Below are 72,089 nucleotides of genomic sequence, written 5' to 3' on the forward strand. Positions count from 1 at the left end.
GCCACGCGCCTCTAACCGCACAGCCAACTCGTCTAATCCATCAATTTTACCCTGTGGGATCTACTTTTGGTATATTGTAGTTATCACACTCCATAATACGCCCTAGGAAGGATATCTTTTCTTCCTTGTACACTCCGACACTTCCTCATGCACCTGTGTACGACAACATTGGAGTAGTCAGTCCGCGAGATCTGTAATATCCTTCGAAAAAACACACATTTCGAAGGCATTCATTCTCCCAATCGTATCACATTAAATCAGAGTCCATGCTTCAGCTCCGTACTTAAACACTGAATATACATATAATCTGACGAAGTTAAAGCTTCTCTCACACAGTAGATCCCTCATTGTCAGAAAGCTGGTGCGAGCAATTGCGATTCGTAAGCGTATCTCCAAATTCAAGTCCAAGTGCTCAGGGATCCAGCTGCCAAAATACTTGAACTTCCCAAGTCACTTCACATAAATAATACTAATATTAATAAAAACAGGGGATCAGGAGATTGCCATTAAACAGCTCCAGATACTTAAAGACAGTGCAGAAAAGGTGGGACGACAGATATAAATTCCTATGTACAAAGGCAGATTGCAGGAGCCTGAGAACAAAATATGGTGCGATCGACAGGGTCCTTTCCTTTAAATACCTGGGAGAACTTATCGAGCGGAGAGCCCTTGAAAGGGTCTCAAAAGAAACTCGTCTCCAAAAAATGAAAAATGCATTAGGGTTAGTCCATGCCACCTAATACAAAAATCCATGTTAATACATACAAAAATTCGGCATTATAACAGTCATAAAACCAAGAGTCCTTTACGCAAGTGAAAAACTGACACTCAACAGAAAACAAGAACTTGGGGGAATCAAAAAGTAAGAGAGGAAGATCATTCGAAAAATCGTAGGAGCAAGATACATCAACTACGATTACAGGTTACAATCAATCTAAACAAGAGAAGTTGTCATATATCGAAATTGACATTAGGAAAAGACGAATTCGATTCTTCGGTCATCTCACTAGAGTACCAGAAAATCGATTGACAAAAAGGACTGGACACATTGGCTTAACGAACTTCGAAAGGACATCATAAACGCAAACATAAGTTCAAGAGACATTCTGAAAAGAGACATTTTTAGACACAAAGTAAATAATTGGGAAGCTAAGTACATGAGAGCAACCACAAATAAACCGTACAGACTAAAGTGGTCGGCAGCCCTGAAGATGGTTTTCCGTGGCTTCCCTTTTTCACACCAGGCAAATGCTGGGGCTGTACCTTAATTAATGCCACGTCCGCTTCCTTACCATTCCTAGGCTTTTCCTTTCCCATCGTCGCCATAAAATCTATCTGCGTCGGTGCGACGTAAAACAAGGTGTAAAGTAAAACGATTGTGTGTCGCACTAACTACTGTTACGGCTTTGGGAGTGTAAAATAGAAAGACGAATTTCAAAAACAAGCAGTCTATATGACATCACATTAAAATACCTCCGTAGCGTAAAAGTAAGCGCTATTAGTTACCATCCTCGGTGGCCCGAGTTCGATTCCCGGTAGTGCCAAAAATAACCGCATCACCTTCGGACGAGGGACTAATTTACTTTATTTATTTATTTATTTATTTATTTATTTATTTATTTATTTATTTATTTATTTATTTATTTAAATTTCAGATACATAATCCAAATTACGGAGCATGGACACATGATGAGTCCGCCTCTGTGGTGTAGTGGTTATTATGATTAGCTGCCACCCCCGGAGGCCCGGGTTCGATTCCCGGCTCTGCCACGAAATTTGAAAAGTGGTACGAGGGCTGGAACCGGGTGCGCTCATTCTCGGGACGTCAACTGAGTAGAGGTTGGCTCGATTCCCACCTCAGCCATACTGGAAGTGTTTTTCCGTTGTTTTCTCCTTCTCTTCTAGGCAAATGCTAGGATGGTATCTAACGTAAGGCACGGCCACTTCCTTCCCTCTTCCTTGTCTGTCCTTTCCAATCCTCCCATCTTCCCGCAAGGCCCCTGTTCAGCATAGCAGGTGAGGTCGCCTGGGCGAAGTTCTGGTCATCCTCCCCAGTTGTATCCCCCGACCAAGAGTCTGAAGCTCCAGCACAGTGCCCTTGAGGCAGTAGAGGTGGGATCCCTCGCTAAGTCCGATTGAAAAACCGACCCTGGACGGTAAACAGATAAACAAGCAGAAGGACACATGATGAAAATAAATTGAATATATATTAATTTATCATGACTACCCTTCATGACTGTATACCTGGATGAGAATGGGATAAACAACCTTCAGTACTACAGGTAGTCATTCGAGTTCCATATCAACGCTGTAATCCATGAAAAGTTTTTCAAATAGCCTGCCGCCAATAGTTTTGTAATGGATAGTAGTTCGGCTACAGTCGGCATCTTAAAACAGGCCAGTGACTGGAAAAGGCGGAGAAAAGAGTAGCGAAACGTAAAACATTCGAGTAAAGTTCGTGAAGTGGAAGAGTGCGCTCTGAGGACTAGACAATAATAATTGAAACTCAGCAGGCGAAGGCTCGCTTCCAACTGCTATCTCAAACGTGAATAACAGCGACAATTACAGGGACAAGTTATATCTTTGTTCATCATATCTCAGTGTCTTTCGCAAAGGAAATAATGCTTATAACTTGGAAATTATACGTACCGTATACAGACTCCATTCTCTTTCGAATATTTGAAATAAGGAATTTCAATATCATGATTGAAGCTGGGGAAAGAAGTGTGATACTAAAATTAGGAAATTCAAATATGGAATCTTTCCGTACAGCAACTGTGACAAAAAAAATGTTATGCGCGAAACGTGGATTAGTTTGACAATTGTATAAACATTCTTGCTTCGATTGTTCTTAGAAAATTTGACAAGTGATGCTTTATTTAATCATAGGCCGTTGAAACTCACCTCTATTCATTTCCCGCTTTTGTATTTCTCACACAAACTATCGATGCTTTCGCCGGCAAGACCTAGTGTTTAAGGTGCACAATGTCTTCTAGTGTGGGCTAGAATACATTTTCTACCTTCATTGTCCCATCTCAGTCTTATCCTTGGCTTCGACAATGTGGAAGTGACTGAGGTATGAACGATTCCAGTAATGCCATTCCTTATACAGAAAGTCCCTGATACGAATGGTGTGAAAATGTCGCTGATAAGGTCGGTTGATGCGGTCATTTCAGTGGGCTTGGCAGACCGATATGTAATGGCAACTTCCGGGTCGTCGAGGAAAGCAATGGGAAACTAGCTCACTCCTCATTTCCCTTGTACGTTTCTTGAGTGGCTGCTGGGCAACCTATGGCTGCTAATGGTAAAGCTGTGATCACTCGAGATACAAACTAACAAACAAACAAACAAATTCACTTTAAAATGCCAGTGAAGTCAACATCAAAGATAATGACAGTATCGTATACACAAACAATTTAATGTAACAGTTCAAAGACTGACGGTATAAGAAATGGCAGTCATAGAATTAGCTCTTGAATTGTAAATAATACAAGAGAAAATGTTGTAATGCTGACAACGTCTGCTTACTACTTGTATCACGTGCGCAATAAACTAATTCATCATGTCCGTAATACGAATCTTATTCTGTGCGCCTTTCGTGCATTCCTCTAAAAAATAATGACTCAACACCTCATATTATATCTGATGTGGGGGGGGGGGTGGCTACATCCCCCTAAATCCAAGAGATGGAAGAAGAAAGCATTATGGGGTCACTCATTTTACACGTGTCACACACGCTAAGTCACTGCTGTCAATACTCCCATATCAAATACATGTAATCGTGATTAAAATATTTGCATAGTAGAAATATGCATTATTTCCAAAGATACTACTAATAAACTATCGTACCATTATTTTCTACTAAAATATATATGCCTTACATGATGCCCACATAAGATAATGGGCCTGTATATCCTTTCTAGAAAAATGTGATTTTATTTCTTAAAAATAAATGAAACATTGTTTCCAAATTCTTTTTTTTTTCACCTGAAAATGATAATATGTGAACAAATAGGTTTTGCCGAGAGAACGGCTGCGTTGTTTTGTGTCACAAAGCTTTCAATTTGCATTGCACTTGACTCGAACTCAACTGTCAGCGGCAGTGAAGATGGTTTACGGCGGCTTGCCACTTTCACACTCGACAAATGCTGGGGCTGTATCTTAAGTAAGGCCACGATCGCTTCCTATTCCATCGTATCAATAAGACCTATCTGTGTCGGTGCAGCGTAAAGGATATTGTGAAAAACACGTGAGTCTTATCCGTGTGAAAATCTACAGCTGGTAGGTATAAATATCAGCTCCAACACTCCAACCTCGTATCTATTTTCCTATGTGAAATTGTAAACGAAAATAAGTCTACAGTAAGTACAGAATACCGATTTTTCAGCTGAGTGTTGCTCGCCGGTAAGGCTTAACAGCCACCACACTCACCTTGTGAATGTTCAGCTTCGCCAAAGCAAGCCAATCATAACTGGCACATTGCTTTTTACTCCAATCCAGTCGATTCCAGTTCTGAGTAACATCCTGCCTCCTCCGATCAGAAGAAAGAAAAATCTTCTTCATATATGGTCAAGAATGCGCAAGAACATAGCACGCCCAATAAGTGAAGACGTGAATCAACTAGAAACATCTAGACTGAAGTCCCGCAAACAGGTATCTAAAACTGGCTTCGAATTGATAAACAATCTGTATTACAGCAGTACAATATACATTTAATTCTTCTATGGCTTTACAGATTTCTCCTTGTAGATTGTAATAGAAGAAATATATAACAAGAACATAAAAAGGTATATAAACGTCATGCCTGAGTTGAATCAGCGTGTCTGGTCATCCACCTTTAGTCTTGGAAACCAAGACCTTGAACAAAGCTCATTTTATCCCATCCATGAATCAATCAATCACCCAACGGATCCCCATCCCCCTTCCTTTCCTCTCTCCCTACTTAGCAACCAGTGGTGAACAACATTAATTATCGTACGCTTCCCACACGGATCTCCATGCTCAACCGTATCAGATGCGGCTTGGGAAGAACCGTTTCTGTTCTTCATAAGTGGGGATGAACGGACAGCCCTTACTGTGACTGTGCTATCATTCGACAAACAATGAAACGCATAGTGTTGGATCGTCCCCTCTGTATCTTTCCTGGAGCTCTGGAGAACCTGATTTCAGCTACTCTTGAAGCGGTGGATTGGATCAAGAGTTTAGATGTATGAATCTAATCTTTCAGTTGTGTGAGACCATCTTCGTTGATGTACTTGTTGATATGTATTATTTTCTTTTTATGTTTATTGCATTATACATAAATAAATGACTAATACAGTATACTGTAGGAGTGAGTTAATAATTAATATAAACATACATTCCTAGAATACGTTACGGTGAGGTTCATTCTCTTTTACACGTAAGCACAGGAAGACGAACACAACGAAAATTGTTCGGATGGACTGCTTAACGTTATGTGGCAGGAAGGCGTGACCATTCTTAAGGAAAATAATGCATAGGAAGAACATTATGAGATACGAGGTTTGCTTTCTTCAACGACAATAGGCTTATTGTAATTTACATTGACATTTACATGGAGAACTAACCGATCATTTACACGTAGTGTACAACCTACATTGACTTCGCCCAATCTCCTTACTATAAAATTCGAGAGAATGTCACAGATGTTTTATATCCTGGACATTTCCGCAGTGAATCATAATTGATTCTTCTATGTGCAGCTTGTCCTTGGTTTTACGAACAACTGGTCTCAGTTTATTCAGCCATGTCTACGTTGTTAAGTCAATGTTTCTTCCAGTCGGTAAGTTTTTAGAAGGTCTTATCTATGCTTTCAGGTTGTTTGCTCTTGTTACCCACACTGTTACTCTAATGACATGTATTGTGCAGATGATGAGCGAAGGAAGCTAATTCGATGCCTCGATGCTTCGTAATTGTGCAGAGAATGCTGTTCATTACCCTTATCTCTCTTCATTTCAACATTCATTTGAAGCGATTCCCGGCATATATCGGGAGATGCATTACCTGCCACACAGTAAAGATTATCCAAAGGCGTTGGTCGCAGACATCCAGTGATGTGTCTACTAGTTTTATTCAGAGTCACATCTACTTGTGTGGCACGAATTGAACTGAATCACACAAGGCAAATTATTCACCGGTACAAGAAAAAAAAAAGGCCTCGGCGGAAGTCACTCACTTACAGACACTCTACATTAACGTGAAGTAAAACTGAAGTTGGAGCTATTCCAGGCTCGATGGTTATAAACCATAGCCTATAGGTCAATCTACAGACACAGGAAATTTAAATTGTGTTTATACAGATGCATTAATTAATTCATTAATGCTACGTAAGGCCAAACAAACCTCCATAACAAGCACAAACTCTAGCCTCGTTAAGCGAACAGGGTATCAGCAAGTAAATTAAAATCGGAACTCTCCCGAATGAGTTTTCTGAGCGCCTTGTTTATATTTTAATGAATAGTTCCACTAACAATATATTTAACCAAATCTGTGACGAACAGTAGCTTTCCTAGCAGTATTAACTCTTTTAACGCAACATATATTAAAGTTATTTGAATGTCCACTGCGTCTTCATTGGAAGACGGATCTAAGTATACATCTTTGGTAGCGTAGTCAAGAGTGTGGCAAAATATTGACACCAAAACACAACTCATTCCTTAAGTTAAGCAAAATTGGTCGTAGACAATCGTTAGAAGGACACGTCTTACTATCAGTTAAGTATGACTCAAATTTATATATTTTAAATAGTGGTGTAACGTACGTATGTTGGTTTGGTTTGGTTTGGTTTGGTTTGGTTTGGTTTGGTTTGGTTTGGTTTGGTTTGGTTTGGTTTGGTTTGGTTTGGTTTGGTTTGGTTTGGTTTGGTTTGGTTTGGTTTGGTTTGGTTTGGTTTGGTTTGGTTTGGTTTGGTTTGGTTTGGTTTGGTTTGGTTTGGTTTGGTTTGGTTTGGTTTGGTTTGGTTTGGTTTGGTTTGGTTTGGTTTGGTTTGGTTTGGTTTGGTTTGGTTTGGTTTGGTTTGGTTTGGTTTGGTTTGGTTTGGTTTGGTTTGGTTTGGTTTGGTTTGGTTTGGTTTGGTTTGGTTTGGTTTGGTTTGGTTTGGTTTGGTTTGGTTTGGTTTGGTTTGGTTTGGTTTGGTTTGGTTTGGTTTGGTTTGGTTTGGTTTGGTTTGGTTTGGTTTGGTTTGGTTTGGTTTGGTTTGGTTTGGTTTGGTTTGGTTTGGTTTGGTTTGGTTTGGTTTGGTTTGGTTTGGTTTGGTTTGGTTTGGTTTGGTTTGGTTTGGTTTGGTTTGGTTTGGTTTGGTTTGGTTTGGTTTGGTTTGGTTTGGTTTGGTTTGGTTGCTTGATTCCAGGAGAACTACAGTGAGGAAAAATTCCGAATACTGAAAATGTTCAACAGTTCGTAGGATGAAGGCACCGGTAAAAGGAATCGAGAATTCACAATAAGAGTGAAAATATACAATACCGTCAAACGAGAAGAAGAGTTGAATGAGGAAGTTCAAAGAAGAACACTAAATGCGATTAATGTGGTAAATGGAACCAGTGCCAGACGCAGCTAGGGACCTTTCAGAGTTCATATGTGATTGAACGAAATAACAATGAGTCCAACTGATTACGGCACACAGCTGGTTAGATGCTCCTCTCTACTGGTGGCATACAACCCCAGACGTATTTAATATGTAAGACTGTGCAGTGCACGAATTACGTGTCTCTACATTTATTTACATGGTAATGAACTTCATTCAGGGAATTTTTTCAGTGACTTTCAAGAAATTAGAAGTGAAAATAATATCATAATCACATCATGTCAGGAATTCCTCATCCTGTTCATTGACTAAATTGTGAGCGCCCTGACATTCAGTTTAGTGCCCTCCGGGATCGACTCCCGGCTAGACTGAGGATTTTAACTGTGTATGTTTAATACCCCGTATGAATGTATATTACAAATCATTGAAACTGGATATAAAGTTAAAAATGTTGAAGAGAATAAAATATTCTCGAACAACAAGGAGGTATGTTAGGACACTGATACAGTTTCTTCGTCTTCTGGCTACTTACTTGCTAACATCAAATGATAACACGAGCGACAAAATATAAGCTCACACCTCTATTTCAGATTCAGCACAGAAAATAATTAATACACAACATTCAGCGGACAACATCAAACTGGTATTTTTAAAATTGTATGTATAAAGACGTTTTTGATGAATGTCTTATAAATTACTTTTTGAACAATGTATCATGTTATCCAAAAATTAATTAATATTGGATTGCTCATAATCAGTTTTTATCATCAATAATACGAACCTTTTCTAGCGTTATCTTAGCGAAACGTTGAGTAGACAACTACTACGACTCGAGATCGTCCAGAATTAACTAAGATTACGAAGAAAATTTTAAAAGGAAGGATTAAGCGCGGTCATAATGTACGATAATTACCAACTTCTCTCTTCTTTTTGTCCCTCTATCCTCTTCTCCACATTCTCCTCTCAGAAAGTTATGAATGATGAGGCCGTTCTTTGTAAATAGAACTCATTTAAAAAAGATTCCTTCAAAACTTTTTAATTAGATCATTTATAAAAATCGCAAAACCCATATGCTACTAGTTTTAATTGAAAGAACTTGGAAAGGAGCTGGATATGACATTTTTCCTTTAATTGAAGCTATTTCCGATACGTTGTGACTATTTGTTTCTATAGTTAGTAAATTGTGAAGATTAGTCTTCAACTGTGTATAAAAGAGTATAAATTATAAATCAATTGGAACAACTGGTGTGCATTTAGGAAGGTCACCTAGGTGGTGGCAGATTGTCTATCTGTCGATTACCTAGTCCTTAAATAATTTCAAAGAATTTGGAAGTTTACCGAACTTCTCTCCGGGTAAATTATTCCAATCGTTACCTCCTCTTTCTGCAAACGAATACTTGCCCCAATTTACCCTCTTGATCTCCTCTCAACAATTCAGTTCCGTATCTCTTCATTCGTGACTGCACCTAATCACCCCACTTTCATAATTTTTTATGAGATACCACATTTCAAAAATGTCTATTCTCTTTCCTTTTCAACTAGTTATCGTCCTTATTTCACTCCCATACAAAGCGACACTCCAGACAAAAGTCATCAAAAACGTCTTTCTAATTCGTATATCAACACTCGAAGTGAGTACATTTCTTATCATAACAAAGGCCTTCCTTGTTTGTGCTAGTCTGCCGTTCACATCGTACCCACTTTTGCCATCATGAGCTATTCTACTACCCAAGTAACAGTATTCGATTATTTCCATCAAGACTTCATTTCCTAATCTAATATTTCATGCATCAACTGACTATGTTCGACTGCACTCCATTACATTTTTTACAGGCTATATTTTCATAATGTAGGCAATAGTGAGTTAATGTACGCCAGTTGACTTATTTTTTTAAATTTATTCTCTGGAGTTAATTTTATTCACTTGGGAGTATCGGCACAGAATCACCAACTACGACACGAAGATTAATTCCAGCTTTAGCTTGGTCAAGCCACACGACGTGATAACACTACACAATGCCCTCTGCGGTAAAAGCAGGAAGACCTGTTTAACTTCCCTCGCTGAGAGACTGAACTCAACAAAAGGCAGCAGCAACTGTCTTTTTTCCGGATTTAACAACATCATTAACTGCTATACCTTTGTAACAACATACACCTGTCCAGTAACGTGAGACTTTATTTAAGTACAAAGCCAGGCTAACACTGTTCGTTGGTTTCTTATTACGAGGATTGATGCCACGTCAGACTGCGTGAAGTTCATTAAGGACTCATGTTTCATTCTAGATGCTTATTATGAATTATTTGGGATGCGTTTCATCTCCTATTAACTCACATCTTTTAGTTGTACCACAATCAGTTATGGAACACAATATCAACAACCACAATAAAGGAGAACTGATTATATATTTCACAATTTTAAATACATAGTGGATATTAAACTGTTACGAGAGGTTTATTACGCTTTGGTTCATCTGTTCTGAGCTACTAAATATCGTTATGGAGAAATGCTTACAAAAACGTAAAAAATAAAATGTAAGTTGTTCTAATTCATATATTACTGATAATATACCAGGCATAAGGATTGTACCCAAGCAGTGCATAATACGCTGAAGCAAATATGTCTAATGTAAAGCTACTGTTGGAACTAGAAATATATTTTTAAACAAAAATATAACTGAGAAACTTAACCATGAATTTCCAATGTACCATCGCTGTAAATTGTATCGTAGCATAATAAAATGTAATTTATTTTACTTCATTTCAGAGTGATGTAATGCCCTTACCGATTCTTCACATAATCCTTCTTTAAGCCAGAAAATCAGTTTGAAGGTTTTTAACTCGTTTGTCATGAATATTAAGACTGTTCCTGAAGAAGTAACTAAATAGAAATCCACAGAGCCAGCTCCTGCAAGAAAACAGCATCACTGTGGTACAAGCAAGTTAAACAAGTTCTTCAAACCTTCAACATCTCTGAATCCCAAATCCATGACAGACAAACTTTTCGGAAAATTTTAAAGGAAGACCCACAGATTAAACGTAAGAAAGGGCAGAGACCAAAGATATCAGAAGCAGCTAAACAACTAAAACTCGAGAAAATGAAGGAGATATGGGCTAGGAAGGAGGCTCTTAAGAACGTGAAACCCATCCCTTGTTAGCTGAATACAATTTTGGTTAACATTCGTAGTAATAATAATAATAATAATAGTGATCATCATCATCCTATATTCGGGAGATAGTGGGTGCTAACTCCACTGTCGGCAGCCGTGAAGATACTTTTCCCGTGGTTTTCCATTTTCACACGAAGAAAATGCTGGGTATGTACCTTAATAAAGGCCACAGTAGGTCACTTTCCACTCCTAATATTCCCCTTCCTACGTAGTAGACATGAAAGCATTGAACAAAATTTGAGTTACGATGTGGCCGTGAAAACTAGATATTCAATTATTTCTAAATAAATGACTTTTAAGTGCAATTGCCGATATTTCTAAGTAGTGTCGATTCAACATTCCAGACCATGATAGTCAAAGAACTACAGTAAAATAAGGCCGACCTATCTTTTAATTCCAACTTTGAAAATTCACAGTTCTAGCCCTTCAGGCAGGAAACTCCATGTTGAAAACATCCTAGGGATATGAGCTACGAATTTTAGCTAAATATAATATTATAAAGTATGAGAATAAATTCTTTATTTATTCCTCAAAATTAGAATCTTTATTAATCATTGTTATCCGGTCAATTAGATTGGTAATTTGCCTTTTTCTACCACTATGAGCGCTAATGTGAGTCATTGCATTGTTTCACGTAAGCACGACTGTGAGCGCTAATGTGAGTCAATGCAGAGTTCCATTTAAGCTCTTATAACTACATTCGGTGTGGGTATTTTTCAAAAAATCAGAGACGCCTGAGGGTATTGAACCAAGGAACAGATTACAGAAAGAATTGTGTAAATAAGTTAATTTGGCTAGGACTTTAATCAAAAAGAAAATGAGTAAATGAACAGCGATTTTAGGCTGTTTTCCGAAACTGTATTTAAGCCGGAAATGATTTTCAAAATTTGTTTTTTAGTTTGATAGATCTACCTAAGACTCACAATTTGTAAATTCTCCTGACCACTTAACCCTCGAATTTTCGGCACAATTGAGGAAAAGGCTTAATGTTAAGTTTTTCGCTGTATGTTTTCAACATTCAAAAATTTGCATTTTAAATATGTGCTAGACTAGTTAAACTGAAGCAGGAAACCGAAGATCATCTCGTCCGTATTTTACAGTAGAGAGAGTGACTGAGAGAACCCTAAAATTGATCAGTAGTCTACTTGGTTACCTTGTTCAACCCACCGCAATCGATACCGGGACAGTGCAATTACCCCCGCCTACTCCGTGCTAAATGTCAAGCTCAGTCCTAGTCAAAGTCTTCCATTATATGTCACGAGGTTCACACTGAAGGCAATTTCTGCAATTGATTAGTGTACTGCCAATCTACATCCCAGTGTACAAGAAGCCATTTCAATAAGTAATGAAACAGCATCGTGGCCCTCGGTTCAGAGAGGTCTGGGCTCGATTACCGGCCAAGCCTGAGAGTTTGGGCACGTCAGTTTAATTCCTCTTAATTAGGGGATGAACGTTTGTGTTTGTCTCATTACACTCTACTCTCCAAATATACACAATAGATCACGCTACCAAACTCACAGAGAAACACGAAAGTGTGAATACATCTCTTCAAATAGTAATGGCGTCAGAAAGAGCATCCGACCGTAAAACAGAGCGAGGTTCTCATATGTGACAATGCTCACCTTTGTGATCACAACAAAATAATAATAATAATAATAATAATAATAATAATAATAATAATAATAATAATAATAATAATAATAATAATAATAATAAATATTGAGGAAGCTATTTGGAACAGTCAAGGAAAGGGACGAATACAAAAGGTAACCCAACCAAGTGCTCTACAAATACTGAGAAAAGATCACTGACGTAGCCAGGAAGAGACGCCTAGAATTTTATGGACACGTCTACAGGATGCACCAGGCCAGATATACCAAAAAAAGAAGAAGACCAATTCACCACAATTAATGGACGTAAAAAAACGGCAGGAATTGGGAGGAACAGAAAGAGACTTAAAAAAATCGTACATCTGTCAGGAGGACGCTTATACAAATGAGGTTCCAGGGTAAACCACCAAAAAGGAAGGCAGGAACAACACAGCCAGAGGATGCGGTATTACTGGGCAAACATCAAAACCCATCCCAAACGCAATTTTTAGATATCGTGGTCCTTATTCGGCCTTTACTAAATAACAACAACAACAACAACAATAATAATAATAATAATAATAATAATAATAATAATAATAATAATAATAATAATAATAATAATAATAATAATAATAATAATAGTGCTATTTGCTCTACACCACCCACTAACTACTTTTACGGTCCTCCGATGCGGCGAAGTTCCAGAATTTTTCCGGCAGAAGTTCCTCTATTTGCCAGTAAATCTACCGACAGGAGGCTGGCGTATTTGAGCCCCTTCAAATACCAGCGGACTGAGCCAGGGTAGAACCTGCCAGGCTGGTGTCAGAAGGCCAGCGTCTCAACCGTCTGAGCCACTCAGCCTGGCTACATGGGGTTATGTTGTAATTAAACATAAAAACTAAGCAGTGAACAGTCCAGTAGGCTACTAGAGTCGTAAACATGGTTCTCCGCTTCTGGATTAATGAAGGCTATACGAAATTGATATAATTGTCTGTTTGAAATGCATTAACCTAAGCGTAAGTCAGCATCGCGATGGCGGTACATTACTTGAGACGCCATTTTTTGTGTAGATAGGTATGTAGCCACAGTGCTGCAGTCAAGCGGAGAAACAATACAACAAAGTTAAGTTTGGTAATCACTGATCCATGATCTCTCTGACTATCCATATTTACATTACTATTGGGTGGAGTTCATCCAATCAGAGAATATTTTTAATGAAACAGTGCGGAATGTAATTATGCTGCGGTAAAGTGTCAATTTCCGTACTCTTTTGAGTACGGGAAGAAGACAATTACGTCATGGTATGAAATAAATAAATAAATAAATAAATAAATAAATAAATAAAAAAATAAATAAACTCAAATCTGTTCTTACCTTGTTGATAGACGAGCTGCCTGATCCAGGTTCAAGCCACTGGACTACGACCTGTAGTCCTTACTTGAAACATTAACCTGGAAAAGAAAGAACACCACAGTTACGGAGTGAAAAAAGCATTGTGCTTACCGCACGTAATTTAGGAGGATCCGAGGTATAGCAGGTTTGTACTGAAATCACAAAGATGTTCTGAACATCCAGATTCGTGCACATAACATGCAACACGTACCTAACTGTGTTCTAACTGTGCACCGTCACGTCGCTCATAGCAGTCCAGCGGGTTGTCGAACATGCTGATGAACACAGGTTTGTCCCAAAGGACACAACAAATGAATGTAGTGGCCTTGCCTTAATTAAGGTACAGACCCAGCATTTGCCTGGTTTGAAAATGGGAAAAGTAGAAACCATCTTCAGGGCTGCCGACGGTGGGCAGAATGTTTGTAATTCAAGTCCTGTGTATACTGTACCTCTCAACTGAGAGCTCAGGACTATCCCTCGATTCCGTAAATATGTTTGTAAAAAAATATGTGTCAATTTTATACCACCCTCATGAGGATCTTTGTGCAGCTTCCTTAGTCAGTAATCTTTTGATCGTCGTATACTTGCTGAACCTCAGTGGCCATTTTCCTGAGTCTTAAGAATTTCCTGGGGATTTTTCTTTCCTTTATATCAATCTATGGATCTTATATTTTGATCAGTGCTTCCGCAGCGGGAAGAAATTTTCGTCAAAATACTGTGCAGCAATGTCACAGTTTTGCCTTCAAGGAGATGGATTTTTATTTTGAAGTACCATGACTGAAGTTAAAAGCCAGTTCCATCTTTTCTGATCTTCACCAGAGCACTATTTTTTCGTAACCATTGGTGGTAACAATCGAGATCAAGTATTTAAATTTGGGCGTTCCCTAGATAATTCCAGACGCTGTTTTAATCTTGGAATGAAGGTCAGTGTTATCAGTAGAGATGGGTATCATAGACTCCAATAGGTTAGAATGTAAACGTATTTAACAAAGCGCAAGTGTATTCTATCCGCACAACAGTTCTGTAGTGAGAAATGCATAAAATTAAACGATCTAAAATAACAGTGTCCCTAAAATGTAGGCAACCCACCAGCATTACTGTAATAATAATAATAATAATAATAATAATAATAATAATAATAATAATAATGTTATTTACTTCACGACTACTTTTTACGGTCTTCGGAGACGCCGATGTGCCAGAATTTAGTCCCGCAGGAGTTCTTTTACGTGCCAGTAAATCTACCGACACGAGGCTATCGTATTTCAGCACCTTCAAATACTACCGGACTGAGCCAGGATCGAACCTGCCAAGTTGGGGTTAGAAGGCCAGCGCCTTAACCGTCTAAGCCACTCAGCTCGGCTGGCATTACTGTAGAGCGCCTAGATGGTACTTGCGCCTTGTTTAAATAAGTTAGCATTCTACCCTTTTCATGCCTATAATTCCCATCTCTAGTTATCAGTGTCCATATACCTGAAATTTTAAAGGAGGATATTATTATTATTAGCAGTAATTGTAGTATGTATGTATGGTTCGTTAAATAGCTAACGTTCTGGCCTTTGGCCGGGAGGGTCCCCTGGTTCTATTCCCGCCCAGTTCGGGGATTTTAACCTTATTTGTTTAATTCGTCTGGCTCAGGGGCTGGTTGTGCCGTCTTCATGATTAAAAATCATCTTAGGTAGGGCCCCATTCTCATAGATATGCAGGTCGCCTATAGACCACCTGCTGGGAAAAGACTTGTACCAGGCCACTCCTGAGGCCATAAGTAATTATTATTATTATTATTATTATTATTATTATTATTATTATTATTATTATTATTATTATTATTATTTGCTAGGGGCTTTACGTCTCACCGACACAGATAGGTCTTATGGCGACGATGGGGTAGGAAAGGCCTAGGAGTTGGAAGGAAGCGGCCGTGGCCTTAATTAAGATTATTATTATTATTATTATTATTATTATTATTATTATTATTATTATTATTATTATTATTATTATTTTGTTTCACCCTATTCGGGGTACGTTGAATCAATCATTTTTCTGTGTTGTCCTTTTCTTAGTGCCCAGTTTTTCTTCATTCTTTCTGATCTTCGTTTCCTCTCGTCTTTCGAGATAATAGGTTTGGATTTTAACGTAGATTTGTCTTGGAACCTTACATTTTCGTGTTTAGTTATTACCTTAGCTGTTCGATAGAATAGGGAATTTTCAGTAAATTTTAATTCTACTAGGTGTTTTTCAGTTTCTTAAAACCAATTGGGTTTTGCTTTGCGGTTACGGAAAAAGTCAAAGATTTGTTCGGTTAATCTATTAGAGTTCATTTTGAGAAGATGACCGTAAAAATTTATCCTCATTTTTGGCGTAGTATCTAAGGGTTCTTCAGTTTTCTGGTTTAGTGTTTGATTCTTGATATACATTATCTTACTGTCCTGAAATTTTGGTCCGATGATCTTTCTTAAAGTTTTCCTTTTTTAGCTCGATTTTCTCTACCAAGCCTTTGAAATTCATGTTTTAGGGTTTCTGCTACGTATAGTACTTCTGGTTTAATCACTGTTTAATTTCGGACCCCCATAGAAAGGATTCTTGTTGTGGGTATTTTTCGTTAGTTGGAAAGCCAGTTCAAGTTGATTCATTCCATTGCTTTGCTTTGATAGCATTTCAACTAATCCATTCTCTGAGAAATTTGAATTATTTTTATATCTCCATATTTAATTCTTGGACTTCGAGTTATTTATTTATGTATTTATTATTAATATTAGTACTATTTTTAAGGAATCCTGTACAATTGTTTAACTAATTTGCGCAAGTTATCAGCGGAAATATTAATTTTTCGAAGAAGTTAAAATGCCCGCCGTATAACCCAGTCATTTCCCCCCCTCCTGTGGTACTACAGCTTAATTCTGCTTGTGTTGTTCATTACGGAACGTTTTCTTTCAAAGAGAAATTCAGCTCAACTAAGCGCCAGGATCATAAGCGTGAGCCAGAAGTTTATTAAAGAGTGCCAGTAAAACTTGGTGTGTCAGAGAGGAAGGCTAAATTTAATGAACGTAGTGTATGCAGAAGCTAAGCTTCTTTTAACAAGTCTGCTAGCTGCACTTATATAAGTGTTAATACTGTGAACTATTGCTTATGGCATACCACACTGAGAGCGTTAGACTTAGTGGAACTTCACCTCGACTTCCAGCTTCAATTCCACACTTGTTAACTTTACCGCATGAGCTGGGAATATGAAACACAGTATTATTTACTTCAGGGTGGAATTTAGCAGAGGAGGCAATATATTCTGGATAAAACGGATTTAAATGTTAAGGTGGTGTTTATCTCTATAGTTTTCAGTTCTTTAAATCCAGACAATTAATATACTAATCAACAGGCATTCCTCCGGTTAGGTTATCTATTGCATATTCTTTGGTAACATTTGCCTTCAAAATTAAACATAGAACGACAAGGGGAAAATGAAACTGAAATGCATCTGTAATTCGTCTATTCATGATCATGCAACACGGCAATCTAGTTGCTTTAAGTCGCTCCGACATAGATAGGTCTTATGGCGACGATGGATAGGAAAGGGCTCGGAGTTGGAAGGAATCGGCCATGGCCTGAATTAAGGTATAGCATTATACTGGTGTGAAAATGGGAAGCCACGGAAGAATATCTTCAGAGCTGCCGGCAGTCGGGCTCGAACCTACTCTCCCCCGGATGCAAGCTCACAGCTACGCGCCTCTAACCTCACGGCCAACTCTCACAGTAGTCTGCAAACTATTGGGCAAGTTGGCCGTGAGTTTAGGAGCGCTCAGCTGTGAGCTCGCATCCGGGAGATTGTAGGTTCGAGCCCCACTGTCGGCAGCCCTGAAGATGGTTTTCCGTGGTTTCCCATTTTTACACCAGGCAAATGCAGGGGCTGTACCTTAAATAAGACCACGGCCACTTCTTTCCAACTCCTAGGCCTCTCCTATCCCATCGTCGCCATAAGGTGTATCTGTGTCGGTGCGACGTAAAGCCACTGGCAAAAGAAATATTGTATTTTACTTTTAAATTATCACAATTTTTTGTTATCTCTGTAATAAAGAATTCAGTTTTTCTTTAATATTCTAAATGTTCCATCTCTTTAATGCATTAGTTTATGGGATATTTGAAATAGCAAAATAAATAATTAAAAGATGTTATAACCATCCTCTGTTACAGAAGGTAAATGGAAGACGTCAGACACTTCAAAGAATGAAAATAGTGGCAAAATAAAGGGAAGGTCGGCGAAATACATGACAATGAAAAACTCTGTAGACTTCACAAAATTCATACTGTCGGGGTCGGAAAAGAACAAGTGTTGACCAAGGGAGGTCGGATGGGAATGATGGAGAGGAGCTGACACAAGTAAATGGAAGCAATGCCGGACATTGCTAGTGGAATAATAATAATGATAATAATAATAATAATAATAATAATAATAATAATAACAATAATAATAATAATAATTAGCCTCCGTGGTTCAGAGGGCAGTGCGCCGTCCTCTCACCGCTGATTCCGTGATTCAAATCCCGGTCACTCCATGTCAGATTTGCGCTGGACAAAGCGGAGACAGGCCAGGTTTTTTTCGGGTACTCCGGTTTTCCCTGGCATCATTCATTCCACCAAAACTCTCCAATATCGTTTCATCTGTCAGTTATTAATTATTGCCATCAAGGAGTGCGACAGGCTTCGGCAGCCAGCACAATTCTTATCCTCGCCGCTAGATGGGGTCTTCATTCACTGCATTCGTGACCCTGTCGAATGACTGAAAATAGGCTGTGGATTCTAATTTGTCAATAATAATAATAATAATAATAATAATAATAATAATAATAATAATAATAATAATAATAATAACAAGTATAATAATGTTATTGGTTTTACGTCCCAGTAACTACTTTTATGGCTTTCGAAGACGCCAAAGTGCCGGTATTTTGCCTCGCGAAAATTCATTTACGTGCTGGTAAATCTAAGAACGCGAGGCTGACGTATTCAGCACCTTCAAATACCACCGGACAGAGCAGGATCGAACCTGCCAATTTGTAGTCAGATAGCCAGCGCTCTACCATCTGTGCTACTCAGCCCGACATAGGGGACCCGTGGTCACCAACCCACGCGTCAAAGATGAAAGCCTATTAGTCGTCTTTTACGACATATTGTGACCGTATCGGCACAATTAATATTTATTTCAGATGATATGCTTCGTAAGGAAGCAGGCAGCAAGCTTTCTTTGTGTGGATGTTGGGAGAAGCATCAGATTGTGCAATAGGACGCCCGCCAGAGCGGCGCCTTACACACCCACTGGGTGGCGTAAAGAACCCCCGAACTAGGCACACGTCATAGAAGAAGCAGCAGAAGAACACTATTTTAGCGACTCCATATTGAAAACAAATGCCAGCGTACAGCGATGCCAAAGCGATCGGGCCCATTTTAATGTATTTTCTGCTTAAATAAGGCTTGGTTAACAAAATGCATCCGTCAGAGCGGTAGAAAGAATATTGGCAAAAATTTACAATCAAGAGTTATTGCAGAAGAGATTCTCCAAGGTAAAGGCACTTACGAACAGCTTACGTAACGAACTTGGCGTACTGACGCGTCGGGTGAAGCCAGATGTCTTTGGGGATTCACCATTTCCCCTCCGATCTTATTAATTAATTACTGTAGATCCGCCGAACATAATCAACTCCGCATGGCATAGCGCACTTGTGCATAACCTAGTCACACAATCTAGCGTATTGCTGATTTCAACAGGCTGGTTTATCCAGGAGAGGTCAAAATAAGGGAGGGGACAAGGCCCGCTAGGCACCCCTATTCCCGGCTTTGCTATAAGTTGTTGCACTTCCTTGGGGGAGTCATCAGTCGAGAACGAGCTTCAGAGGTAGAACCACGGTCGGTTCACGAGCGGTAACTACCTCTTCTTTGTCTGAATAACTGACACAAAAACGGGAGTGAAGTTCTAAAGATATTTTCCAGTGTGCAGTGATGGTAGGAAACGTAACTGTATGGCAAAGATATTTGTGCGACATCCGATCGCGAAGTAAACTCTAAATACAGTACTTGTAATTGTGTCGTCGGTTGTGATTGTGTAAAGTTGAGTACGCCGTGGGGATCAAACTCCGGACGGAGAACGATCATCGCGAAGTTGATGTCTGTAGCAGTGAGGGAGCCCATTTTTCGAGGAGTATAATTCTGGGATTTGGGAAACTCTGCTTCAAAAAAAAAAAAAAAAAAACAGTCGTCGTGTGAAGAAATACTATAAAAATAAATCCATGTAAAATTGAGAACAGGATTTCAGAATCAAATTATCACACTAAGTAACGGGGAGTGATAAGTGCAGGATCTGAACGATCTAGACAGAAAATTAGGAGAAGGACGGTTGATTTATATCACGGAAGTAGGAGGCGATAGACTTGGGAATGAGGAGATCGTTGAATGTAAAACTCGCCTAATTGAAATGAAATAGACTAGCTGAGGTATTCATAATAATTAGCATCACGTAACTTGCATCGGACATAGAACGATAGAGGGGAAGTTTGATGGTGTCGAGTGATCAATAAGTGTGCAAGATTGTGAAAATATAATTTCAGTGATCTGTTTGCCAGGAAGATGGATTACTCCAGCAATGTCATCGAACTCCTAGAACTCAGGACTGCACGAGCCAGCGACATGAAGTGAGCACCGATGGCAGGCCCTCGGAATTCCGGACGGGCCAAGATGCACCAAAACTGTTGAGTACCGAGCTATTTTTCTTCCAATGTTAGTATTTCCCCTTTGTAGATAGGGTTAATGTAAAGATAGGGTTAATGATGATGTAAATTGATAGGTTAAGTAACCCGGAGTGGTCGGAAGACCCCTTGTTTAATCTGATTTATTTAAGTAGATATGGGAAGGGAGTGAACCAGGAAGGATGTATAGAGTTTGGAACCCCTTTTAGAACCTGCATGTGCATGCTATACTATATATTTTTGTTATGAGTGCTGAGAAAGATTTGAGGGGGAAAATGAGTAGAAAATTGTGCAGGTTAATATCGTAGATCTCATCTACGTGACTGCGTAAGACGAGCAGGAATTAGCAGGTGACAGGATCATTAACATGTGCCTATACAGAAATTAATGTGGAATAGTGACAGCACTCAATTCATAAAGGTAGAGACAGTAGTTTGTTTTGCATGCTAGTGTATATGTTTGGCTGTAACTGAAGATGTTCGAGAAGAAATGTGCGGAGGTTCGAACCCGGCCCCCCCTACACATTAGTTTGTCTAATAAAGTAGAGATTTATTAGTTGAGTTTGATCATGTCTGAACATTATTATTATTAGTAGTATGATTATTATTATTATCATTATTATTTTCTTATAGTAATTTGATCGGTGATTTTATACCGATATATCTCGAGCAACAGGGTAGCGTATGACAGGTACACAATCTCGCCTCAGAAGGCAGAGAACTGGGAACATTGCTGTGGTCAGTGGCTGACGTGTGGTGTGGTGACCTACCCTCACAAGTATCTCCCCCCTCCTCGCTCGTAAATTACAGCGGTCATTCTTTCCACTGTCTGGAAGCTAAAGACACCAACCAACCTGCTCACGCTTGGACATTGTGTCTATAAAATTTAATTCATTAGAAACTGGCGCAATCTATTTATTGCTCAAGCCAGCCCACATACTTTCAATACACGAGAATTATTTCTCGAATTCAACCGTTAACTCACATCAAATTCTCTCATATCTCTGGAGGTCTGGGGTTCAACTCGTATCTTCTCTCCCTGAACCCCAGACCTCCAGAGATATGAGAGAATTTGATGTGAGTTAACGGTTGAATTCGAGAAATAATTCTCGTGTATTGAAAGTATGTGGGCTGGCTTGAGCAATAAATAGATTGCGCCAGTTTCTAATGAATTAAATTTTATAGACACAATGTCCTAGCGTGAGCAGGTTGGTTGGTGTCTTTAGCTTGCAGACAGTGGAAAGAATGACCGCTGTAATTTACGAGCGAGGAGTTGGAGATACTTCTGAGGGTAGGTCCCTGCACAAGCGAAGTGTTGGTCTTGCTAACAGTCTGCGTTTTCCTTTGTGAAATAATGACAGTAGAGTTCTGTGATTACCACATATGCCGTAAGCCATGAACCACGAAGCAATGTAGATGTTTCCGTTGTATGACAGAGTTCACATGATTAGGGTAAATTAGGATTTGATTGCAGGATCTTTGTTGGAGACGAACATAGTCTCCAGTTCGAACCTCGATTGCACATAGACAGGATGGCTGCTCGCACAAGCAGCGGATTCTACGAGATGAAATACAGCCATTTATATTTTATGTTGGTGTATAATATATGTTCCTTTTCAGGGTGTAATCTTGTTTAGTGTTAAGTGCTGTTCTGCGCGAATTTAGACTTCGTGAAATTTCACTGATAGTTGTTGTAAGTGACGAGTTCGTTGTCAAGCCTGTGTTCGTTTGATTTTTATTTCATTTTTCTTCTAATTCACGGAGACGCGTAACCTTATTTTTCTTTTCCATGGTTTAAGTAAAGCATATGATTATTTCTCCAGGATATTTTATTCATGTATAGATATTTGTTGGCGGTAGATATAAGATAAACGACCACTCTGTGGTGTAACTGGCTTAGTGTAAGTACATTTTAACTTAGTGATGTGGGATTCGGTCCCAGGGGATACTGGCATTTGGAGGAAAATGGTTCGTAATTGTAACTGTAAATAGGTAATATTTGTTATTTTTGTTTTTGTGTAACACTCAACAGTTTTGATGTTCAACGGGTGATAGACAACAGAAACCAGAGGTAGAAACGTAGTATGTCTACGAGTATGGTCATCCCTCGGGGATGTATAATTTTTTGTTTTATATCAAATTGGGTATCCATCAGATTGTTGGTTCGGATGGACGTTTTTTCTTTCATCTGAAATATTATTAGGAACTGTGATCATCCACATAGATATTCTAATGGAATGTGGATGAAGTTAGCTGATGGATTGTAGCACGGATTTACCGTTGCTAAGTAATTGTATTCAATTTGTCAATTTATATTAGTTTACCAAGGATGTCACAGTGTTTGTATAGATTTCAACGAGCGCCTTAGTAAAATGGGAAAAACTTATTTGTGCCTATCTCTACCGAAAAACAAGCGTCCAAAAACCTCTTCCGTTCATTGTAGGCCTTTAAGGTAGTTTAAGTTTTATAGCCTCTACATGCCGTGAACGGTCTTCGACCCTGAGGAGTCCGTGTTCAGACCTCAGGAACGGGAGAGTAGCTTTGACCTGGCTGTGATGTATGGCCGATAACTTCTCATGTGAGTGGATTAACGATACAATCCCAATGAGGGGAAATCGGCACAGGCCGACTATCGACTTCCGTGGAGCATGGTCCCATGTGTTCGTGACCCGAAAGGGTTGGTTTGTTGTCACATGGTCCCATGAGTCATGGGGGACGGTGGGAAAGGTCCCAATATGGGTGATAATAATTTCGTGTGGCTATTTCTAGCCCAGTGCAGCCCTTGTAAGGCAGACCCTCCGATGAGGGTGGGCGGCATCTGCCATGTGTAGGTAATTGCGTGTTATTGTGGTGGAGGGTAGTGTTATGTGTAGTGTGTGAGTTGCAGGGACGTTGGGGACAGCACAAACACCCAGCCCCCGGGCCATTAGAATTAACCAATGAAGGTTAAAATCCCCGACTTGGCCGGGAATCGAACCCGGGTCCCTCTGAACCGAAGGCCAGTACGCTGACCATTCATCCAACGAGTCGGACATATGGGTGATACTTTGGATGTATTCTACCGCCCCAACGTATAAGGGGGTTAAATACCGAAGGGGGCCGTGAACCAGTGTATAAAAACTATCAGACCGGAAACTCTATTACACGCATGGAGATTTATACTCGTATTTAGACTATATTTTATGTGAATATTGAATTTTCACGACGGCACTGTAATCGAAATCGACCTTCAACCTATTAGGTACGTGTTGAAAAAATGTTAAATACAGAACAAAACTGGCCAGCTGGACGCAAATGTGATCCGAATCCGAAAACTTTCGAACAAAATTGGCCAACGGGACACCAGTGGGATCCGTTTGGCCATTCTTGTTCTGTACTCAAAATCACTTCAACACTTACCGAATAGGTTGAAAGTCGATTTCGAATATTTTATATGCTTAAATTCGGTGCTACATCCAATACTTAGTCGTGTTTATTCTCATTGCTTCTTTATGTTACGTCTTATGATGATCATGATGATAACGATTATGAGGATGATGGTGGTGATGATGATATGGACAATCTCACAGCTACTCCCTAAACAGCATTGATCTGTGCATATAAACACATTTTTTCGTTTAAAACACCGAGAATTCTACGAAGGACTGTGACGTTGGTGACGAGTATTAGCTCTCCCCAACCATATTTCGAAACCTGCATTTGTGTTTCTTTAAAATTGTGTCAATCAGAATTATTTCAGTCTTGTATTCTACAAGTACCTTCTACGTGGCCTTGCCCACTTTATTTAATTGATACCATCTTCGTCATTGTCACCATGAGATTATGTTGCTGTAATGTTTTCTCTTGCAATCCTTAATCTTGGTCTGGTAAAATTACGTGCCCTAAGTTGATGGGCGAGTCTATGACTTTCGCTTTCCGTTCTGTGGGGCCATGCTCATTATCGGTGTGGCCCGCCATGAGTCTTGCCTTGAGTATGATGGAGGAAGGACGTGTGTTTACTCCGCTCCGGCATTTGGTTTCTGAAAACGACATGAAGCCTGGATAGATGCCTTGGTATTGAGGGCTTGCCCTCAGAAATCTTCTCAACCACTTTTCTACTGAACGTCCTCTGAGCTATTTAGTTTTCTAATAATGTGTAATGTACTTGAACCTCTATGTAAGTAACGTGTTTCTGCAGTTTCAACCAACATGTAAGTCTCTTCATAAATTCTTTTCCTTTGGCCTCTGGATTCTATCGAAGGTGGTGTACAAACTGTTTGTCTCAAGATTCCTGGTGTGTGAAACTTCTAAAACCGTCCATCCTCATCTTCTTTGATTTTAGTTAGGGCATTCTTTAATTCGGGTTCCCTATTGTATTTTGGTAATGTCGCCTATCTATTTCTGAAAGGCGTGGGTAGTGAAATTTAAGGTTACTTCCAAAAAGAATTATGTTTTCATATTTCTTCTAATTTGTAAAGGCAAATTGGTTTATATTTATTTAACGTTTTCGGAAAGTTATGTGTAATTGGAAAGGTAACTACGCTGTTTATAAACTATAGAGCACGAGAGGTTTCACCTGAATTTCAGTGAAATGTTTTTCTGCCACATTCTAATTCTGGTTAATTTTATTTATTCTCCTGGGTTCTTTTTAATTATGTTTTTGGGGTTTCTTTCCCTCCTGTATTTGTACCATTGTTGCTCTTGTTTGTTTTTGGTGGTTGCTATGGACGCATGGGATGTTTACGTTTCCATAGTAACCGGTTGGGTTGTTCTCTGCTGCTGTTTTATTATTATTTTCATGGGTGGGTTTCTGTCCTTACGTCGTTTTCTAATTATATGTCTTGGGTTGACTCTACATCCTGGTGGGGTATTATCTTGTTTTACTTGCCTTTTCCTTCTTTATTTCCCTTTTATTTTTCTCTGGGAATTGTTTTATTCTACGCTCTCCCTGGGTGGTTTGATTTATTACCTTTTCTGGCAGTGAGATATGTACTGAATTCTGGTGGAATCTCTGGATTGTAGTTGGTACTGTTCAAATTGATAATAATTATAATAATGAAAGAAAATTTAATTATTGGAAACTATTAAGAGTATAATTTAAGCAAAGAAATGGTCTCTGTTGAAGTGTAAACAGGTTACTAAGTCCTCAATTTCTGGGAGGTTTTTATGGAATATTGAAAGTATATTATTTTCTTTTCGTTCGGCCGAACATTTTATATTTTAACTTCACCCTTGCGTTTTAGGTAGATTATAGTTTCTTTTCGAGGGCGTTCATCTATTCATTTTATACTAATTATGACTACTTTTACCCTTATTTATTTATTAAATAAATTATTAGGTATCTTGTTCTCAAAGAACATCTTGTTTTCTTTAGTAGTGTTGAAACAACTTATTGCCATACCAAGGGTAATTTTCGGTTCATGGTCTCTGGGTAACTGTTGGGTAAACCTATGTAACGGTAAGTGTTTAACATTAATGTTTTGGTGTCTATTGACTTAATTTTCTTGTCCATGTTTAACTTCTACTGCTGATAGTCGGTAAGGCGGTAGAGTTAATTGGTAGCAGCTCTGTGGTTTATTTTATTTGGGTGTTGTGGGATTAATGTAGCTTTGTTGCATCCTCACTTTGGTAATCTGGTCTGTTACCCCCAACAGACCCAACTGTCTGTGCTGCTAGTTTATTATTTTGAGTGCCGACTGCTCTTATCTACTGTAGGTTGATTGCACCCTTCCTTGGTTTTATTTTAATGGTATGGTATTAAGTTGTCGAAAGACTATCTGAGGCAAAAACCAAAACAAATATTGTGAAATAAAATTGTAAAAAAGAGTGCAGTGATCTTGTCTAATATCTTATTTGTTTGTTTCATGTATCTGCCATTTGGAGTCCCCTGTTTTACTTCTTTTGCACTTATACTGAGCTGTATGATTATCCAATGTGCTGATTATGATTTTGAAACCCTTCTGGTTACTGTGTGGTGCTCGCAGCCTCTCTGCTTGGATGTTTTGAGGTGACCTGTAAATTTTCTTCCTTATTCTCGGCGGATTTGGTGAGTGATTGCATTTAATTATTTATCCTGGATTGTTGGAAGTTGTAATTATTGAACAACTTGTAGTTGAGTATGACTTGGTTGACTCAGGGTTACATGTGTACTACCGTTGGCTACATGTGCTGTATTATGTGTACTGGCGGTCAACCTTGTATTTTTACTGCCTTCCTGCGTACTGTGGTTGCGATTTCGGTGTGGATTAATTTGGTTTTATGTGGAAAAGCTTTTCAGATCTTTACTTTTAAGTGGAGTTTACTTGGTTGCTTGTTGGTGAGTGATAGTGTATCACCTGGGAGCATTTAATTGTGTTATTGGTTCTGGCTTTGCTTTTGGCTCCCAGACTTAATGTTGTTATTCATCATTACTATCATATTTCTGGTATTGTGCTTCGGTGGTGTACATGCTAATTGTTAATTTATCTTCTTCTAAATTATATTTTCAACTGCGTTAGCTCTGGTGTGTGATACCGATAAGTTAACCTAACCTCTAGGCATGTCCAATTATGGCTAATTATATGTGTAAACGGTTATGTGCTGAAGTATACGGTGATGTGTTATGCCCTATCATTGTTGTGAACTAAGACCTGGTATTTTGGCGTTGATGGTTGTATGTGCCTTCCATTTAATTGGTGCTGTGTGGATATATTTATTTGCCCTTACTAACTTATGGCTAACCTCTGTCGTTTCCATGCCAGTAACCGTTCGTTGCTGTCAGTAGCTGATAATCTAGTGGGGAACATCATGGTATCTTGAAATTAATCTAGCCTGTGATGCTTCTGTGCTCTTTAGTTGGTTTTTAATTTGGAAATTGTTTAACCTTACTTGACTATTATTATTTCTTTAATTTCGATTTAAGCTACTAACTTCTGTAGTGTGGTGAACTTGCAGTGTGCCGTTATATATCCATCCTTGTATGATCATGACTGGGTTATTTCACCAATTTTTAGTAACTTGTTCCCATCCTTGTGTGGAATTTGGTATGTTGAATCTGCCTATATGATGTGCCTCAATCATTACCGAGCTTTGGTGTGTTTCTGCTTTGACTGAGTGCTGTGTGTTGTCGGTTTGTGTGTCCTTTCATTTCATCATCCCACCTGTGAGTATGTATGTATGCCTGGTCTTGGTTTGTGATTGGAGTTATCCTTTCTGTCAACTGTTCGTGAGGCAGTCATCAGTTATGGTTGGGCCATGTTGGCCGGTATTAGGTTGGGATAACTGGATGGCCTTGTGCCTGAGCTATTATAGTTTTAACTGGTTTTTCCCTTCCTGATTATTGGTCGGACGTGTTTAACTATTTCTGGTGTGTCGTGAACCATCTTCCTCGTGTAACCTATCAACTAGTTGAAGTACATTTATCTGGTGTCTGGGCCACTTCTAGTTTCCTACTCGTAACTTGTCTTGCTGTGTATTGATTAATCTGATTGACCTTTCCTGAACTACTGGTTTGGATTTCATCCTGCTGTAAACATTGCTTGGTAATTTGGTGTCTCTTATGCCTGATTATTCTCTCCATTTGGTATCGTGCACTACCGTGGTAATTATAGGCCTAGAATATGTGTTGTCAAAATTTTGTTAACCTATTGGTACTTATCTAATTCCTTTGAGTTGTGGGTTCAAGTATTCCTTACCATATCTACTTGTCGGGTCTTGTGTTGTGTTGTTGATTATCCTCTGCCTGAGGGGTGGTATATGCCCTTTTGAACCTTCATTGGGATGGCTTTGGACATATGTAAGGTGGTTGTGTTGTGACGGTACCGTGGATTATTTTTGGGGAATTATTTTGGGGTGGCATGAGAACTTCACGGCATGTTGTTGAGGATGGTTGCGTTCCTTTAATCCCTTTGTGGAGCTGACACATGTCCGGTGCGGTTTGTCATGGTTGGGTTATTCCTGTTGTGTTGTATTATTTGATGTTGTTGGCACCTTGGTATGGGCAGTGTTCGTGTCTGTCTTTGATTTACCTCCGTGTTTTGTGGATATGGCCATTTCTTCATACATGAAACTACTACTCTCGGAATTAGCTTGTGGATTTTCAGTAATGTGTCTGTTTGGTATGCTCGGGTTTTTCTTTTCTGTCTCCATGTATTGCCTGTTGATCTGATGTCACCGTGTCTGTAATTTCTTCTACGGTAAAGCTCATTTTAATTTTACCTGCCACTCTATGGTGTTTTATTTTTCTCAGTGGATCTCTTACTGTCTGTTGACATTGGTGTTTGTCATCTTACCGTGCTCTGGGTTTGCTACTCTGGTATGGGACGGAGTAGTGTTCCCTTAGTCGGTACTGGATTCTTCCTGCTAATAGATTATGGGGTCTATTAGTTGAGAACTGCCTTCTTCATGCTTCTGTGAGCATTTTCCATGGACTTGCCTCGTATTCTGCCACTTATGTTTTATTTGCCTGCTCCCCTGGGAGATAGGGGGAGGCACCTGTTGGCTGTAGAGCGACAGTGTGATCGGAAAGTCACATATTTATAGACCAGGTAATGCTGAGACCCTTTTGGGTAACCGGTAGTGTACGCTGTGTTGGTCAGTGCTCGTTATTTTCCTTTTGGGGTCTTCTGATCTGAGGTTTTAAATTTCCTTTTGATTTGATTGGTTGTCCCTTTGTGGAATGAATTGTGATTATGTTTCCATGCAGTAGGTTAGTTACCTGATTCCAGATTGTGTTCCCTCCTGTGATTCTTCTGTCCCTATTTCTGTCCTGGTAATTCCATGTTGCTTATTAGTGTTTAATGAAGTGTCTGTTCGCTTGGTGTTAGTTGGTTGATTAGTTGTTGATGACTAACCTGATTGCGCCCCCTACACCTAATAGTACTAGTGGTCTCCAACCGATCGTGCCTACTCTTCCCTTGCTATGAATTTGTTTATCTTTTAAGCCTTGGATTTTTCATATTTAATACCCTATCCCTGGTATATTGAAGTATAATTTATTAATTGCGTATTGGTAGCTTGTCCTTATTCTTATTCAACTAGGTGATGTATTCTGATGTGGGAAGTTGAACCTGTGTTCGTGAAAAATTTACTTGACCCTCTTGCCAGTGTATTTTGGAAATAGTTAACGATTGTTTCCTCTCCGTGTCGTAATCCGGTATCTGCTAAGCTCTAAACTTTGAATTTGACCCTGCTTCCTTGGATTTTATCTGTGTAATAACTTCTTCTCCGGGAAACATTTCCCTTGATCTATGTCTTATTAACTTACGTTTATCCGGTTGTTGTAAGATGCTGTACTGTTTTTATGGTACCTGTAATCTTGGTTGTTGCATTCTGAGTATCTGGTTAGGCCTACCGTGGGATGTTGTCATTTTGGTACTGTGTTTGTGGTATCTTAAGTTGTGATTGATGCTCTTGATTGCGGGTTATTGTTTAGTGGTGATCTTAAGCCTGGGTATTGGGTTGCTACCGACCCGAGTGATGAATTAATGAGTCCCGTTTGACTTGATGATATGTAACGTTCCTTGTTCCATTGCTGTATTATGGGTACTCCTTGTGCTACTTGTACTTACTCTATTGATTTCCCTCTGAAGTGTGGGCTTCTGGTGTTCTCTGTGTTTTGAGTGGTACACTTGGGCCCTGACTCAATCAAGTGTAATAATCCGTGTTGATCTAAATTTTGAATTTGGTTATTCTGTAGTTCATTCACCAACTGCGTCTCCTTTGCCCTCCCTTGCGCCTTTGCGTTTCCTTTATTTTTTTACCGATGCTAATTTATTTGCCATGAAACAAGATGTTGCGCTCTTTTACCATGGAAACCCGATAGATAGGATTAATATTATGATGATAATCTTGAAGCCTTAAGATGGACGCATGTTGATAGGAACTTTATGATAAAGGAATGAAGATATAAACTATTGGTAATGATTTTCATGGTACGTGCAGGACCCGTGTGATGCTAAATTAAAAAGGCGTAATCCTCCTAACAATATGTAAGAACTTTTGTATGCCTAGCTGGTGATTATACCCTTTTGGTTGCCTATGGTTAACAATTTAGTGTAACTAAGTAATTCAAATCTACTGAAATTTAAAACGAAAATTAACCTTCATTTGGTATAACAAAAAACCTGGAACTACAAGGATGTGTACTGTAGAACTTTCTTAAAGGAACTCTATTCAAAAGAAAAAAGATACTGATGTGTGAAAAGTAAAAAAAAAGAGGGCTAATGTAAAATATGAACTTATATTTTGGCTGCAAGTATGCTGAACATTTGACCTTATTTTACATTGTAAACTGTCTAAGTAATATGAGAATGGTGGTATATTATGCATGTTGCAAGTGTGGTACAAAAAATTGGTTCAGTGATCTTTCTCTCGTGTGATTGGTACTACAAAAATTTCTTGTTCGTTTGATCACTGTATGGTAAGAGCATTATGTGTGGTTTTTTGGGGGGAGGCTGTGACGTTGGTGACGAGTATTAGCTCTCCCCAACCATATTTCGAAACCTGCATTTGTGTTTCTTTAAAATTGTGTCAATCAGAATTATTTCAGTCTTGTATTCTACAAGTACCTTCTACGTGGCCTTGCCCACTTTATTTAATTGATACCATCTTCGTCATTGTCACCATGAGATTATGTTGCTGTAATGTTTTCTCTTGCAATCCTTAATCTTGGTCTGGTAAAATTACGTGCCCTAAGTTGATGGGCGAGTCTATGACTTTCGCTTTCCGTTCTGTGGGGCCATGCTCATTATCGGTGTGGCCCGCCATGAGTCTTGCCTTGAGTATGATGGAGGAAGGACGTGTGTTTACTCCGCTCCGGCATTTGGTTTCTGAAAACGACATGAAGCCTGGATAGATGCCTTGGTATTGAGGGCTTGCCCTCAGAAATCTTCTCAACCACTTTTCTACTGAACGTCCTCTGAGCTATTTAGTTTTCTAATAATGTGTAATGTACTTGAACCTCTATGTAAGTAACGTGTTTCTGCAGTTTCAACCAACATGTAAGTCTCTTCATAAATTCTTTTCCTTTGGCCTCTGGATTCTATCGAAGGTGGTGTACAAACTGTTTGTCTCAAGATTCCTGGTGTGTGAAACTTCTAAAACCGTCCATCCTCATCTTCTTTGATTTTAGTTAGGGCATTCTTTAATTCGGGTTCCCTATTGTATTTTGGTAATGTCGCCTATCTATTTCTGAAAGGCGTGGGTAGTGAAATTTAAGGTTACTTCCAAAAAGAATTATGTTTTCATATTTCTTCTAATTTGTAAAGGCAAATTGGTTTATATTTATTTAACGTTTTCGGAAAGTTATGTGTAATTGGAAAGGTAACTACGCTGTTTATAAACTATAGAGCACGAGAGGTTTCACCTGAATTTCAGTGAAATGTTTTTCTGCCACATTCTAATTCTGGTTAATTTTATTTATTCTCCTGGGTTCTTTTTAATTATGTTTTTGGGGTTTCTTTCCCTCCTGTATTTGTACCATTGTTGCTCTTGTTTGTTTTTGGTGGTTGCTATGGACGCATGGGATGTTTACGTTTCCATAGTAACCGGTTGGGTTGTTCTCTGCTGCTGTTTTATTATTATTTTCATGGGTGGGTTTCTGTCCTTACGTCGTTTTCTAATTATATGTCTTGGGTTGACTCTACATCCTGGTGGGGTATTATCTTGTTTTACTTGCCTTTTCCTTCTTTATTTCCCTTTTATTTTTCTCTGGGAATTGTTTTATTCTACGCTCTCCCTGGGTGGTTTGATTTATTACCTTTTCTGGCAGTGAGATATGTACTGAATTCTGGTGGAATCTCTGGATTGTAGTTGGTACTGTTCAAATTGATAATAATTATAATAATGAAAGAAAATTTAATTATTGGAAACTATTAAGAGTATAATTTAAGCAAAGAAATGGTCTCTGTTGAAGTGTAAACAGGTTACTAAGTCCTCAATTTCTGGGAGGTTTTTATGGAATATTGAAAGTATATTATTTTCTTTTCGTTCGGCCGAACATTTTATATTTTAACTTCACCCTTGCGTTTTAGGTAGATTATAGTTTCTTTTCGAGGGCGTTCATCTATTCATTTTATACTAATTATGACTACTTTTACCCTTATTTATTTATTAAATAAATTATTAGGTATCTTGTTCTCAAAGAACATCTTGTTTTCTTTAGTAGTGTTGAAACAACTTATTGCCATACCAAGGGTAATTTTCGGTTCATGGTCTCTGGGTAACTGTTGGGTAAACCTATGTAACGGTAAGTGTTTAACATTAATGTTTTGGTGTCTATTGACTTAATTTTCTTGTCCATGTTTAACTTCTACTGCTGATAGTCGGTAAGGCGGTAGAGGACTTATTTTCTGGTTTTATTTGAGTGGGATAGCGAAACTATGAAACAGCCTTTGTACTGAGTTTTAATATACCATAAGGGGATCGTAGCAAGTATTTTGAGATAACATATCCTTCTGCTATTGCACCACTGATTCCAACATCTAACAGTGGGTGGAACTTGATCCGGTCGATATATTTCTTTATACGTCGCGCTAACCCAGCCAGGTTCTCGGAGACGGTAGGATGGGAAAGGGCTAGGATTAGGAAGTAAGCGATCGTGGATTTAATTAATCCTCAGTTCCAAAATTTGCTTGCTGTGAAGATAGGGAAACCATCTTTAGGGCTGCCTGCGGTGGGGTTAGGACCAAATATATTCCAAATGCAATCTTACAGGTACACGAACCGTGCCACGCAGCCAACTGGCTCAGAAGTTCAACAATGAAGCTCGTTTATTGCTTCATTGGACGCTTCATAGATAGTGTGTTCCTTGAATGCTGTTCTGCGCATTTGGTAACTTAAAGTTATACTTCGGTCCTTCGGTCATTTTAAATTTATAGGAACATTCCTGTTTTCATGTTTTTTCTTCCTTATGGGTTTTGTAAATATGTATATATTGCTTAGTTATAATTAGTAGTAATAGTAGTAAGTGCTGTTACTATTGTTACTATTTGGATGTATTATAATCATCTGTGCTTGGAGAATTAATAACCCTGATCGAATCGAATCGAATTCAAATTCAAATTCAAATTCAAATTCAAATTCAAATTCAAATTCAAATTCAAATTCAAATTCAAATTCAAATTCAAATGCAAATTCAACTTCAAATTCAAATTCAAATTCAAATTCAAATTCAAATTCAAATTCAAAATGAAAATGAAAATGAAAATGAAATTCAAATTCAAATTCAAATTCAAATTCAAAATCAAAATCAAAATCAAAATCAAAATCAAAATCAAAATCAAAATCAAAATCAAAATCAAAATCAAAATCAAAATCAAAATCAAAATCAAAATCAAAATCCAATCCAATCCAATCAAATCCAATCAAATCAAATCGTCACTCTCAATTAAGCTTAGCTTAGATCATTTTTTTCCAGTTACGTGAGTTAAAACTATGGCTTGTGGATTCTTCATACACAAGGTGGTCCACTAGCTTTAATCTGTAAGTGTCCCGCAAACACTAATGATTAATGGAATGTTTAATTGATTTTCACAGGGGTATGACCGCTTACAGGTAAGTTGCGTCAGAATACGAGGTAACAACCAGACGACCGCTCGTTGCATGTTCCTCATCTAATGCCCCCCGCCCCCCGGCTTTAGTTGGCTTCGTTTTTGAACGCTCAGTAGCAGGCTGGTATTTGGTACAGCAGTACTACACTTGCTGTCAACATATCAACAATGTCTGGTGTGTTCAGCTACGAAGAATAAACAGGTATAATTTTAATCTACGGAGAATCTGGTCAGAATGCAGCTGAAGCGCGCAGATGGTATGCAAAGGAGTTTCCAATCAGCCGCCTGAGTTCTACACACGTACTTCGCGGAACAGAGTTGCAATTAACAGCTGATGGATCATTCAAGGCACGTACAAACAACCTTTTGATAGAGCGAAATACCCGTACCTGTATAAATTAATAAGTTATTAAACTTTATTTTCTGCATCTTTGGGTTGTTTACAGAACTTGTGTAGTAAAATGACTTCCATTTGTTTCACATCCGAAATATATCACTTTGTAGCGCTCCTTTATAATAATTCGGGAGATTATTACAAACTGTTGGCAGCCCTGAAGATAGCTTTCCATGGTTTCCCATTTTCACACCAGGAGAATGCTGGGGCTAACCTTAATTAAGGCTGCGGCCGTTTCCTTCTCACTCCTAGGTTTTTTCTATCCAATCGTCGCCTTAAAACCTGTCTGTGTCGATGCGACGTAAAGTAATTATTGTAAATGAAAAATTCTTTGTAAAACAGCGATTAGGCATCCCTTTCAACATTAGTGCATGATGGACACTTTCAAGTAGAAAGCACGGGGTGGCAGTGCTACCTCGTATATGTTTACCGTGAAATGGCCTTGATTTGAATTTCAGTTCCAAGAGTATAGGCTAATATTTGAAACAATCTTTGTCTCAGAAACCTATTATTCTTGAAGTGATGCTATTGAAGGAAACTTTTGTTTAATGAAAGCAATTCTTAGAACGAGTTGCATCTTGTGTGTACAACACGACTGCTTCATAAACTTTAGTTGGGTATTAAAGGATACTGTGTGTTACATATTAATGTGAAGCACTTATTACCACACCTAAAGGAATTGGTTCCTCCTACCGGATCCATTACAGCACAGCTGTCGCCGGGCCTGTGGTAGCGTCAGGTACATTACGTCTCATGCTACTTTGCATTCACAGGCCTGCTATTCTCATTGCTACTTCTAATTACAACCGCTTCTTCTTGATTTCCCTGCCTTCCGCCAGCAAGAAGTAAATAAGCTTTGAACTAATGCCACTCCTTGCATTCCTGGGGGCTATATTCCTTAATTATAAATAGGATCTGTACAAATGCATCATTAATAGTAACTTATGTCAGCAAGGTAATATTATCCTCCATGTTATAAATATCTTATGGTTTCTCTTTTAATTAAAATAGAATTTTCCTAACATCGTTCATTTTAATTTAACGTATTTTTCAGGAAAGATTATACATTTAAGTAATTTGTTATGAGAAATATTCATATACTTATTAGGGTGTTAAATTAAGAAATACGGATGGTTCATGATCCTGATATTTCAAAAAGCTTTTGTTACCGAGGAGACGTTGAATGGTTATCAGGATCACCGCAATTCATTCAAAAACTGTTGGCCATTTGCGGCCTTATCGAGAAAGAAGCAATGTCAAGATATAATGGAGCCATTTCCATTCATAACAGAGTCGTGACTTGAAAATAAACAGTAAAGATGTTACAAGGAATATAATAGCAATTATTTGAGCAAAAAAGTAGTCGAAACGTTATTTCTATAATGTTAAGGGAGGTGAATAATTTAAGACGGTCATCGAGTCGTATAAAAGCTCAGTTACTGTGCATAAATTCACATACATACGACATGTATGCATCAGCTGTCTCTTAAACTCATCATTCAAAAACTATCGATAATCTTATGCATGGCAAATTCAAAACCACTAATATAGTTATGCCCATTCGTCTTCATCTTCTTCTTCTTCTTCTACTTCTACAGCTTTTCTGACATCAGTGAGGATGCGAGTGCGAAATGCGTAGCATATGTGGATTTGGTCAAGTTTTACGGTTGGATGTCCTTCATGACGCCAGCCCTAAACTGAGTGATTTAATCACTATTTCATGTTATAATGACGCTTGTTACTGTGGTGTGTTGTCTGAATATAAAGAAAATAGTGTTGGGAAAAGCACAAATATCCACTCCCCGAACCAGAAGATTAATCAGACACGATTAAAGTCCCCCGACCAAGGCGCGAATTGAACCTAGAGTCATCTGAACAGAAAGCCTCCACGTTGACCCTTAAGCCACGGAATCGGATGTAGTACTGCTCATATTTCTATTAATACAAAACCTTTTAAAGTGGACATAGAATGTTTTGATAACGTAAAACATCAATGCAGAACTTCGTGAGTGCATGCTTTGGACGTGAAATTAGCAACAAAACCGTGCATCTCCAAATGATCTGACCAAATAATACTGATACTTCGCAGATATTTCTTCTTCTTATTCTACTTTTACTTCCTTCGAATAGGCCTACTTGTATGACGTTGGTGATTATTGCTTGAAGGGGAAGTACAACTAGCCAACTATCTTCAGTTAAAACTAATCATAAGATACCGCCCGGCGCTTCGAAGAATGAAATTTTATGACAGTGAAGTTTACTTTATTTACAATCCGTTCCACTTCCCCAAGCACATCTCCACCATCTCCGTTGTTCGCTAAGTCAACAGAAAGATTTATTTTTTACGGTGAGAAGGTTTTCATAATATTCCTTCCAAGTGAGCAGTGATTTCCTGGGATTTACTATGAGTTACCCAAAACAACCCGTAGGGTAACAGCATAATTGGCTGTCGTCCTCGGGGTCAGGGTTCGATTCCCTGTACATCCAGATATTTATGAATGACAGGGGGGCTGGCAAGTGGTTAAAATCGTTCGTGTAGCTCACCTCCATTTGGGGTATGTCTGAAATGACCTGCACCACCTAGGGACAAGGAGAAAAGTTTACTTTACCCTAAACAATATTCATTTAATTATTCCCTCCCTTTCTATGATTCTGTCCACATCGTCTTCCGTGCCGATTGACCGAGTCTTCCCAGGTTATTATCGAAATATTCCCATGATTTCTTCTTGTATTCAATTATTATTTGTTTCTCTCTGTTTCCTTCGTCTGCGTACAATTCTCTGTCGGCATCAGTCCTTGTTTTGAGTCATTTATGATATTTCTTCCTTTCACGCTCTAAAGATGCCATCACCAATATGGTCTCTTTTTCCTATATTTGCACACCGTTCTTCTTAGGAATCCCCTTGCTGTTTCTACTACGGAATTCCTGTATGCCAACCATTCTCTTTCTATATCCTGAAGCTGCTTACTGTCCACTATGTGGAAATTTTGGCTAATCATATGCGTGTTCTAATTTCCTCAACGTGGGGATTTTCAATCATTATTCATCTGCAGACAGACAGATTTCACAATATTTATCCTAGGTATAGAAATATCTAGTTCACTGCAGAATAGAATTAATGATCGAATAATCCCCGGAATATTCGCACATTCTTAACACCTCTACTGAATTCAAATTCGGCTCTGATATAGTCTGTTAAGGATCCTCCCATGAGTAGCAGCAAATAATGTTACGCTTGAAGAATTGTTAATCCCGTACTAGCACACAAGTCCAGTCCTATTTGCTTCCATAAACTATTTAGTTCTATTTCCGTCTCTCGCATAAAACCTCCAATCATCATTATTCTATCCTTGATGTTGACTATGATTACGTTGTCACTCAGTCATTTATAAAACTTGTCAAATTCATCATATCTCATCATCATGATCATAATCATCTGCACTCTCTCATTATGAATCGACTGAGAAATGTATCGCCTTAATTCCTCCACGTGCTGAATCTAACGATGTCATGTGGCTCATTTTCGTACCTATCAGAACTACGTTTTGTGCATTAGTACTCTTGATGAACAGCCCTACCTCACATTCTGCCCTTCGGAAATAACAGCCGGAAAAAATATATTTGGGCTATCACAAAATCAGTGTTCATCTCCATATTTAAGTTAGTTTATCTCTTAGTAAAAATTATACGTCCCATAAAATGCTTCTACCTTTGTATGTTTGTGTGTTTTGTATGGGTTGAGGTGGGAGTGAGATGTATGTTCTACAAAAGCCACAACAGTGGATCCCCTAGCCATTAGTGCTTCAATCTCATTACACAGTTATGGTAAGGTGTGTATGTATGTGGGTCTGTGTAGTGGAGAATCCATCAAGCCGATTATTGAAGCATGCTTTAGCAGTCCTTTGATTCCGTATCTGGCAGCTTACAGTTAATCGCTGTGTTAATTATGATCGCCATCAACTAACTAAGATGTGCTGCGTTAATTGCTGAGTAATCGAGATTTTAGAGAGAGAAATAAGCCCGTTGACCTGCAAATTACTGACCTACTATTCACTGATTCAAATTACCACATAATACGCTTCAATGCTGCCCAACCAGTGAACGCGTTTCTCTCCCTGATTATCTCAACACTCTTTACTTTGACGCAACACTGTTCCCTCTCATTCGAGGGAACAGACAACCATGAAATAAATTCAAAGAGTTCCGAATGTGCTTAGTGGCAAGTGTACTTGGTATAAATTTATAGAAATTAGATCTCCATTTCTGTTTTATTTGATTTAAATATACTGCAGACAAAATATTTCATTTTAAATTCAATTTTTGTTCAGTACGATGTGATATTATGTAGTACTAGTACCTAAACCTGCATTCGATAGCTTAAATTGCTATTTATAAAGTAACTGGAAATTGTAAATGGGCTATTAATATATCTTATGAATACTGGTTACACTTTCCAGGTTTCATACGGCATTCGAATGGAATCAAAACAGGTATTTTGTATTTTTATTGCAGTTGTAGCTCAAAGTTCCACTTTGACGTCTATGGATCTGCGTGCTCTCGAGAAAGCTACATACAAATGTCCCAAATGAATCACCATCAACAGCGTCAGATATCCTCACAATATACAAACACTGTGGAGAGGTTAAGAATTTAATCTAGGGTTTTGGCACTCAATCTAGCTATTGAACATTCTATAACACCACCTTACCTCCCCTACCCTCTGGGCCAACATTCTTATGGTGAAAATTTTTTCACCGAACGGGACTCGTACAGGACAACCACGGTGCCAGATCACATACACTTGACGCGTTAGCGACCTGAATGAAAAAGAAAAATGATCCGTTTATTTCGCTTAAATATAGTATATTTCATTGAACAGTTCAAGTATGATGGTCACTACTGCATTATTCTTCTAACCCAGGGTCTCTCAAACGCCCAAAATCTCACGTGTGCAGACAGCGGTGCAGAGTTCCTGTGCACAGTGCATCTGTTCCACTCAGCTCGGCTCGGACCAACGCTTCGTCTCTGGGCTACTCGGCTAAGCTCGGTTCAACTCGGCTCAACTCGGTTCGGATTTGGAGCGCTACGGAGCAAGTGAGGAAGATGGTGACAGGGGGAGCAAGCGAGACAGGTGTGGGGAAAGAGAGAGACAGCGCTATTGCTCCAAATCGAGGAGTGGGGGTCTGCACTCTGGTCAACCAAGCGAAGTCGTCTTTTGCACCGTGCACTGTGCATGTACCAGGCGCATGCACCCTGAGAGGCCCTGTTCTAACCCATAATTGGTACTTATTTCATTTTCTCAACAATATCTGTGGAAGGCAACTGAAGGCAGGATGTACGCAGTTCGACATCATGTCGAAAAATATAGCTGTGTACCTACGTCACCATGGCGAATATGCGACGACGTTGCTGATACAAGCGTATATTTCTTCAAGAAAGTATCAAACTCGTGGTCATGAGAGGTTCATTGTATTTTCTTGTAAAGAATACATAACAACCTATAAGTGGTACCACTAACAGCTCCTGAAACAGTCTTGTTTTTCTTATTATCACTGTGAATGTCACACGCAGTAAATATTACCCAGCAACGCACGGTACAGGCCATATTTATTAAGAGCAATGCCGTATAATTACCACGCGCGCCGAGAACTCCAAGCTCGCTGTGTTTACATCCTGCAGGACGAGGCAGCAAGTGAGCGAGCGAGCGAACAGCTGTGCGTGACGTAGATGCAGGATCAAGACAGACTAGCCCGCCCAGCTGGTCAGCCTACCTCGTGGCGAGAACTGCATGCATATGGAATCCATGAGCCATGCATTCGAGAATATTCGATTCAGAAATCTACAAAAAAAATTAATAAAGGTCTAAGGTCTTGGGAGATACGCCATTCTATAGCCAATCACAAGGACGTCTCTGTTGTCAAATCTCAAGAAAATCCATCCAAAGATTTTCAAGTAAATCCACTTTGAAGTAATCGCGTCATCATTTGACGTTTAGGCCTTGACAATATAAAAGACAGGGTTACTCAGTAATAGACAGACTCTTCGGCAAGGGCTCTGGCTGTTCAGACCCTGTGTTTTTGTCCATCGGAAAGTAAAGTCTAGTGACGACATTGTGATCGTAAGATGCAAATTGTAAATTCTCATGCCGAGAATTGAACTACTGTAATTGTCGAACTGTGGAACTTAATGTTTCTTCGATCAAAAACCAAGAGAACTGTTTAACTTATTTCGTTGCTGTGAAAGTCTTAGAACATTATTATATATTTCAGTAAATGTGAATTTTTTTTTTGCTAGGGGCTTTACGTCGCACCAACACAGATAGGTCTTATGGCGACGATAAATGTGATATTTGAAAGTGTTTGAGATATCTCATCGTCATAACACAAGTTTTGCATTTTTCCGGCCATTCGACACTTATGTGATCACTAACTATGATAAACTTTGAGTACGATAGACAGTACCAACCGTACTATTAATTAAATACGAGGGACTTAAACTGATAATCTATTACGGTGTTAATCATAACTGGAATTGAACTTATTTCTGAACATTTCTGTTTAGTTTCATCGTTTTTCAGTGGTAAATAACCATAGAATGTGTTCCATCTTTATTTCGTTCTTTTCTTAACATTTCTGTTTCTTAAATCAATGCTATTCGCATTTTCAACTTTAACATTTTGAAGTGACATTCATTCATTTCTATCTGCAAGTGTGAAGTGAAGTTTACTGACATATTCCAAACAACGTGTTGTCTGCCTATATAAATTAAAGGCAGTACTTTGCAAATTTTGGTGACAAGTGATTGTGAACTTGTCGGGGGACTGTACGACTGTGGACACCCGAATAAAGTTAAACCACGAGTGATTACCCCTCATAAAGATCGCCGTAGAGCTTCGAGAAATTCGAGACCTTCAGGTATGAGGCACGGGTTCGATTCCATGGTGGCGAGTGGACTTGGGAGCACGAGTCCAATTCCATAGTGAAGAGAGAACCCTGGAGTACGAGTTGCCTGGAGAACCATTCTGGAAGACGATGCGGGAGGTGGCGGTTCACTGTATCAAGATGATATGAATTTCAAACTTGCCAACATTTTGAATAAAACAAGAGTTCAAAGTACATCTTCACTTATTGTAAACAAAACCTATCCTCCTGTACTAAGCCCTAGCTATTTTTGCCTAGGGAGAGCCTTAGGAACATTAATTCATTCTCTTTTCAAATAATAAGTTAGTACGGGCTATCATTTACTGGTACTATATATAAATATAACAATGAGGGCGTATACGTATATGGTAAATTAAATAAATCTGTGTCCTCATACCTAGTTGGTGCATCCATTTTCAGGCACACCCCCAGCGGAGGTGAGCTGCGTATACCACTTTAAGCACATGGCAGCCCTCCTGCCATTATTAAATTTCTGGCAGTATCGGGAATCGAACTCGGACTTCCGAAGACAGCAGCTAATAGCTCAAACCGTTACGCTACGGTGGCGGAGAAGGTATATGGTATAAGTATTTTTGTTACATATTAATTTATATTTTCAAATCTCACCCAGATGTACTTTAAAAGGATCAGCTTATGTCTTAAATTTAGCGTAAGGTCTTATAATTATTGCTGGCTACTCCTAAAGTGCAGTGATAACTGGGTTTGCCATTAATTTCCAGCAAGTTATACCTTCCATAATTTGTTTGTTATTTTCCGCTGAATGTAAGTGATACACCAATCAGTTACATTAATAATAATAATTTCGTGTGGCTATTTCTAGCCGAGTGCAGCCCTTGTAAGGCAGACCCTCTGATGAGGGTGGGCGGCATCTGCCATTTGTAGGTAACTGCGTGTTACTGTGGTGGAGGATAGTGTTATGCGTGGTGTGTGGGTTGCAGGGATCTTGGGGACAGCACAAATGCTCAGCTCCCGAGCCACTGGAATTAACCAATGAAGGTTAAAATCCCCGACCCGGCCGGGAATCGAGCCCGTGACCCTCTTAACCGAAAGCCAGTACGCTGACCATTCAGCCAACGAGTGGGACAGTTACATTAATTTTTCATATTACAAAAAGTCATTCTGAATGCTAATGGTGTAATTTTTTTAGTATTGTTAGTCACCATCTAGGAGTTTAGAAACAAGGAAACTTGCAATTCACTAAAATAATATCAGTTCACACCCTTAAGGGCAGACGATTATGCGTGCATAGTGTAATGATACTAGAACAACCATAACATTCATCGCTGTATCTGCCATAAAAGTAGTGTCAAAAGTATACAAATTTTATAACCTAAAGCCACAACCTAACTGATAGCAGGAAACAACATTTCATTGGATTCAGACTTCTCCTCGACCAAGCGCTTTTCTAGATTGTGTAATGTTCAAATTCTCGTTGAAAATTATTCTTTCGTTGGGGCCTCTGTAGGACCATGGGCAAATTTGGCATAGCTTGGGTTTTCTTCTTGTCCTCCCAGAACCCTCTCTCTCTCTCTCTCTCTCTTTTTCTCTCCCGGTTTTCAGATGATATTTTCAGTATCTTCGTCTCTTCTTTCCCCCACTGCTGCTTCTTTATCTATCCTTTTGCTCTACATTTCTCTGTCATTGATCCCTGGCATATTGCTTGGTATATATTTATTTCTCCAATTCTCTGTTCCTTCCACCTTGATCCTCATCTCAGTTCAGTCTTTCCGGAGTTCCACAACCCACTTAGTTCCCGACTTCCCTCTCGTTCTACCCTTGGTCTGCCATACTATCCAGGTCCATCCTGAAACTATGTCCAGTAAGTCGTACCCTTTTGAGTCGTACTTCTTCTGAGATCGCCCTCATGTTTCGGTACAGCTCGTCCCTTGATGTTCGTTCCTATCTTTCACCTTGTCCTTTTGGCCCCAGTAACTCCCTCAGGATGTTTCTTTCTCTAGTTGCTTTGCCCTGTGTCTTCCTAGTGTCATCGTCTCGTCCTTGTACAGTACCGCGTTTCTTACTCTTGCCTTATGGTGCCTGATCTTCGCGCCTGTTAATATATTTATTTTATTGTACCTTTATCTGGCCGCCAGATAGGTTACAACATTTACACGTTACATGTTCCTACATTTACACATACTTGCTAAGCCTATCACTGTATCCCAATTTTTCCACACTTTAAATAGGTTAATATCTATATTAAACTCCAGAATGTTTAAGTGTGAAAAATATCTGTTATTTCAGTTAGTATTTAACATTTTATTTACAACATTCGTAAATGAGTAAATGCATACAATGGAACATCACAATGTAAAAGCTAGAGTAGGGCTTCTCAGACGCCCAAAATCTCACGCGTGCAAACCAAGGCACAGAAGTTCTCTGTACAGTGCATCGGTCCGACTCGGTTCTCTTCAGACCAGTGTGTCGTCTCGGGGTGACTCGGCTATTCTCGGCTAAACTCGGCTTAACTCTGCTGGGGTGGTGGAGCGCTGCAGAGCAAGTCAGGAAGGGGGAGACAGGCGAAGCGAGCGAGACAGCCATAGGGAAACAAAGAAAGAGCGCTATTGCTCAAAATCGAGGAATGGAGATCTGCATTCTGGTCAACCTAGCCAAATCGTCTTTTGCACCTTGCGCCGCGCAATGCACCCGTGCATGCACTCTGACAGGCCCTGAGGTAGATAAAATGTGTTAATTTCACGGTATAGCGTGCCTGCCTCCTACCCGGAGGCCCCGGATTCGATTCTGGGCCAGGTCAGGGATTTTTACCTGGACCTGAGGGCTGGTTCGAGGTCCACTCAGCCTACGTGAGTAGAATTGAGGAGCCATCTGACGGTGAGATAGCGGCCCCGGTCTAGAAAGCCAAGAATAACGGCCGAGAGGATTCGTCGTGCTGACCACGCGACACCTCGTAATCTGCAGGCCTTCGGGCTGAGCAGCGGTCGCTTGGTAGGCCAAGGCCCTTCAAGGGCTGTAGTGCCATGGGGTTTGGTTTTTAATGTCACGGTAAGTCTTAAATGAGTAATGACGTGCGGTTTCCGGAGATGGCTAGAGGAATGTATTCGAGTTGACGCAATATTGGCGCGCAGCTATGAACTTGCAGTCGGTAGATAGGGGTTATAACCCCGTTCTCAGCAGCCCTGAACATGGCTTTTCGGGGTCTCCCATTTTCGCACCAGGCAAATGCTGGTGCTGTGCCTTAATTAAGGCCACGGCCGCTTCCTTCCCACTCTTATCCCTTTCCTATCCCATTGTCAGCATACGACCTGTCTGTCAGTGCGACGTAAAGCCAATTCTTAAAAACCTCTCTGGACCGCAGCACAAAACTAGGAACTGGGATATCTGATTTCTTAAAAAATTTCATGGATATTGTATGTTTAGAAATTTTACCCAAGTGTTATATTAACATGCACCTCACTAAGAAGCTGATTTAGGAGTTCGAACCAGCATCGGTCGTGGATTTTATAGGTGAGGGTGATACTGGGTTTCTTTTTGCTCTTACCGTCAACATTAGGCCCATAGTATATTAGACATTTGATGCCCACATTTGTGAACCAATTTCTAAAAAGGAATTGTGCTTGTAGAGCTGAAAACTGGACCACAGTTGATGACGACGGATTATTTGTAACTGGAGAAAGATTTGATTTTATTTCACCAAAAATTCAGGGGTAGATTGTGAAGAGTACATTACATTTCGTCCTTGCTGTGCCAAAACTGCGAATGTGACAATGCTGTTCCTGTCCATTATTTTCCATAAAACTGGTCACGCCTCCCAACCACATATTGATATGCAGTCCTTCAGAAGAATTTGCACTGAGTTCATTTTCCTATACGGATGTGTAAATGAACGTTAACCTTGCTGTACTGTACTGTAGGAATTTATGTTTGTATGACATATTTCCCAGTCCTATAGTATGATATATTTAAGGTTCATTTACCTTTTCAATGTGCCGCGCTGAGTGGCTCAGAGGGTTGAGGCACTGGCCTTCTCACCCCAACTTGACAGGTTGGATCCTGGCTCAGTCCGGTGGTATTTGAAGGTTCTAAAATACGTCAGTCTTGCGTCGGGAGATATACTGGCACGTAAAAGTACTCCAGTACCTCGGCGTCTCCGAAAACCGTAAAAACTAGTGATTGGGACGTAAAGTCAATAACATTATTATCATTAATTTACACTGCAGCGTAGAAAAACGTTCTGAAGGACTGCATATCAGATTATGGCTGGAGGCGTGACTAGTCTTAAGAGAAATAATGGACAGGATGAGCATTGTCACATTCGCGGTTTTGACACCGCGAAACAATATGCATCAAGAATTATAATTTTTAATGCCTATACGTGTTCGTTCATCGTTGCGTGCACATATTAAGAAGGTTCACAAGTATTATTCTGCCATGAAAAAATAGGCTCAACAACTAAGTTTTGGAGTTCAACTTCCTCTTAACTTCTTTGAAACAATTAGTTAACCATTCTTGCTCGTTACTTCCTTCTTTCTTTTCACAGTCCCTGGAGCCGGTATGGTATATCCTCTATTGCGCCTGCAATCTAGACGCACGTAATTCAAAAGAGCGAGCTCTGTACATAATATATTGCTTTTATTACATTTTCAACTTTGTAAAAAAAGTGAAAAATATAAAGTTAACTTTTGAAGTTTTTCTTTTGCTATCCAACTAACCTCACTTGAGCCAAACTCCGTTCTAAATTAACTACGTACACTTCGCTTGGGGAGGCGACCTCATTACGTCCACAAATCACATCAACATCTTAAAAATATATATTTACACCAATTTTAACGTCAAGGGAGTTGTGAGAACTTTGAAATTTGCATTCAATCTTTCATAAACTTCTTCAATTCCCCATTTCCGTCATTAAAAGTCATCTTCTATGATATTAAAATTACTGCTTATGATCAAACTCCAGACTCCCCGTCTAGAGGAAACAAGCTTGCCTTCGATCTGGAGGTCCCCGATTTGATTCCTGGCAACATCAGGGATTTTACCTAGTCCACTCAGCCTAAATCACAACAACAGAAGGGCTGTCTGATGGTGGGATATCGTATCTATTTTACAAAGACAAGAATAAAGTTCGAAACAATAATAATAATAATAATAATTGTTACCGTGTTTTTGCGGTAGTTATGCGTGAAAGAAGGTGCGGGTGTGAACGGGTCTCAAGCTACGAAATTATAGTGCATGTAAAATTAACAAGGTTATATTTTCTTTTCCAAATAAAGAAATAACAATCATGGCAGGTACAGAGTAGCAAGGCAATAAAAATACAATTACAATATTTACAGGATTTGGGCTTCGAGCCCCAGCCTTACACTTCTTGAGCAATTAGCCCAGTTTTACCCCAAAACACAAGTTTCAACAGAGAGGCAGAAAACCCCATTCATGCCTAGGAGCACTTGCTCCAAAATACACAGAAAGGCCTCCTTGAGGCGCGCAGAAAACAAAATTTTCGGGAAAATAGTAACTTGCTCTCAAAATTCAGGCCTGTCAAAGGCCACACCTAATTCCACCTTCAAGCTGTCCTCCAAGGACATATACACAGGGGTAAAATACCCAACCTACTGAGGTCTATTAAATGAGAAGAAGGTTAATTACATGACCTCTAAAATAACAATTAGAGAGGAGGCGATCAGCACTCCTAATGCATTTGTTTTTAAAACCTAATCTGGCTCTAGGCCACTAATGCAAGGGCTAATCCCATACTACAGAGGTGACTTTAGAAAAGAACAATTTGCTTTACGTTAACGAAGAATAGGTTGAGAAAAATAAGTTCACCTCAAAACAATATGATTGGGAGCTCGAGAGGGTTAAGCACTCTCTATCCCGATATGCAGTTTAAAGATAGGATAGATATATTTTAAGGAAGGTTACATTATGGAAAAACTTCGGACCCGCCCCGAGAGTTAAACTGCTGAGCTAGCAAAGAAAGAAGTTATTAATCGGCCATTACCTTGTTGTTGACCGCTGCCGACGAAAGAGGCGCTTCCCGCCCCCCGCTATGTACTTTACACACTGAAAGATGGAACAGAAGTGGCCCGGAGACCCTAAAATCAGCAGTTTATATACTCTCGCGGAAAGTTCGAGGCGTTTGGGGAATGAGAACACCCTCCCACAAAAACTTTATTGGCTAACCAAGAAAACCCCTACACAATATGAAGAAGAAACACATAATTGGTGGAAAATTAATTCAAGAAATTCGGGATTGGCTAAATTCAAAAGAAGGGGAGAGAAAGGGTTAATATTGCCAACTTAAACAATGACTGAAAGAAATTTAGCAAAGAACAAACTTTTGAAATTAAATTTTCTCCAAAAAAACAGTTCTTTCACTCCGCACTAGGGTGCACCATTGTAGTTCTTCAGTAGTGTCCTCTAGAAAAGAAAGTTCACACTTCTTACTACAAGCAAAACAAAAATACGTCGAAAATGACACAGTTCAAAAACTCCAAAATTTCCAGGTAGTGAGATCTTCTGAGAAAGTAGAAAATTAATACCGTAGATAAAGTTCAGACTTCCTCCAGCAGAGGAGTTTCAACTGGCGCAAATTTTAAATAAGCGGCATGGAGGTGTACCGCCCGGTACAATAATAATAATAATAATAATAATAATAATAATAATAATAATAATAATAATAATAATAATAATAATAATAACGATAATGATGTTATTGGCTTTACAATCCACTAATTGGCCAACTTTTACGGTTTACGGAGACGCCGATGTGCCGGAATTTAGTCCCGCGGGAGGCTGACGTATTGGAGCACCTTCAAATACCACCGGACTAAGCCAGGATCGAACCTGACAAGTTGGGGTGAGAAGGACATCGCCTCAACTTTCTGAGCTACTCAGCACGGCCGTGTGGATTCGTCACGCTGACCTTGATTTGCCACTTAGCGAGGAGAATCTCGAAGAGGTCAAGTAACTACTTTGTGTGGACGAGCACCGGTTGCGCGCTAGGCCAACGACCTTCAAGGCTAGGGGGCCATAGGTGCTTTGTTTATCTTGAATATTTGGGAATAGAAAATATTAGTAACCTATCAATGCAGCTTAAATAGCTTATATCTAATGTATATATCTAATGCATCTATCCAATGTATATAAAAAATCTTGATATGTGTTGTGTAATCTAGACATAGTGGAGGCTCTAAGGACCCCTGGAGGAAAGCTACATGTAATATTTATTGACTCCTCTAAAGCATTTGACACTGTGAAAAGGAAAATATTCATAACCGAGCTGGGAAATGTCATCGGGGAGGACACTATATATAACAGCATTTATAGCAGACATCTCTACATGAAATGTTGGATGCATCCAGGACAGTGTATCCAAATAAGCCCAAATAGATCAGACTATCGGAGTCTGGCAAAGTGACCCCGTGGGTTCACTCCTCTTATTAATTCCCACATCACCGAGCTCGATAGCTGCAGACACTTAAGTGCGGCCAGTATCTAGTATTCGGGAGATAGTAGGTTCGAACCCCACTGTCGGCAGCCCTTAATTAAGGCCACGGCCGCTTCCTTCCCACTCCTACCTTCCCTGTCCCATGTGCGTGCGACGTAAAGCAACTAGCAAAAGAAGAAAAAAAATCCCACATCATATGTGACACAGATCTTCCACGGCGAGCCAAGTCTGTACATGTACGCTGACGACTTGGCACTGGTCGTGCCTTCCTGCGAAGAGGTACAAACCAATTTCAATACAGTAGCTACTAGGAGTGTGTTACGGACAAATTGGGCTACATTCATACCTCACACAAACTGAAGGACTCTCGCAGCATTAATAGCAATCAAAGATCGATTATCTTAATCAACTATCGATCAAAACAGTCTTGAAACTGTTCCATCTAAAAATTACACCAATCGTGACCTACGGCATTGAAATCATATGGACTTCCCGAAAAAGAAATAACTAAAAGAGATAGAAAGGGCGAAAACAATTTTCCTTAAAAGAGCGCTGTGTGTATCTAAACGCACACCCTCAAGACTTGTATATTATCTTGTCTTCATTGCGGACCTACGACATACTGTGACTCTATCATTTACAAGGAATATTAAGAGCTGTTACTTGAATTAAAATCGAAGAAGACAGAGATTCCGAGGGACATTTTTGTAACGGATGCAATGAAAACAGACAATTAGTGCCAAAGTTGCTTCTATCTCAGGCATACAGTGACTCGTGCAGTGGTCCATGGTTTCTATCATAAGGCATGTGTTGTACTTGGTTTTCACGAACCGAACCATGATTGTGGCTGCCGATGGTGTAAAAATTGTTGTGGCCGTTAGCACGTCCTGTAATGCCAAAACTTTGTAGCGAATAAGTTTATATTCTTGCACATTGTGTGCTTTCTCATTTAATAAAAAGAACCTAAATGGGAAAAGAGAAACAAATTAAAATGAGGAGAAAACCGTCCATATGACCATTCCAAAGGGAAGAAAATCAGTAACTGGAGACAAGGTTGTGTTCAATAACAGAACATTGGCTAAAGTCAACAGTTTTCAATATTTAGGCGTAAATCTGCAGGCTCCATATCAGAGACAGGACTACTCAAGCAGTCAAAGCGACACATGACATAAAAGATGTCTAAGGCAGTAGCGATCAAATTCTTCCACATAAAAGTACTACCAATAGCAACATAAGAACTTGTGTGGGAACATCTCGACGTCAAAAGCCTGAAGACACTAGAGAAAGTAAAAGCAGCGTACCTCAAAAAAAGCATCTGGCCTCTCTACAGTACGCGCCTTCACGCACAGTATATGAGCTAACAAGGGAGCCGTTCCTCTCAGAGGAGCTTCGCCTGAAGCTGCCGCTGTCTTCCCCGCAAAACTACAACAAAGTGCTAAACGAACTGCGACAGAAGAAAATGGTGATTCTACAGTGCTGATTCCATGACCTCAGAATACTCAGAACATGAGTTCACCACCTCGTTCCCGGCTAGCAGTACACGGATTCCACCATAAGATATTCCGACTGAAAGAATTCCACAACCCAGGACAAGACTGTGTGTGTATGCTCCGTGGTATGACATGCGATAGATACGACGTGTTAAGATGTGAAAACAGAGGACATACTCTGATCAAGTTCTATATAGAGGAATAACTGCATATCAGTATTACAGTACCTTGTTATTGTATCATTAACAATGGTCATTGAGTATAAAAAGTCATTATTATATTACTATTATGTGTGTTGTATGCAAGGTCTGAGAAAGCATTCTTTATGATCATATTAGACACATCTGTGAAATTACTAATTGGTTTGATAGAAGATAGTTTGGGTTTAGGAAAAGCTATTTCTGTGAAGCTCAACTTGTAGGATTCCAGGAAGATATAACAGATATTTTAATTTCAGAAGGACAAATGGACTGTGTCACTATTGACCTAACGCCTACAACAGGGTAGATCATGAAATATTATTGATGAGAATGAAGGCTATTGGTCTAGATAAAAGTGTTCCTGAATTGGTGGCTAAATTTATAAAACAAAAGGAACTCAGAGAATGTGGATAGATGAAATATTATCTGAACCACTAATGATTATTGGGGGGTATTGCAAGGTAATATTATTGGACCTCTGTGTGTTTTGCTTTGTTTGTTATTGGTGCTTACGCGTTACTTGCATTTTATAATCAGGCAAATTGTGGGAATGTACCTTAATTAAGGCCACGACCGCTTCCTTTCCACGCCCAGTCGTTTCCTATCCCATCGTCTCCATAAGACTTTTCTGTGTCGTTGCGAGTTAAAGTCGCTTGTAAAATAATACTTCTTCACAGAAATTGTTTAATTCAATTGGGCTTTCACCTGGTGAAATTTGAATAAGAAATGCTTATGTAGAGATTCTGTATTTCCAACATTTGACCTCTTAATTGCGTGTGACGAGTATATATAGTCTTCTTACCAACAGTCGTTACTGATTCCAGTAATGACTTCCTGACTCCTCCAGTGTTTTCGGAAACAGTTCTCTAACGGGCGAGAGGAGCTAACATGACCATTATACTGTCGAAAGTAGTTCGACGACCGTTCTACATATGTCTGCAGTTCCCAGATATGATGCGCAACGCTCTTGCATTTGCTTCCAGACTTACCACTGTAAGTAGAGACTCACTGAAAAATTAGTTTCTATATTAAAAACTTGTAACTTAACTTACGATGTTTAGTGCTTTCCTTATCACATGCTCACAATTGTCATACGTGACATTCAGACAATGTAATGTGGATTATTACGGGACAATATTATAATCTCAGTGATTATTCTTTTGTGTAAGAAATGGTATCATTGCATTGTAGTTTAAAGAAGTCGAACAAAACATTTTTAAAATTTGATCATGAAATATACATCGCATATATAATGGCAAACGTGTCTTCCGCGTACGCATACGCGTGTAATGGAGGAGGCGAGTTACTTCTTCATCCACATCAGAGTGTTGTGCATGACGAAATAAGTCCTTTTCAGTCAAAATATATTTCCCACTAATAAAGTTAATTTCTCTGCGGAAAATTTCTGGTAAACCCCAGCTATAGACTGCTCCTTTACATTATTTGTAGATCACTTTTTTTAAGAATAACCTGTGACAAACACAGACAATCATAATTACAAGGAACCTGTTACACAAAGAGGCACTAACAGTTTCACGTCCGATTCACCCAGCATTGTCTACCAGAAACTTACAGAAAAACGTAAAAATAATCTCCTTCGTAATTTGAACAATTCGAATGTAAAAGATCACTGCCGATTACGGGAACGAACGTGTTGAATAATCATGTAAGCCCTTTTTATTTAAAACTAAGACAAGAATATTTGAACCCGCAGAATATATAGAAGTAAAGTCGAGACGTAACGTCATTTTACCAGGTAAAATTATTCGACTAGTAATGGATAAATTTTGCCAGAATAAATACGACCAGTAGTCACCAAAGAACAAACACTCAAATCTCTACGCAAAAAGTAAGTAAAATATTGTGACGATGAAGGCGGAGTGTGCAGAGTGACTCTCAAGGCTGCAATGCCGGCGTAGTGACAACAATGTGTACGGGGCAAGTAGCGTGCAAAACAATACGGCCGGTGAATTGCTGAGTCTCGCTATAAGGCAACTCTTTATAAGGAGCTGAGAGGTGATTAACAACGCAGAAGGCGTCCAGAATGATCTGGAGTTTGAAACTGTGAGAAACTCTTACTGTTCTACGAGCAGCCGGCGAATGCATGTCAGTCTTGAGTCAGTCGCGAGTGAGTTACCAGATGGTCACGAGTGAATTTAGAACTGGTCGCGAGTCAGTTACGAGACATTCAGAAGTGCGTCGGTAGTGAGTACGGCAGTCTTAATTATACGAAGTGCGGTGAGTTGAGTATTTAACTGGTCTGTGAGCGAAGCTGCCCGGGGGAGAGGCCGTGGTGAGCACAAATTCGACGTATGAGAGGACCATGTGTTCGACTGCGTGCGTGATTGCTAGCTATGTCAAGAGGAGAACTCTAACGCAACATAACTCCTATATAACTGTAAACAGTAGTTTAATAAATTTAGTGGATGGTAAAGCACATTACCTCCCAGAGTACCCAGTGATTATTTTTAAAGGGGCGAGACACCCCACCACAATATATCTGGCGACCTCATCATTTCTTAGATCACAAAACGCGAACATCTACGTTCCTTAGACGAGCAATCATAAAAATGTACGTAGTTAATTCATCATATCTACGAATTAAATCTGTTGAATTGTGAACAAATGCTGCCATTTTTACAATTTAAGTTTGAGAAAGTAACGAATGGATAAGACGCGTAAATTACTTATTACGGGAAATCATACGGTTAATTATGTGTGTACAAGAATAAAGCGAATGAAAGTTGATCCGACCACTTTTACAATATATTTCAATACATTCATGTTCCAGAATATGTGTACGAGTGAATTTGATAACCAGTAGTCAGACCTGCCATTTTGTAAACCGACCTGGGCTTCGCTCGGCAAATTCAATCACGTGATTTTCGATCCCTTACGTGGATTAGACTACAACTAGACCTCAGTGCGAATTACGCGCTCTCTTAGTCAATAATTAGTTAACTAGTGCACGAGGGTGTTTGCCTCCGGTGGCACACACACGTCGTTCTCATATCTCCCTGAATCTGAATTCTCAGCAGATTTAACAGGAAATTCAGTTCATGTCAAATGGCATTAGGAAGAGTGATAGCAATTGGCCTATCTATCAGTCACGTCTGCCGGTATTTCAGTATTATGAGACATACAGTATGACGACGAGAATTAACACCCAAAATCCATCAATAATTGATTTACAAATCTGTGGGTGGACGAAATGTTTTTATGATTCTTTTAGAAGCTCTGAAGTCTATTATGAAGGCTTTGAATGGTGAGCTGAAATCCAAAGAGTCTTAAATGACTGTACGTTCCTCCACATTTCTCTAATCTGTAGAGATTATATATTATTATTTTATCAATTTATTTTATAATGTATGTAAATTCAACCGTAACACATATTTATTTATTTATTTATTTATTTATTTATTTATTTATTTATTTATTTATTTATTTATTTATTTATTTATTATTTATTTATTTATTTATTTATTTATTTATTTATTTATTTATTTGCTCAAGAAAGGGAATCTGAGCCGAGGCTCTTAACGGTGAAATTCAAAGATTAAATATTGGCAGAGTTTACAAAATATTTACAATAAAATAATACCTTATTTCAAAATACGTTACAGTTTTAGAGAAGAGAAAATCCTTACAAATATATACGACCACTGTACATTACTTGGTTTGTAAGACTTTCTTTTGTCCATTGATTATTTATTTTTTGTTTAAATTTTGAATTTGTTGTTGCCTGTTGTATATATTTATGGAGAGCATTGTACACCTTCACAGAGTAGAGCCATAAGGAGTTACTTATTTCATTAATGTTGCCAGTTTAGTGTATTATTAGCATTAATATCACGCAATTATGTAAACTACTATGAGACTGTTAGTGGGATATAGAAACACTGTAGAGTGGAATAAATACATACATTAATTAATTGGACTATCATTCGAGATAGCCTTGACAAGAAGAAGTGGCGCATATCGTGTGGTGGTACATTCATAACTTTCCTATGGGGCCGTCGCATTCCACGTGTAGTGCACAAACAAAAAAAGCACTATCGGCGGTGGGTTCGTTTTGCAAGTTGCTTTACGTCGCACCGACACAGATAGGTCTAATGACGATGATAGGATAGAAAAAAGCTAGGAGTGCGAATGAAGCGGCCGTGGCCTTAATTAAGGTACACCCACAGCATGTGCCAGGTGAGGAAATGGGAAACCAAAAAATCATATTCAGGGCAGCCGACAGTGGGGTTCAAACTACCAACTACCGAATTCAACCTCACAGCAACGTGACCAAAATCTTGTTGCCAACTTCCTGTGTGATTAATTCGTCTGACCGGGTCTCTCAGTCTGTATGTCTCTCTGTTTGTTCCCTCTGTGTATGTGTGTGTGTGTGTCTGTCGTCTTCAATATTGGACTTCATCGTAGGCAGGGCCCCATGCTCACAGATGCACGGGCCGCCGCTCATTCGCCTTAACTCGAAAGACCTTCACTTGGTCATTCTAGAGGCTAGAAGCCATGCTATTTATCGTTCTCAAATCTGCCACAGCATTATGGGAGATGGAAAATTTTCGCTTATTACAGGAGGAAAATGAATACAGATTTCGGTAGCGAACGCGTTAATATGAGAAAACAGTATTCATTCCGACAAGATATTAGGTTTTATTTCTGAACATCGTCACGACTTGTTGCAATTAATGTTCGTCATCCAGTTGTCTGTCTGTCTGTCACGAGATGATGAACTCCGTTCCGGAAACTCTCATTAGCAGGTACAGTCCGTTAAAATATTGCCAGATTTCGGTTGTCACCACCCTACGTCAATATTGTGTTTTTGAGTAGGTACAAACAAATCTGGAGTATGAACTTTAGTTTCACTGAATTAGTGAATGTTCCATTAGTTCGGTCATATATTTGATTGATTCATTTTTTCATATGTTCATCAATTCAATCAAATATTTCTCTCTCATTCGTTCGTTCGTTCTTTCTTCCTTTCTATCTCTCTCTCACCTATCTCTTTCCTTTAATTTTTATATTGATTGATTGATTGATTGATTGATTGATTAATTGATTGATTCACTGGCTGGTTGACTGACTTAATGAATTATTCATTGATTGGTTGCCTCGATTACTAATTATATCAGATTTCAGGTAAAAAAATGAACGCGTTGGTGTTTCGGTATGCATCACTTAGCAATAATCTTTCATTCGAGAGGTGGTGGGTTCAAATTCTACCGTCCATAGTCCTATAAATGATCTTCCGTGATAAAACTAGGCACATTTTGAATTACATTGACAATTTCCGATCTTTTAATAATAATAATAATAATAATAATAATAATAATAATAATAATAATAATAATAATAATAATAATAATAATAATAATAATAATGTAAACCAGACTCTGCGATGGGTTTAAAGCAATTGTTGAGGAATGTGAAAGCAGTTTTGTACTTTTAAGTGTGGTAATGAATGGTAAATACCCACCTTATTTTAATAGAGAAACAAAGAGATTAAGAAGGAGGTGCAGATTGGAAAGAAATCGAGTTAGAAATGGTTGTGGAAGGAGAAATTGAAGGAACTTACCATGTAATTGAATCTAACAAAGAAGGCAGCTAAGGATAGCATGATGGCAAGCATAATTTTCAGGCATTCAAATTTTAGTAAAAAATGGAAAGGTATATATGGGTATTTTTAGTCAGAAACAGGTTCCAAGAAGGACATTCTAGGAAACATTAACGAACAAGGGTAGTGTGTATGTGAGGATCTTCAAAAGGCAGATGTATTCAGTCAGCAGTATTTAAAGATTGTTGGTTACAAGTATAATGTCCAGATAGAGGAGGAGACTAATGCTAAAGAAGTATTAATGTTTACGTATGATAACAATGACATTTACAATAAGATAAAAAAGTTGAAAACTAGAAAAACGGCTGGAATTGATAAGATTTCTGGGGATATACTAAAGACAATAGGTTGGGATATAGTACCATATCTGAAGTACTTATTTGATTATTGTTTGGTTGAAGGAGGTATACCAAATGAATGGAGAGTTGCTATAGTAGCCCCTGTGTATAAAGGAAAGCGCGATAGACATAAAGCTGAAAATTACAGGCCAGTCAGTTTGACATGCATTGCACGTAAGCTTTGGGAAAACATTCTTTCTGATTATATTAGACATGTTTGCGAAATTAATAACTCGTTTGACAGAAGGCAGTTTGGGTTTAGGAAAGGTTATTCCACTGAAGCTCAGCTTCTAGGATTTCAGCAAGATATAGCAGATATCCTGGATTCAGGAGGCCAAATGGACTGTATTGCGATTGACCTCTCTAAGGCATTTGATAGGGTAGATCATGGAAGACTCCTGGCAAAAATGAGTGCTATTGGACTAGATAAAAGAGCGAGTGAATGGGTGGCTATATTTCTAGAAAATAGAACTCAGAGAATTAGAGTAGGCGAAGCTTTTTCTGACCCTGTATTGCGGATCATTGTAAGTATCTAGGTGTTAATGTACGGAAAGATCTTCATTGGGGTAATCACAAAAATGGGATTGTAAATAAAGGGTACAGATCTCTGCACATGGTTATAAGGGTGTTTTGGGATTGTGTTAAGGATGTAAATCTCTGGTAAGACCCCAACTAGAGTATGGTTCCAGTGTATTGGACCCTCACCAGGATTACTTGATTCAAGAACTGGAAAAGATCCAAAGAAAAGCAGCTCGATTTTTTTCTGTGTGATTTTAAACAAAAGACTAGCGTTACAAAAATGTTGCAAAGTTTGCGCTGGGAAGACTTGGGAGAAGGAAGACGAGCTGCTCGACTAAGTGGTATGTTCTGCGCTATTAGCGGAGAGATGGCGTAGAATGATATTAGGAGACGAACAAGTTTGAGTGGCGTCTTTAAAATGAGGAAAGATCACAATATGAAGATAAAGTTGGAATTCAAGAGGACAAATTGGGGCAAATATTCATTTATAGGAAGGGGAGTTAAGGACTGGAATAACTTAAAAAGGGAGATGTTCAATAAATTTCCAATTTCTTTGAAATCATTTAAGAAAAAGCTAAGAAAACAACAGATAGGGAATTGATTGATTGATTGATTGATTGATTGATTGATTGATTGATTGATTGATTGATTGATTGATTGATTGATTGATTGATTGATTGATTGATTGATTGATTGATTGATTGATTGATTGATTGATTGATTGATTGATTGATTGATTGATTGATTGATTGATTGATTGATTGATTGATTGATTGATTGATTGATTGATTGATTGATTGATTGATTGATTGATTGATTGATTGATTGATTGATTGAATTATAATAACGTTATTTGCTTTACGTTCCACTAAATACTTTACGGTTTTAGGAGATGCCGAGGTGCCGAAATTTAATCCTGCATGAGTTCTTTTACGTGCCAGTAAACCTACTGACACGAGGCTGACGTATTTTAGCACCTTCATATACCACCGAACTGAAACACTCAGCCCTGCCCGATCTTTTAAAATAAATTTAGTGAGGGAGTGGCTGCGGGGTGTGGGTCACGTACCTCTCAGCTCCCATTCAGAAGGTTTTCCATTCTCTAACAGGTAAAATGCTGCGATGTACCTTAATGAAGGGGAGTCATGAATGAAATGGTGTGATTTTTATTTAAAAATAGAATTTTTATTTTTAGCTTAAAAATCCACGAATTCTTCCTTTTCAGTGATGGCTCCTATTTAAGGCCACGGTCGCTTCTTTCCTTCCCACTCCTAGCCCTTTCCTATCCAGTCGTCGGCACAACACTTATCTGTGATGGTGCCACGTAAAGCAAATTATAAAAATAAAAAAGCACGGGCTTCTTTTCGTTTTTTTTCTTCCATTTCTTCTTTCTCTTATTCTCCTGCTGCTCTTTCTCCTTATTGTTATTAATCATCCTATTTTCCGTTTTCTTCTCCTTGCTCTTCCCACCATTGTACTTCAGGTGCAAAGACCGTTTCTTGAATATTCGACGTCCGTCATCTCTCGCCACTCCGTCCATATTTAAGACATGGTACTTCAGATGGTGTAGGAAGTGATTATTGAGTTAAAGTACAACCAACTAAGAATCAGATCTTAACACTAAACAGATGGACAAATTGAAGACTTTCGAAGTAATCAACATTTAAAAATTAAGGGCCAGAAAGGCGTGAAATATTTGCTAGGTTTTGCAAAACACAATAGGGTCGATGTCAGGAGAGAACAAGTTTTAACCAGTGGTGATGGGATGGGAAAAATTAAGATGAGGTGGATGGTACAAATAAGTAGAAGCAATGCCTATTGCTCAAGGAACCCTCTTTTGATCACCACTTACAAAAAGGAAGAGGATTTAATGTATGCGAGTTTTAAGCCACGTGCAGATTAAATCAACACCGGCGCGCAAAGTCCATTTGCATTCGCTTGCGAAGCTATCTGATTGGCTAAGTTCATCAGCTGATCAGTACGTAAAAATGCGCGAAATATCGAATTATGCTTTCCACGTTATTTATCAGTATGACCAAACTACTAACGCTCATAGACACGGTTCAAGATTTTTCCGACCAACCTGTATATGCATGTTATGGATGCGATTTTCTTGTTCCTGAATTCCTAAAAAGTTGCCCAGGCCTGATTTTTATAAGGAAGCAAAATGTATGTTTACTCATTGGTCATATGAAGAGGATAAAACAAGAATTGGGAAGTAAAACACTCCAAGTTTCGGAAGGTGAGCAGTAAAGGAAACACTTCTATCAGTTTTACGACAATTTCATTGACACTTCTGGAGACTTCGAAGCAATGTGCTGCTCTCTATTTACGATTTCCTTTATTTTTACACAACATCATTTTCACTGCCATTTTATCTGCTTCCTGTTCTGGCGGAAGACAATTCTCAAAGCAATTCGATTGGTCTTAAGCCGTCTGTATTGATCAGTACAGCATTATAGCATTTGGATAAAATGGATGTCGAGGTACGGCAAACCTTTACGAACAAGCCGATTAATTAAGGTCTTCTTTATTACCTTTTCCTTTCTAGTGTGCCATCAGTCAGTTTTCATTTAAATCATCATGAAACCTCTCCTTTGATTTCATTCAGGTAATATATTGCATTAAGGGCTGCCGATCCGAGGCGGTAAAGGGGTGTTCGGTTCGCCCGGAAGGACATGGGTTTGAATCCCCGTCAGGAAGTCGTAAAATTTAAGAAACGAGATTTCCACTTCCGGAGGTGCATATGGCCCTGAGGTTCACTTAGCCTACACCAAAAATGAGTACCAGGTTAATTCCCGGGGGCAAAGGCGGCCGGGCGTCGAGCTAACCACTCTAACCCATCACGTGCCGAGGTTAACAATTGTGGAAGCCTTTACCTTCCACTCCTCCAAGGGCCTTCATGGCCTGTACGGAGGTGACAAAAAATATTTTGCGTTACATACAAATCCATAAATCCATCATGGTTTTATTTCGCAAACATAACTGAATATTACTTTTTGAAAAACAGGTACATTTTAGAAATAAAATATATTTTAATGTTGAAAACATTTCTCAGCAGACAAAGTATACCTATACCACAAACAATAAACATTGACCAATTTCCTCAGTTGTGCTGAACTTTGTGACTCTTGGATACCTCCACCAAGCAAAAAGAAAATAAAATTCGAAAATCACTTCAGGACTAAACGCACTTCCGGAAAAGAGCCTAAAATTGCTTTTTTACTCGTTTTCTTTTTGATTAAAATTCTAGCTAAATTAAAATATTTGCATAATTTTTTCTGTGATGTGTTGCATGGTTCAATACCCTAAGGCGTATTTTGAGTTTTGAAAAATATGCCCTCACCTAATGTAGTTATAAGGGCTTAGGTGAAACTCTACATTGACACACAGCAGCGCTCGTAGTGGTATGAAAAGGTAAACTGCGACGATGATTAAGAAATGGATTGTAATATTTAGGAATAAGTAAAGAAGATATTATCATACTTTATTAAATTTTATTTGCCTAAAATTCGTACCTCATATCCCTAGGATGATTTTAACATTGATTTGCTTGCCTGAAGGGCTAGAATTGTGGATTTTTACTTTAACCCAATATAAATAAAACTTACAAAAATTATGGCCAAGGATTTGTGACATACTTCTGTATTAAATCGTAATGTTGAAACATGCTATGTTGAAAGATTTTCGACCTATTTATAAAATATGTTGTGCGATGTGCCACAGAAAGTCTACGCGTGTCATAGGTTCGCCATCACTGGCCTAGTTCATCTCCTTGAATAAACTGTCAGCGTAGCAGCTTTCGGTTCAGAGGACTCTGGAATCGATTGTCGACTAGCCAGACGATTTTTAGTAGTATATCAGGTTATTTCTTCTGGCCTGGGGTCTTTTAGATTCTTATTGTCTTACTACTAAACACCTCATTTACACTCAACTCACCAGACTGCTCTCCATTTCATCATCGAATAAATCTATCGGCATAGGATGGGCATCATAATGCACGTCGGGCCGCTAAACTAGGCCAAGAACACCACAGATAACACCTGGAACCGCAGCAGGATGCGGTAAAAAGTGGCGGAGGAAGAATGCTATGATAATATGTTCGCTGTAATATTTATTTGATACGACGCTCATTAGCGCGCGTAGTTCCCATAATCATTAAGGCATCAAGTCCGACAGCGTGGTTTGCTTGTTCGAGCCCCGTTGGTGGAAAAGGAATTCACCATCTGGATTCACCTGGATTCTATTCCAAACGTGTTCATTATGGAGTGAGGGGGCTGTTGATGGCGATTCGTCTTTCTGATAGGGAGACGCCTTGGTGTTATTCGACAGCAGTGGGCTAATTGCCGTCACTGGGTTTCACTCTCTCCCCACTTCATCGTCATCCCATCTCCAGACGCGCAGTTTGTCCATCGACGTAAAACAGAACGACTTATACACCAGCCAGCCGAACATGTACTGGGACACTCCCCGCATTAAAGCCATAACTCCCAAAAATATCCCGCGCATCGGCAATGGAAAGCGAATTATTCGAAACGCTACATCCTGTTATTTAAAATGTAAATGTGACAAGTCTTGCTGGAAGTATATAGAAGTCAGGTTGTGAGTTTCACCAATAGGAAAAGTCCTCTCAGTTTTAATTACTGCGTTGATGGGGTGAAAGTTCCTTTTGGGGATCATTGTAAGTATCTAGGTGTTAATATAAGGAAAGATCTTCACTGGGGTAATCACATAAATGAGATTGTAAATAAAGGGTACAGATCTCTGCACATGGTTATGAGGGTGTTTAGGGGTTGTAGTAAGGATGTAAAGGAGAGTGCATATACGTCTCTGGTAAGACCCCAACTAGAGTATGGTTCCAGTGTATGGGACCCTCACCAGGATTACCTGATTCAAGAACTGGAAAAAATCCAAAGAAAAGCAGCTCGATTTGTTCTGGGTGATTTCCGACAAAACAGTAGCGTTACAAAGATGTTGCAATGTTTGGGTTGGGAAGAATTGAGAGAAAGAAAAAGAGCTGTTCGACTAAGTGGTATGTTCCAAGCTGTCAGCGGAGAGATGGCGTGGAATGACATTAGTAGACTAATAAGTTTGAATAGCGTTTATAAAAGTAGGAAAGATCACAATATGATAAAGTTGGAATTCAAGAGGACAAACTGGGGCAAATATTCATTTATAGGAAGGGGAGTAAGGGATTGGAAAAACTTACCAAAGGAGATGTTCAATAAATTTCCAATTTCTTTGAAATCATTTAGGAAAAGGCTAGGAAAGCAATAGATAGGGAATCTGCCACCTGGGCGGCTGCCCTAAATGCAGATCAGTATTGATTGATTGATTGATTGATTGATTGATTGATTGATTGATTGATTGATTGATTGATTGATTGATTGATTGATTGATTGATTGATTGATTGATTGATTGATTTAGGAAGTTATAAAGATAGCACATTATCGACGAGGTAACAATGGATAAATAACGAATATTATTACTAACATTGACAAATGAACGTCCGACTTGTTGGATGAATGGTCAGCGTACTGGCCTTCGGCTCAGAGGGTCCCTGGTTCGATTCCCGGCCGGGTCAAGGATTAATCGGTTCTGACTAATTCCCTGGCTCGGGGGACTGGGTGTTTGTGTATATACTAATACCCCCCCTCTTCATATTCGTACAACACACCACACTATCATCCACCACAGAAACACGCAATAGTGATTACATTCCTCCATATAGGGTTTGCGTCAGGAAGGGCATCTGGTCTTAAAAACAGAGCCAAATCCACATGTGCGACACAGTTCGCACCCGCAATCGCACAGCTGTGGGATAAGCGTTAGAAGAAGAATAATAATAATGAGAAACGAACGATTTATTACCACAACTAGAACCAGCTCATTTCAATTTATATGATTAAGTAAAAAATTCTCTGATTAAGAAACTATTTGCATAACAGACACAAAGCGCTCCATGCAAGAAAGGCACTAGTTTTAATGATTACATTTTTCTGTTCTGACATCGCTATATTTATATTAAGATGTACCGATGCACTTCTCAATCTAATTACTACTCACCACTGCGCTGGAATTTCTCTCCTTCATACTATATCCGTTACTATCCGTCAGGCAATAAATAATTACATGGCGTAATTGATCGGAAATTGCAATGGTTACAACTAGAGCCGGATTGTAAGGCTGTCATACATTAGAATGTATACTTACCGAAGTGAGGAACAAGTATGCTCTACCTGTACAATTGTTGTGCTACGAGTTTTGCATAAACTGTGGTGGTACGGCCCATCAGAACTCCTAGTCTTGCTACATTACGGAAGAGCGGATGACCGACACTTCCTAAAAGGCCGGGCTTCAGTTACAACATGTCCTATGACTTTCTTTCGATAGACCTCCACATCTATTAAAGATGAATCGTTTTGATTGTTCTATAAATCCCCACTCCAAGCCATAAGCTTGAAGTCATATTCACAAGGTAATACAACCCCGAAGGGGCAGATTCCAAATAAGGAATTTGGTTGATACATATCTAGCCATTTCCCAGTTTAAGGAACACCAACCGACAGACACCAGAAGTTAAAATCCCCAGACAGGGCGAGTTGGCCGTGCTATTATGGGCACGCAGCTATGAGGTTGTGTCCGAGAGATAGTGGGTTGGAGCCTCACTGTCGGCAGCCCTGAAAATGGTTTTCCGTTATTTTCCATTTTTACATCAGGTAAATGCTGGGGCTGTAAATTAAGGCCACGGCCGCTTCCTTCCCACTCCTAGGCCTATCCCATCCCATCGTCACCATAAGACGCTTTGACGTAAAACAAATTGTAAAGAAGAGGTCTCCAGATGATCAGTATTTTGTGAGAAAGAAATAATTATGAAGAACATTTGCTGAAATAATAATGTACTGACACGTGATATTAAATATTTTATTTATTAAGATTATAATTTAAATTAATGAAGGTAGTTGTTGCAAATAACAACGTACAACGTCGGAGACTGGTTGAATGTAAGAAAGGGAAGGGATTCTTTCTTTACCATGATAAAAAGATGAACTTTCCTTTTCTCATTTTACCTTCCGCTCATAAAACTAGTTTACATTCAATTAATATGCTCCTGAAATTCACTTGAACAGTTCCAGTCTTTATGAATGCAATTCCACATTTATCGATGTAGCTCGTCCTTTCATGAATAAGGTAAATAATAAGTTATGTAACTTCGTATGGTAAAATCTTACTCCACACTCTGTCCGACCTTTAAACACTGTACATAAAATACTGAAAGAAAGGACCACCTTTAATAACCCTATTTAAGGAATGAATTAGGGAATATATAATTTTACGATTATTTTTTAAATTCTTCTTCACGTCCCATATCCTGTCCCCCTGTACTTTGCCGGCCACTGTGGCAAAAACTCTATATTGTGGCAGGTGGGAATGCTGTTGTGCGCTGTTTATTCCCATCTCTTCTCTAATGATGTCCAGTTACGTTCTTTTCTTGAGACCGAGAGCACGTTTATTCTTGTAGTATTGCTTGCAGAATGTGGTACTTTCTCGCTCATATAAAATGCCCAAACTACTCTAAGACAAATGTTCACTGCACGCTCTTGCTTATTTAGGACTTACGTGTTTCTCATCCTTTGTGTCTCCTATATACGATTTCCGGAGGATTCATGCTTCAAAAGCTTCTAGTAGCTTAATAAGTTGCATTTTAAAGTAATTATCCCAGCATCATAATCAACACTGATCAAAATATTTATTTATGTACTGTACTTTCAGACTGAGGTTACCATTGGAGAACTGTTGTTGAAGCTAGTAATTTCTCCTTCAATTCGCCAAAAATATACGTACGGTCCAAGTTTTCGCTTATCATGCAACCTACGTATCTCTTTGCTCCATTATTTGTTTCATTTAAATGTAACGAAACCACTTGGTATAGTTAGTGATTAACGCCATGAATTTTATATTTGCAACGTTGAAATTGAGATCGTACTTAATTCCAGTGAGATTAACCTTGTTCAACAGGGGTTGCAGTATTTTCAGGTACAAGCAAAGCATCATCTTCACACTTTAACAACGTTACTACCGCAACATTGATCTCAAACAACCATCTTCTTAATCTGTAAGAGATTCCTCGAAAATTCGGTCTTAACATAATTTGAGGAGTAGTGGAAACAGTATTCAACCTTGAAGAACAAGTTCTGAGATGCCGTTTTCTGATGTTGTATTGCTACCGTCTGTCGGCTGGCTATTTGCGGTGTGGATTAATGGATTGGATTATTCGATTAAATTTTCCATCCAGGTTGATTTCGTGAAGAATTTCTACCAGTTTTGACTTCTGTACGTTGTCAGAGGTCTTTCTGTACTAAATAATTCAAACATAGAAATTTCTATTGATCCATACATTCACATTTTAACGGGAGATATTCAGTTCAAAAAAGACTTCTACTTACCAGTTATTTGTAACATTTAGTGACATTTCTGGATATTATTCATTGTGTACTGTGTTGTACAGTTTAATATGTTTCATTTGACAAAAGTTATCTTCGAAACCGAAAAAAAGTTACGTATGTAGCGAGATTAAATTAACTTCTTTTCAGAATTACTCGTTGTATCACGAACATAAAAGCAGATCGGGATCGTCATTTCTAAATCCGTATTGCAGGAACATAAGTAAAACTACGACAAACGACTAATGATATGATAATAAGGAATAAAACGGTATTGCATTCTGTTTCCAACATTATATAATATATAGGTAAAAGTGCAACTAAGGAAGAATGGCACAGACCCTCGAAGTGAAGCTTCCACGGTGTGCAGAGATCTTCCGGGTCGAACCGCTGATTCTTGGTTGCTATCATACACAGACTAATACAAGCAGATCACAACATAAACATGCAGTAATAGCACTGGGAGTTCTCTCCCCCTGGCTGCGTGACAGAATTCTCGAAAGACTACTAGGGGTCACGTCAGCCGGAGAGAGAAGGATATTTAAGGCCAAGGTCAGTAAGTACTCTCTTAGTCTGATTGCTGCCTGGGAGACTGATTACCCCGGATCGAGCAGGGGTATTTCATAGCCTTTAAAAAGAATGCTGCAATGTATTCGAAACGTCGGAAAACTGTACAGAATATACAGAAAGAAACAACAACACGGTTTAACTCGGAAGAATAATTAAATAATGGCTAAGACCTTTTCTTATAATTAGCTTTACGTCGCACCGACACAGATAGGTCTTATGGTGACTATAGGAGAGAAAAGGCCTAGGAATGGGAAGGAGGCGGCCGTGGTTTTAATTAATGTACAGCCCCAGCAGTTGCCGGTGTGGAAATGGCAAACCACGGGAAACCATATTCATGGCTGCCGAAAGTAGGGCTCGAACCCAACATCTTCCGGATGCTGCGCGCCCCTAATCCCCTAAAATGCATCTCTGAATGTGACAAAGTTTGCTTATGATATACCAATTAGTACATTACGTACGGCTTAATTATTTCTGACCGCAAAACTTAAACGATGGGTTTCCAATTTTTACAATATAGACGACAAAATATGTTATCATTGATGAATAATAAAATCATGCAATTAATTGTGAATACATTCTGAAAAAAGCATATGGAGAACACCTAGGCCAATTACTTTTGCAGAAAAATTTCTTACTATAATGAACATTATCTAACATTTAAGGTGAACAAGTTACAAACAATGTATTTCATAATTAGATGGACTCAAGAGGCAAAGATAACGAATAACTTAACATTTCATAAAACATTAGGGGCTGTCTGGCCTCGGCGGTAAAGCCGCGCACGTTTCGCCCGGAAGGTTGTGGATTCGAATCCCCATCAGAAATTCGTAAAATTTAAGAAATATTATTTCCTCTTGCAGCACTTGGGTCTTAGGTTGGCCCTACACCAAAAATGAGTACCAGGTTAATTTCTGGGGGCATAGGAGGCCGGGCATAAAGTGAAGCACTCTACCCCATTAAGTTCCAAATTGACGGATGGTGGGAGCCTTTACCTTCCACCCCTCCAAGGGCCTTCATGGCCTGTACGGAGATGACTTCGCTTTGCTTCATAAAACATTGACATTCATACTATTTACTTGTTATTGATAAGAATTATCCATAAAGCGCAGACTAAAGAAAAGGAAAACTGAATCAAGGGTAATAAATTTCATTCCAAGTATTACAGGTTTCACCGTCTTAGACTTACAGAAAAATGAACACATTCGTCAAAAGTTAGAGGTCTCCCACTTAACAGACATAGCATTTCAACAAATTCAAAATTGTCCTTCCATATACCACGAATCAATGACTACGGAATACAAAATCGAAGTATTAGTTACCAACCTAGAGGAAAGGGAAAAGCTTTGAGAATGGAACCAGTTTTTGGCCTAGACAGTCTAGTTGAAGAATATATTTTTCTTCGTCGTAATACATCTCTCTGTTCTTCCACAACGTATGAGCTGGATTGTAGGTACCCGAATTCCAATTGCCATCCTGACGTCAACCTCATTACCAGAATCCACTGGAATAGATATAACATTGTGGAGACCCCTCAACTGCCAAACTCATGACAGTTCCTTTTAGTCAGTTGTACGAATATTGTAGGAAAGACACTATTGATTATCTAATTCCATAGTGGTAGTTCTTTTTTAATTGTTCGTAATCATAAGCTCCATGAATGCGAAACATTATTTTTTGTGTGTTCCGTCGAGCACGAATATAACACTTAAGACCCTATAAAATGCATGTAAAACGGTATAAAATCGTCATATAATTATCATTTTCCTTCAAATATCTGTGAAAAAGTGTAATATTGTAATGCAATTGTCATTGTGGAAAGATTAAATCTCTCTTTAAATCTGTGTTGGCCGTGCGAACTATCATGGAGCTCCTATTTCTCTGCATGTTGTCAAACTAATCCCTGTCACGTAATTTAATATGAACTAATAACCTTTCCTTATTCCAAAATATAAAACATATCAGACCTTATTACTGTAATTGTTTTGCTATTTGCTTTACGTCGCACCGACACAGATATGTCTTATGGCGACGATGGCATAGGAAAGGCCTAGGAATTGCAGGAAAGTGGCCGTGGCCTTAATTAAGGCACAGCCCCGGCATTTGCCTGGTGTGAAAATAGGAAACCACGGAAAACCATCTTCAGGGCTGCCGACAGTGGGGCTCGAACCCACTATCACCCGATTACTGGATACTGGCCGCACTTAAGCGACTGCAGATATCGAGTTCGGTATTATTGTATTTTAAGATCAGGCCACAGGAATCTCGGTTTGTGTAGTATAATCATATTTGAAGCATAAATCTCTGAACAATTATTTTAAATGCTTTTGTCGGAGTTCCCTAATATTCAATTACAAGGGAAGAAATTCTACTTGATCCGGTTAAAATGCCATCTCTGCTGATGATGGGAGAATGGAAATGGGAACATTAGAAAAAGGAACTCGCATTTATTTGCCCATTAGTTTCCTCGCACTACGGAGGAAACGCAGAACGGGACGTCGTTAACACAGTATTATGTCTAGAATTACAGCCAGTAAATTTCTGTGATGTGATTTTTTTAATACTGCAGTCTTCATGTTACTTAAACCAGTGGAAGGATATGGTGTTTAAGTTAACAGTCTACAAGTACCCATGGAATATTTAATTATACTTATCATATTCATCGAACTGCATAATTGGATGTAAAACATTTATTATATACAGCAATTCTTGAAATTGACACTTTTCATTGCCGTAGGAGAATACAGTTAATCCAAAAATCATGCAAGTGATTGTTCTGTCATAAATAATCTGATTCTGTCATAGATGCAGTTGAGAAACAAGTTTTAATGAGAACGGATCGTCGGCCAGCATAGGTTTCTTCCACAAAAAGTACAGACGAAGTACTACCATTGTTATACCTTGTATTAGAGTTACAGGTTTGTTTGTCCAACCCTTGTCCCGTTTCCCTACGGGGTCGGGTATGAGGTGAGATGAATCTGTCGTGGCGGGTTTTTATGACCGGATGCGCTTCCTCACGTCAACCTCATCAGAGGAGTTAATGAGATGAAATGAATGACGTGATATATGATAGTGGGAAGAGGGTGAAACCCGGTGCCGGCACATAGCCTACTCCTGTCGAATAGCACCAAGAGCGTCGGCTCAAGGCTTAACGTCCCCATCCGACGGACGAATCTCCATCAACAGCGTCGTATTGCCCTCACTCCATATGAGCATTGCGGAGAGGTTTGGAATTTAATCCAGGATTTTGGCTCGCAATCTACTGATTAGAAATTGTATACCACCACCTCCCCTACCCTGCCGGCCAATATTCTGTTGGTGAAATTTTTTTCGACCAACGGGACTCGAACCGGCTAACCTCGGTGTCGGACCGTTTGGACCTCAGCGCCTTAACGATCATGGCCACCAGGCGGGCTGTATTACAGTTATAGGTAATAGAGAATAAATTTTAGGATCTTGTTTTCCATAAATGTTGGTTTCATATTGTCAGAAATCAAGCATATTTAAGTCGTTAAAATGCATAACATTTTAAATTTCGGTATTCTAATATTGAGATATCTTCTAAGTGCTACCCTTGTTTCATGCCATCAAATATTACGAAACTGCTGACTGCAGTGTAACTGCAGTTGACTGACAATAAAAAATTTTCTTTCTTTTACAATTTGCTTTACATCGCACCGACACAGATAGGTCTTATGGCGATGATGGGACAGGAAAGGCCTAGGAATGGGAAGGAAGCGGCCGTGGCCGTAATTAAGGCACAACCCCACCATTTGCCTGGTGTGAAAATGGGAAACCACGGAAAACTATTTTCAGGGCTGCCGACAGTGGGGTTCGAAACCACTATCTGCCCGATGCGAGCTCACAGCTGCGCGCACCTAACTGCACGGCCAACTTGCCGGGTGGATTGGAGAGGAAAGGAAGTGACCATGAACTTTATAGAAATCCAGCCCCAACATTTATCTGGCGTGAATATGGAAAACCAAGGAAAACTATCGTAAGGGCTGCCGATGGTGTGGTTTGAATCCACTGTGTCCCGAATGTAAGCTGATAGATACAGGGTTCAAACGACGTATACACTTTCTCGGTGTGTACTAATGTATCTCAGATGTAAATTCACGATAAAATTACTTTTTCCTAAGATTGTAACATTATAAATTAAATTAGTGTTATCTTAGTTATTAATATTTATCATTACTACAACTACTAATAATCAGACCCCAGATTTGTAGGCATTAATAGGCCAGAATTCGAACTAATTTAGTTATTAGGTAATTATGATGATGCATGTTTTTTAAAGGGGCCTAACATCTAGGTCACTGGCTCCTAATGGTACGAAATGAGACGAAATGGAGTGACAAATTAAAAGTCCAAAATCCTCCACTGAGCATAATTCAAAACGTGAGGACGAGGAATGAATGGGTGGATATGAATTTAAAGCAATCAATGCATCCGACCCGCAATGTCTCGCATTCACGTAAACTGACGTGAAACAACAGTATCACTGACCAAGGGACTGCGTCTATAGCATAATACTGAATCGATGATGCTTGTAGTCTAAAGGGGTCCAAAATCCAAGTCTTCGGACCCTCATGATGGTACTTATGGCTAGGAATGTAGAGTTGTGGTATTTGTCATGTTGCGGTGCTAATCAATAGTAGCGTAGACTCGCGGCATTCCACACAGTATGGTATAACTCGCAGGTAATGAAATTTGCACTTGGAATACAGACCTATGGTGTTTCGCACATTGCGGCGCCATTTATAAGCAACACAAGCGTATGGTGTTTATTACGTAACTGTACTAACCACAGGGACCGCACTATCCCATAGTGTTCCTCATACAGTGGGTACTAATCATAGGCAAGCCACAACCATGGAGTCCCTCCTAAAGTGGTACTGGGGCCGATGACCTTCGATGTTAGGCCTCTTAAAACACTAAGCATCATCATCTAAAGTGGTACTAATCACAGGTAGGCTACTGTAGAAGCCGGCAACGCACTCTGTTGCTACTAATCACAAACTTACTTGATACCCAACATAGTGGCACTAGGCGCAAGTAAAAGGTACCCATTGTGTTCCCCGCTTGGTTGTACTAATCACAAGTAGTTTCATGGTTCTAATACAATCATGCCTTGGTCGCCCCTTTTAGTCGCCTCTTACGACAGAAAGGGATACCGCGGGTGTATTCTTCAACTGCGTCCTCCAACTACAGGGGTTTGTGTGTTGGGTCCACGAGAGGTATTTCATTTCGCTCAAGTCCGCCGGTTAGGACCCCCTTATCCGCCACCTGGGACGCGCCACATGGGAGTATCACCTCTCCCCCTGCTACGCCAGCGTAGTAGGTTCGTGGTTAGTTATTAGGAAGTGTTTTTAACCCGCTTTCCCATAACATAGCGAGAGTAGGGGTTTTGAAGGGCCGTGTCCCTGAAGATTATGCAAACCTTACATCATAGACGTTTAGCAGGCAAGAGTATACATGTTAATCGCTTCCGTAAGTCTGCTACTGTCTATGAATCAAGACTCTGCGTGGCTGAGTGGCTCAGACGGTTGAGGCGCTAGTCTTCTGACCCGAACTTGGCAGGTTCCATCCTGGCTCAGTCCGGCGGCATTTGAAAGTGCTCGTGTCGATAGATTTACTGGCACGTAAAAGAAATCCTGCAGGTCTAAATTCCGGCACCTCGGCGTCTCCGTAAACCGTAAAAGTAGCTTGTGGGATACAAATCCAATACCATTAATTATTTATGAATCTGGGATCTGTTTATATATAATGATTTATTTAAATTTTATATAAGAAGAATTACATCCTTTCATGTTTTTAATTCAGAAGTAGGTTACATATTTTTACATATTTTATGACCTAGCTTATTTGTTTAGTACAGTAAGGCAGGAATTAGTTTCGAATTTCATGTAACTGTTGTATTTACAGTGCTAGTTAAGTGTAAGGGAGCGTTAAGTATACCTAATTTGGCCACTAAAATAAAACTATCTATTCATTTGCCTATCTATCTACCCCACACAGGGAGAGATGTTTTATATTTCTTACACAACTCTTTTTATATTTCAGCAGATATGTATAGGTATGAAATACGAACTGAACTGATTACTTCGTTCGTCGGTATCCAGACACAGATAGCGTGAGTCGACAAGTATGTCCGTCTAAAATATTTCCAGATCAGTCAAGGAGATTGATATTCCAGTTTTGTGCTACTAAATTACATGAGGAGACTCATGAAGC

The sequence above is a fragment of the Anabrus simplex genome, chromosome 9 (assembly GCF_040414725.1).
Source record: "Anabrus simplex isolate iqAnaSimp1 chromosome 9, ASM4041472v1, whole genome shotgun sequence".
Lineage (NCBI taxonomy): Eukaryota > Metazoa > Arthropoda > Insecta > Orthoptera > Tettigoniidae > Anabrus > Anabrus simplex.